At 42.6% G+C, this 60,948-nt stretch overlaps 2 protein-coding genes across 2 annotated transcripts; one reads left to right on the top strand and one right to left on the bottom strand.

Moving 5' to 3' along the window:
• Positions 1-1,438: 1,438 nt before the first annotated feature.
• On the top strand, positions 1,439-12,781 carry LOC115170807 (rab GTPase-binding effector protein 2). The gene is made up of 12 exons (XM_029727110.1): positions 1,439-1,640; positions 2,361-2,522; positions 2,821-2,903; positions 2,982-3,356; positions 5,312-5,407; positions 5,531-5,629; positions 5,722-5,841; positions 5,969-6,047; positions 6,189-6,200; positions 11,071-11,225; positions 11,403-11,519; positions 11,743-12,781. The coding sequence occupies exons 1-12, from the start codon at positions 1,604-1,606 to the stop codon at positions 11,845-11,847; spliced, it is 1,440 nt and encodes a 479-aa protein (XP_029582970.1). The 5' UTR covers positions 1,439-1,603; the 3' UTR covers positions 11,848-12,781.
• Positions 12,782-13,488: 707 nt separating this feature from the next.
• Positions 13,489-49,092, bottom strand: LOC115170806 (sarcoplasmic/endoplasmic reticulum calcium ATPase 1). Its single transcript, XM_029727109.1, has 25 exons — positions 49,036-49,092; positions 48,680-48,816; positions 47,320-47,337; positions 44,100-44,182; positions 41,842-41,946; positions 41,204-41,342; positions 38,626-38,706; positions 38,039-38,124; positions 37,608-37,763; positions 36,289-36,430; positions 35,874-36,040; positions 28,096-28,184; positions 27,818-27,920; positions 24,826-24,957; positions 24,561-24,686; positions 24,169-24,387; positions 23,876-23,987; positions 23,447-23,670; positions 23,046-23,266; positions 22,554-22,756; positions 19,338-19,423; positions 18,310-18,443; positions 17,470-17,587; positions 16,730-16,847; positions 13,489-13,841 (listed from the first exon to the last, which is right to left on the bottom strand). Exons 2-25 carry the CDS (start codon positions 48,795-48,797, stop codon positions 13,804-13,806), a joined length of 3,018 nt encoding a protein of 1,005 aa, XP_029582969.1. The 5' UTR covers positions 48,798-48,816; positions 49,036-49,092; the 3' UTR covers positions 13,489-13,803.
• Between the last annotated feature and the right edge of the window lie 11,856 nt (positions 49,093-60,948).

The raw sequence follows: 60,948 nt of genomic DNA, 5'->3' as shown, positions 1-60,948 counted from the left end.
ATTCTCTCAACCAGCTTCCTGAGGTAGTCACCTGGAATGCATTTCAATTAACAGGTGTGCCTTGTTAAAAGTTAATTTGTGGAATTTCTTTCCTTCTTAATGCGTTTGAGCCAATCAGTTGTGTTGTGACAAGGTAGGGGTGGTATACAGAAGACAGCCCTTATGGTAAAAGACCAAGTCCATATTATGGCAAGAACAGCTCAAATAATCAAAGAGAAACGATAGTCCATCATTACTTTAAGACATGAAGGTCAGTCAATATGGAAAATATCAAGAACTTTTAAAGTTTCTTCAAGTGTAGTTGCAAGATCCATCAAGCACTATGATGAAACTGGCTCTCATGAGGACCGCCACATGAAAGGAAGACCCAGAGTTACCTCTGCTGCAGAGGATATGTTTATTACAGTTACCAGCCTCAGAAATTGCAGCCCAAATAAATGCTTCATAGAGTTCAAGTAACAGACACATCTCAATGTCAACTGTTCAGAGGAGACTGCGTGAATCAGGACTTCATGGTCGAATTGCTGCAAAGAAACCACTACTAAAGGACACCAATAATAAGAAGCGACTTGCTTGTGCCAAGAAACATGAGCAATGGACATTAGACCGGTGGAAATCTGTCCTTTGGTCTGATGAGTCCAAATGTGAGATTTTTGGTTCCAACCGTTGTGTCTTTGTGAGATGCAGAGTAGGCAAACGGATGATCTCCGTATGTGTGGTTTCCACCGTGAACTATGGAGGAGGTCATTTATTTAGAATTCAAGGCACACTTAACCAACATGGCTAACACAACATTCTGCAGCGATAGATACGCCATCTCATCTGGTTTGCTCTTAGTGGGACTATAATTTTCTTTTCAACAGGACAATGACCCAACACACCTCCTGGCTGTGTAAGGGCTATTTAACCAAGAAGGAGAGTGATGGAGAGCTGCGTCAGATGAGCTGCATCAGACTCAATTGAGATGGTTTGCGATGAGTTGGACCGCAGAGCGAAGGAAAAGCAACCAACAGGTGCTCAGCATACGTGGGAACTTCTTCAGTACTGTTGGAAAAGCATTCCAGGTTAAGCTGATTGAGAGAATGCCAAGAGGGTGCAAAGCTGTCATCAAGGCAAATGGTGGCTACTTTGAATAATTGTTTTATTTGTAATTTTTTTATTGAACCTTTATTTGTTGACCTTTTTTTTGGTTACTACATGATTCTATATGTGTTCTTTCATAGTGTTGATGTCTTCACTATTATTCAACAATGTAGAAAATAGTAAAAATAAAGAAAACCCCTTGAATGAGTAGGTGTGTCCAAACTTTTGACTTGTGTAGTACTGTATGTCTTTTCACATATTATTCGCTCATCCCATGACAATACGGTAGTTGGAACTGGGAAGAATAAGGGAAAAGTCTATGCAGTCGTCGGCATTAGGAAGGATGTTTACGTAATATCCGTAGGCTTAAACCGGGGAAAGTTATTTCCTGAAGTTGACCAGTGGTGAATAAGTCCTGCCTTGAGCTCTCACACCAACCCAACCACACATACAGTAGATTATTTTCACGACTAAGACATTTGGTGCCATTACAGAACAGATCGGACACAAATGATTGATCATGGAACCGTCGGAGAAATATCAGAATGACGACACTGGTAAGAATGTCACTTAGCTAGCCATCAACAAGTGTTTTAGCTAGGCTAGCTTGATTGCTAGCTAACCAACCCTTCGTGATAAAATCTCACAAATGCGTGTGCATTTCGGAATGTAGCTACAGATCACTGAAAATGTACAAAAGGTTTCTATTCCTAGAGCTGCCACTTGCTAAGTGAACTCGTTTGACCTTTCTGTTACTGCCACAAAGTCAAAATTGGCTGTATCGTAAAAATGAATAAACGAAAATATATTTGTTGGTCTTAATTTAAGGTTAGTTAGGCATAAGTCTAGCAGTGTGGTTAGGTTTAAAATCTGATTTTAAATAGAGAAATTGTAGAAATAGGCGGGGGTTTAACCATAATAATAATGATTTTGTGGAGACGTCAGTCAACCTAATTAGAAGCTATGGCAGGTGTGTGCCGAGGATTGCCGTGTCTCCACTGATACACAGCCAAAACAATGTTATCTTTCACTTAGATTGTCAACAGGTGTTTTATTACATTCATGAATTGCTTTGCGTGTGGTGTTTTGTAATGTTATTGACATCGGAAGGAATAGCCTGTGTAGTAGGACTAAGTGCAATTGCTGCATGATCATGCTTTTATGCAGCTCATAAGATACATTGAAGTCAGTGTTGAACTCTGTTCGCAACCTTGTATTGTCCTATATTCACCATAAACAGATATCTTATGTTATCTCTCAACTTTCCTGCTTGTCAGATCCAATAGAAAGCTTGCAGGCCCAGCTAGCAGGTTGCCGAGCGCAGCTGGAGCACTGGCAGGGCGTGGCGACGATCTGCGAACAGAGCAAACAGGAGGAGCTGGGAGAGCTGCAGAAACAGTGTGACCAGGAGATGCAGTCTCTTCAGGAGGCCCTCAGAGGTCAGAGAGAGAGAGATATACACAGTGTGACCAGGAGATGCAGTCAGAGGTGGAAGACACCTTTTCTACATACCAGTGTTTCCCTACCATTGTATAGATGGGGCGGGCCCCCTCTCTCTTGTGAGAAAGGTCGCTCCATGCCTTCTATTCATCATGCGTTCCCAATGGGGGCTATGGTCAAAAGTATTGCACTAGATGGGGAATAGGGTCTCATTTGGGACGCAGATAATGTGTAGGACCCACCTAGATGGCCTGTTATTGTCTGTCATCATCTCATTTCTCTCTCTTCTATTCTCAGAGACGGCTTCTCAGTATGAGGCTAGAATATCTACTCTGCAGTCTGAGCGTGCCCAGTGGAGGAGAGCCAGTGTGCAGTCTCAGGTGTGTGTGTGTGTTCACCTCAATGTTACTAAACCTATTTCCTTGTCTCTGACCTCTCTCTCTCTTTCTCTCTCTCAGGGCAGTGTAAAGAAGGACAGGTTGGAGGCAGGAGCTAGGCAGTCCGAGAGCCAGTCGACAGACTCTCCCACCAATACCCTCAGAGAACCAGGAACGGACGGATGGGATAGCCAACCAGCGGAGGCTGAGGGGCCGGGGGAGGGACCAGGGGAGGGAGAAGGGGCAGGGCTGGAGGGCTATTTCTCCCAGAACTGTGACTTCGCTTCTTTCTCCTCCTTCTCCTTGGACACGCCCTCACTGCCACGCCGCCCACCCCCCCAGGAAGACACTGCCTCCCTGGTCTCCACGGGAACCCTGGTGCCCGAGGCCATCTACCTGCCCCCGCCCGGCCACCGTCTGGTCACACACACCGAATGGGATTCGCTTAACACACAGGTGAACACACACACTTTGACATCAATTCACTAAGCAAACAAGTGTGCACTAGCCACAGAAACACACTCCAACTACGACTTCTACTGAACAAAAATATAAACGCAACATGTAAAGTGTTGGTCCCATGTTTCATGAGCTGAAATAAAAGATCCCAGAAATGTTCCATACACACAAAAAGCTTATTTCTCTCGAATGTTGTGCACACATTTGTTTACATCCCTGTTAGTGAGCATTTCTCCTTTGCCAAGATAATCCATCCACCTGACAGGTGTGGCATATCAAGAAGATGATTAAACAGCATGATCATTTCACAGGTGCTGGGGACAATAAAAGGCCACTCTAAAATGTGCAGTTTTTTTTTTATTTTATCAGGTAAGTTGACTGAGAACACATTCTCATTTACAGCAACGACCTGGGGAATAGTTTCAGGGGAGAGGAGGGGGATGAATGAGCCAATTGTAAGCGGGGGATGATTAGGTGGCTGTGATGATATGAGGGCCAGATTGGGAATCTAGCCAGGACACCAGGGTTAACACCCCTATGATAAGTGCAATGGGATCTTTAATGACCTCAGAGAGTCAGGACACCTGTTTAACATCCAATCCAAAAGACCGCACCCTACACAGGGCAGTGGGATATTTTCTTTAGACCAGAGGAAAGAGTGCCTCCTACTGGCCGTCCAACACCACTTCCAGCAGCATCTGGTCTCCCATCCAGGGACTGACCAGGACCAACCCTACTTAGCTTCAGAAGCAAGCCAGCAGTGGGATGCAGGGTGGTATGTCACAGATGTCTCAAGTTTTGAGGGAGCGTGCAATTGGCATACTGACTGCAAGAATGTCCACCAGAGCTGTTGCCAGAGAATTTAATGTTCATTTCTCTACCATAAGCCACCTCCAACGTCGTTTTAGAGAATTTGGCAGTATGTCCAACCAGCCCCACAACCGCAGACCACGTGTAACCACACCAGGCCAGGACCTCCACATCCGACTTCACCCGTGGGGTTGTCTGAGACAAGCCACCCAGACAGCTGATGAAACTGTAGGTTTGCACAAACTAAGAATTTCAGCACAAACTGTCTGAAACCGTCTTCGGGAAGCTCATCTGCTTGCTCGTCGTCCTCACCAAGGTCTTTGCCTGAATGCAGTTCGGCACCGTAACCGACTTTAGTGGGCAAATGCTCACCTTCAATGACTACTGGCACGCTGGAGACGTGTGCTTTTCACGGTTGAATCCCGGTTTCAACTGTACCGTGCAGATGGCAGACAGCGTTTATGGCGTTGTGTGGGCAAGCGGTTTGCTGATGTCAACGTTGTGAACGGAGTGCTACGGACAACGAACACATTTGCATTTTATCGATGGTCATTTGAATGCACAGAGATACCGTGACGAGATCCCGAGGGCCGTTGTCGTGCCATTCATCCGCCAACATATATACGACAGAGTGTTCCAGTTCCCGCCAATATCCAGCAACTTTGCACAGCCATTGAAGAGTGGGACAACATTCCACAGGCTACAATCAACAGGCTGATAAACTCTACGAAGGAGATGTGTCGCGCTGCATGAGGCAAATGGTGGTCACACCAGATAGTGACTGGTTTTCAGAAGAAAAAAAATTCATACTTTTTTTTTTAGGTTATCTCTGACCGACAGATGCACATCTGTACTCCCAGTCGTGTAAAATCCATAGGTTAGGGCCTAATGCATTTATTTAAATTGATTGATTTTGTTATGAGTTATTTTGCTATAACTCAGTAAAATGTTTGAAACAGTCAAACACCAACGTTTCTATCAAACAGGTGAGCCAAACTCTACAGGTTTGGAGTGGACTCATGACGTCTGATGTGGTGTGGACTCATTATCTCTGATGTGGACTCATGACGTCTGATGTGGTGTGGACTCATTATCTCTGATGTGGACTCATGGCGTCTGATGTGGTGTGGTCTGATGTGCAGGTTGAGGAGCTGAAGGGAGAGCTGAGTCGACTGAGGGACGAGAGGACAGAGCTGGAGAGCGAGCTGGACACACAGACTACTGAGACACACAAACACGTACTCCCACCTTTACACACATGGCATATATTGTATATTGAGAAGCGTCAGTTATCCACGGAATTGAATGTGAATGTTACTGTGTGTCTCGTGTGTGTGTGTGTGTGTGTGTGTGTGTGTTAGGTCTCAGTTCTCCAGTCTCAGGTTCAGACCTCAGAGGCCCTCCTACAGGAGCTGCAGAAATCTTTCAACCAATCACAGAATGCCGTCCATAGCAGGCTGGTGAGTGACAGGCACCTGGTCCAACCAGGGAGGAGGGGGATGAGGTCCATGTAGTGTGTGTTTGAGGTGTTTTGTGTGTGTTGTGTTCCCAGGCGGAGCTGTCTCTCTCTCAGAGGAGGGTGTGTAGCGAGCTGTCCAGGCTAAAAGGGGAGGAGATCGAGGAGACTGATGGGGCAGGGGACGCCAACACACCCCTTGGTCCTACACTACAAGTACGGTTTGTGTGTCTGTATATGCGTGCACGTTTGTGTGTGTGTGTGTATTCATACAGTCAAGAATCATTTAAAATACATAGAAAACATACTATTACTGTATGCACTACTGTACTCCCACCTGTAGGGGGCACACAGTGAAGAGAGGCTGCTTATTGAGATCGTCAACCTAAAGGAACAACTGGAGACCCGCGTGGAGGAGAGCGGTCTGTTCGTCTGCCTTTCCTTCGCTCTTTCTTTGTGTCTTTGTTTCTTTCTTTGTGTTGATAAGTGTAATAGAAACTGCCAGCTGTATGTTGGTTTTTAACCATTCTCTCTTTCTCTCTTCCCTGGTACTGCCTCAACAGAAGTTTTACAAGGTGAGTGGACATTGGTGTGTGTGTGTGCGCGAGAGCGAGCGAGAGAATTAGAAAATTGTGTGGTATAGAAGGCCATAGAAATGAATCCGTAATTCATTACACACAGGCAGTTGATAACAGGCGTTGACAGTAGTAAACTCATAGGGTGTGTTCGAGTAGTTAGGCTAATGAAGCCAACTTTAGACGAAGGTCGACGAATGAAGTCGGGGGAGGTCCATCTGCCACAGCCGAGTCGGACACTGTAGTGGTTTTCCAACCGCAAAGCTCAGATCAACATAGCTGCAAATGTTTATGAAAGGTCTAAATAAACTTTTCTTTACCCCTAATATCACACACTCACAAACTGAAAACGTAACGTACTTTCTTTCTGAAGTGCCTTCAGAAAGTATTCACACCCCTTTACTTTTTCCACATATTGTTGTGTTACAGCCTAAATTTAAAATGTACACAATTTAGAATTATTTTCACTGGCCTTTGCACAATACCCTGTAATGTTAAAGTGGAATTAGGTATTTTGAAATTTGTACAAATGAATACAAAATGTAAAGCTTAAATGTACCACCTGGATTCGGTCCTATGTAGCAACATTTACATTTTTTAAACATTTTTTTTTACGTTGGATAAAAGTAGAGACTACATCATACACTGCAGTTCAGGAACAATGGAAAAGTAACCCCACGTTTGAGAAAATGGCACGTGAATGTTTTAGTACACCTGGAGAGCTCTTCTTTGTCTACACCCATTCAGCATCGTTCACACCCGCTTAAGCCTTAGCCCCACCCATCTCTTTAAGGATTCACATGTGAGGCCATGTGCTAAAGCGAGTGAATATGGTAGTGTAGTAAACAACCCAAGATTTCTAGATTAAAAGGGGTGAAAGTAGTAGCAAAAAGTAGTAGTAAAAATACACTATCTAGTCTTTGGTCTATATCCTTATCTGACTTTGGTGCAGGTCATGTTGTTCTTCACATTACCGTCTCTGGAAAACACACACTATATCAAATAAAATCTGTTTATTTGTCACATGCACAGGATACAGAAGTTGTGAACGGTACAGTGAAATGGTTACTTGTATAGGAGAGTCTTTTGTTTAGACATGTAGCTAGCTAGGTAAACAATAAACGATGATCCCAACTCATACTACCATGCATGATTCTGCAAGTAGCTAAAGATAACCAACTCGGTTAAATGACATTGGGCTATAACTAACAATGCAAATGGCTTTCTGAGATACAAATATTATTACTACACAGATCATACATGTAACATTAGCTAGCCAGCCAGCCATCTATCTAGCTAACAGTACACTTTAACTTGCAATGAAACAACTTTCTGACAAAATTAGAGACTTATAATATCTGAACATGTAGCTAGACTCTTACCCATATACATGGATGAACGCTTCTCCCTCTGTCATGAATGCCATGGTTGCCCTTAGTTTGAAGATGTAATCCGGAGACAGGTGTTTTATACAATAGCCTTTTCGACTCTCCGCATTTGGCAATCATCTCTCTGCTTCAACCCGGGAATTCCACTGATTTCAAAGCTCGGTCAACGTGAGAACAACACCGTTGATCGCCGTTTCTTCCCCCATCATGGTCATCAGAAGACCACAATGTCTGGTTCAATGAAAAATGTTTTTACCTAAATCAGGGATTTTCTCAACCTCGGATCATTTTCAGCGTCAGAGAGAGTCAGCATGGCACGATCGTCCTCCAGAAAGTTAGTCCATCACAACTTTTTCCCACTGATCTTAGTCGGTAGCGCTATTAACTTCAGGGAAGCAATGGAACACTTTTTCAGTTCTTTCTGATATCTTAAAAAAAAAAGCTGCTGTAGAAAGGATTATCCACACATTACTGAGCAGCTTATGTTATAGACAGAAGCACGCTACATGGCAGACCAATCTGAACTCATCTCTTGGCATGTCCAGCCCATCTATCTCAGCAAATCATGGCTAGCGGGAAGGTTCCTGTATTTTTCTGTGGCTAAACCAACTAAGCTCGTAATTGAACAATTGTATTCTTATTTACAGATGGCATGCACGTTTGTATTAAGGCACATGAAAGTTCACATGTTCCAGAAGGTATTTCTGCCCCAAAATGCATTTTGATAAAAAAAAAAAAAAAAAAAAATTTAATGCCTCTAACGTGAAGTAGTGACGTGCGACATGTGCCTAGCTTCTTGAAACAGGTCACAAAAGTCAATAAGTATTCAACCCCTTTGTTATGGCAAGCCTAAATAGTTCAGGAGTAAGAATTTGCTTAACAATAATAAGTTGCATGGACTCACTCTGTGCAATAATAGTGTTCAATAACCCCCTAGAGTCTATCTGCACCTCTGCGGAAAACTAGTTAGCATAAAAAACACCCCCAGCAAAATTCATCTGTTTAAGTTGGAGAGATGTTTTTTTTTGCATGGGCTGCATCTCAGTCCATCGCATCTGCCAATGGCGGCCTTCCGCATCTGGGGTGGAAGGTGGCCGAGCTACAGCGGTGTTTGTCAGACCATGAGACATCCCGAAAATGTGTATTCTCACAAAAACATTTGTAGCGTCCGAACGGTTTGGCCTACATGAGACTTATGAACATGGTGTTCTCCGTTTTAGCTCTACTACCCCCCACAAGCGCCACAGGACACATATGAAGTCGATACCGCCGATCTGCCAACTTCTGACTGTAGTGTCCTATCAGTTTGGTAGACACAGTAATATGACCCCTCCATGCAAAGGTGAGACACTCGAACACGTACAGTGCATTCAAAAAGTATTCAGACCCCTTGACTTTTTCCACGTTTTGTTACATTACAGCCTTATTCTAACATGGATGAATATAAGTATTCAAACCCTTTACTCAGTACTTTGTTGAAGCACCTTTGGCAGCGATTACAACCTCAAGTCTTCTTGGGTATGATGCTACAAGCTTGGCGCACCTGTATTTGGGGAGTTTATCCCATTCTTCTCTGCAGATCCTCTCAAGTTCTGTCAGGTTGGATGGGGAGCGTTGCTGCACAGCTATTTTCAGGTCTCTCCAGTTATGTTAGATCGGGTTCAAGTCCGGGCTCTGGCTGGGCTACTCAAGGACATTTGTCAAGGACTTTGTCATTGTTTTATAGATTTATTATGAGGGGAAAAAACATTTTTTTTTAATCCATTTTAGAATAAGGCTGTAACGTAACAATGTGGAAAAAGTTAAGGGGTCTGAATACTTTCCGAATGCACCGTAGATGTCGGTTGTTTTGACGCCCACAAGACTCGTCTGAAGCCTGGTACCAGTTAAAAATATTAATGGAAGTATATATGGAAGTAGTGAAGTGCCAAGTCTTTTGTTAAATATGGGTCCCAATTTTTTTTCTAAATTTCCTGATCTTTCATATCTTTCTCAGATATTGGACAGACACTTTAAAACAAACTTCCTTTTTCCCCCCCATGTATCAATATGTTATTCAATGTGTTTATATGGGCTAATAGCAGTAAGGCCATTAGCCCATTATTTTATCAAATAATATATATTCTTTATATCTAAAATTCTAAATCAAATAGCTAAATGGTCCTTGGTATGACCATCTTAAAACAATTCCACATGCTACCTATTTGACAGAGTTAAAAGAAGGAAGTGTACAGAATAAAACAAATTAAAAACATGCATCCTGTTTGCATCAAGGCACGAAAGTAATACTGAAAAAAATGTGGAAAAGCAGTTCACTTTTTGGCCTGAATACAAGGTCTTATGTTTGGGGCAAATCCAATAGAACACATTACTGAGTACCACTCTCCGTATTTTCAAGCATAGTGGTTGCTACATCATGTTATGTGTAGGCTTGTAATTGTTAGACTGGGACATTTAATAATGTTCCTGAATGGCTGAGTTACAGTTATGACGTAAATCTACTTGAAAATCTATGGCAAGACTTGAAAATGATTGCCTAACAATGATCAACAATCAATTTGACGTAATGGGCAAATATTGTACAATCCAGCTGGCAAAGCGCTTAGAGCAGTGGTGTCAAAACTCATTCCATGGAGGGCGTAGTGTATGCTGGTTTGTTTTATCCTTTCAATTAAGACCTAGACAACCAGATGAGGGGAGTTCCTTACTAATTAGTGACCTTAATTCGTCAATCAAGTACAAGGGAGGAGCGAAAACACTAGGCCCCCCCGCGGAATGAGTTAGACACGTGGCTTAGAGACTTACCCAGAGAGACTCACTGCTGTTATCGCTGCCAACATTGATTCAAACATGTATTGACTCGGGTGTGAATGCTTATGTAAATTAGATATTTCTGTATTTAGTTTTCTATACATTTCCGAAATAAAATAAAAAAAGTTAACTTTTTCATTATGGGGTATTGTATGTAAATGGTTGAGAAAATGAATTTTGATTTCAGGCTGTGACAACAAGATGTGGAATAAATCAAGGGATATGAATACTTTCTGAAGCTATTGTATAAAGCATTTGTTAGAGGTCTCATATCTCTCTCATTTGTATCCCCTGTAGCTTCAGGGTGGAGCAAAGCTGGTTCCTGTTTCAGTCACGTCTTTGGTCTTGTCCTCGTGGGTCAAACAAAAACACTGATTGGTTGACAAGTAGTGCCTACCAGTAGCCAGGCAATGGCTGTATGGTGCCATCGGTGAAAAGCAACTGCAGAAATTGAAAGAGACTATATCAAAAGCCGCATGACCTTAGATCACATGGTTTTTCATGCAGTTATCCACATCATGCATATTGAAAGGCGGTGACTTGACAAAACGTATCCGCTCCAACAAGCCCATTGTCTTTCCCTTGTGAAATAGGTCGTCTGACCTCAATGGGACTTCCTTGATAAATAAACGTTCAGTAAAAATAGTCCTGTTGACCTTTGCCCTCTGCAGTGCAGCTGTCCAGTCTGAAGACCGAGATGGAGCGGGTCCAGTGTCAGAAAGAGAAGCTGCAGTTGGAGCTACAGACCTGTCGCACCGAGCTACAAGGCCTCAGGGTGGCGCTCTCACACCTACAGGGAGACAGCAAGACTCTCACCCATGACAAGGTACTGTACAGGGAGACCAGGGATAGAGGTGTGTGTGCGTCCGTCTGTCCGTGTTATACCTTTTGTGAACTTATCTTTCCTACTTTGGGAACACTGACATGTTACTATAGCTCTCTCTCTTTTACCTCTCTCTTACCCTCACCATTCTCACTCCCTTTCGATCTATCTCCCTCCCAGGCGTCCCTTCAGCAACAGTGTTTGGAGCTGCGCAGCCAGATCATCAGTATGCGTTCTCAGGTGGACACCAGCCAAACGGTGCAGAGGGACTTTGTCCAGCTTTCACAGTCACTGCAGGTACAGTACACTGATTCAGGACCAGCCCACTCAGGGTGTATTCACATTGAGTTGGTTTATGTTCGTTTACAGCACTGATCTAGGACCAGTCCAGCTGGATTCCATTTTCATTTTTGGTTCATAGTCAAATGGTCTCTCTCTCTCGCTTTCTCTTCTCTTACTCCACTTCTACCCCCTCCCTCTCTCTACCCCCCCCTTCTCTCCCTCCATCCCTTTCTTCTAGGTGAAGCTGGAGTTGATCCGTCAGGCTGAAACTCTGGACCAGGTCAGGGACATCTTGGAGGAGGGGCTTCCTGAAGAGGGTGCCCCACCCGCTGGTGCCACGTGAGTCTATCAGAGCAGCACAACAGAGCCAAAGCGACGGGAGAAACAAGAAATATTCCAAGGGTGACCAATAAGAACGAGGCTGGACATGAAGTGCAACAGTAATCACTGAGAATGACTTGACCACTATCATGACTATCCCTGTGTTGAAGAGGAGTGGGCTGAGCAAGGAGCTGTGCATAATCACTGATATACAAATCAGCTTTCATTCCAGGCAACTCCTAATGAGAACCAGATCTGTGCTGGCCTTGCTCAGGCCAGTCCTCTCCAACATTGGGAATCACCACCTCTGCTTGTAATGTGACTTGGAATATTTGTACTTTGGAGCTGTTCAATGATGTTCTGATTTTTTTTGTTGTCGGTTGCACCTCGACTCATGTTGCTTGAGCACCCTCCATCTTTCCATATTTAGGATTTTTTTTAAATGTATTTTCTCGTGTTCAATGACCAAACACTCATTCTATGACCAAACTTAACCCCCTTTTTTAAACTGGACTCATTGAGATAACTTGAATGTTTGTATTGGGGTTTCTGACTCGACATTCCCGCAGGTCAGATGTGATGAGAAACATTCCATTACTGCTTTAGTGGAAGTCACTAAAAGGCAATATGTTGAGAAAAAAAAGGCCAGTATCTACTGGAAGTTCCACCGTATTATGATACTTCTGACGCATGTAAATACACGTAAGCACACACCTCTCAGGACGAATGACCATTGATCTAATAACACTGCCCTTGTTGATACCAGCGAGTAACACTAACAACCCTGTTCTAAACCACTCCAGTGACACGATTACGATCTTTACCTTTTTTAGACTTCACAATGTTTTTAAATGAAGAGTAAGAGATGAGAAACCTGTAAAATAATGTGAATGATTTTGGCATTCTCTCTTGTTGATACTAATTGCCGTAATATATAAATATACATTGAAAGACTACTCATTGCAGGATCATGTTCTTCTTGTGTAATTGTTTGCGGAGAGAGCAGTGTCTGTGTGTCCACCCTGTTAAACAGCTGTGAAGCATGGATCCCTTAGCACATGAAAACCCAGGAGGCCTTCCACATAAAGTGCCTCCAGAAGATTCTCTTTGTTACCTGGCAGGACAGAATACCCCACACCGAGGTACTGAAACGGGCTGGCAGTGGTAGCATGCAGTCCACCTTAAACACCAACTAAGATGGCTTGGTCATGTCATCCGCATGCCAGAGGGCCGACTGCCGCAGAAAGTGCTCAACGGTCACATGAAGGCCAACGCTCTGCTGTTGGCCAGAAGAAGCGGATGCAGGACCGAATTAAAACCACTCTGAAGAGGTGCAAGATCAATCCATCCAGTATAGAGGACCTAGCCACCTGCCGAACGTTCTGGCGCTCTCATTGCGCAATGGGCATCAGGAGTATGGAGGACGAATGCACACGACATCTGGAGGCAAAGCGTGCAGAGGCATGCTAACAGGGCTATTCCTGCCCCCTCCAACCAAGCCTTCGCATGCCCAGTCTGCAGCCACAGCTGTAAAACCATGATTGATCTCCACAGCCACCAAAGGACTCCGAAGTAAAGGAGAAGATGCTCCTCATCAACCGTAAGTATGTGAGATACTGGGAATCAAACCAAAACCAATAACAATTAACCAGCCACTCTCACATTCTCTTTTAATACAGTTTTATTTTTTAAGAATAGTCAGAATAATTTGAATATATTGTTCATGTTCATAACGCTTACCTATATATTAACTTTATTTCAATACATACACAGAAAGGGGAAAAAAAGTGTTTATTTGCAAGTTTTTGTTTTTGTTTATTTTTATAATTTTTTTTCAGGTGGCTTTTATGTTTCATTCTTTGAGCTTGTCAAAAAAAAAATCTCACTTCTAGTGACGGTCTGCGCTCTCGTTTCTGGGAAGCGCTTCCACCGTTTCTCTTCTCGTTCTTTTCTCTCCTTTTATACTCCTCGTGTTCTTTTAGTCCCACTTCTTGCTTACTAGATTGTCATCAGCAACTGCATGGGAAAGAAAATGGCTGTCATTTTCAGGGTATTGGCAACCGGATGAGGTAGGACTAGACTCAAGTCCCAATTTGAGCACTATACCCCCAGGGATCAATTTGGAGGATAGGTATAAGCAATATGGGGAACATTCCAATCCAGCCAAAAAAATGACCATATTTTTAATACAACCCTTTTAGATCTACATGAAGTACTATTGATTGATGTGGAGTTGGGCATCTATTATTATTGCATCTATTATTCTGGCCATTTAGTTATATTTTAGTACTGCTCAATTTACGTTATCCACCTATATACTCAACACCAAATATCGGTGGTTCTGTGTAGCTCAGTTGGTAGAGCATAGCGCTTCCAACGGCAGGATTGTGAATTCCCAGGGGCCACCCACATAAAATGGATGCACGCATGACTAAGTTGTTTTGGATAAAAGTGTCTGCTAAATGATACCAATATTTTTACTATGTTCATTAAAAAAAAATGGACTTTTCCATACAATCATAAGCTACTGTATGTTGACCATAGTTAAATGTTCATGTTGGAAATGTTTTATATTAACAAATTAAAACTGCAATGGCTAACCTTGTCCCCAAGCATGATCTTGCTGGTGGAAGAGTCTACAAAGGCAATTACTACCTAAATGTGACATTATAGCCAGAAAATTAGACAAACTTTAAGAAGTATGGGGATACATAGAAACCTGTAGGAAAACACTCACACAGACTTTACTGAATACATGTAAGAGTGGGTATTGTGTAAATTCAGTGTTGACACCATCTGGACACAAAATACAAAACCATTGATTCATAAACAAAGTGAAAACAGGATGGAAGGGGGGAGTAGCCAAGGCAGTGGCAGGTATAGGTAAAGTGGGGGAGAGGGCGATGAAGAGATATGAAGACACTTGATAGGAAGGTAAATCATATTAATCATTATTATTATGAAAGACTTTGCAATTTAAATAGATTAATATTTAGAATTGAAGCAAGTATGAAAGTCTGGATCAATGTTCACTCTAAGCTGCCACGCACCACCTCCAGGACTGCCGTACAGAAGAAATGCCAGCCCGCACAGAGATGCAAGACGTTGAACTTCACTATCAGCCACTTTCAATGCAACAAACCAAAACAAATCTAAGATTGAGTCTGTGGTTTTGTTGTAGGCAGAGCCACAGCTAGCCTAGGCAGCCGGTAGTGGGCTCTAGATCGTTTCCTCAGCTACAGTACAGTGGTGGAAAAAGTACCCAATTTGTCATACTTGAGTAAAAGTAAAGATGCCTTAATAGAAAATTACTCAAGTAAAAGTCACCCAATAAAATACTACTTGAGTAAAAGTGAAAGTATTTGGTTTTAAATATAAAAGGTAAAAGTATCAAAGGTAAATGTATAAAGTATTTATAATTCCTTAAGCAAACCAGATGGCACTATTTTCTTTTTTTAAATTACGGATAGCCAGGGGCACGCTCCAACCCTCAGACATAATTAACAAACGAAGCCTGTGTTTAGTGAGTCCGCCAGATCAGAGGCAGTAGGGATGACCAGGGATGTTCTCTTGATAAGTCTGAACTAGACCATTTTCCTGTCCTGCTAAGCATTCAAAATTTACTTTTGGGTGTCTGGGAAAATGTATGGAGTAAAAATTTACATTTTCTTTAGGAATGTAGTAAAGTAAAAGTATAAAGTTGTCAAAAATATAAATAGTAAAGTACAGATACCAAAAAAAACGACTTAAGTAGTACTTTAATGTATCTTTACATCACTGCTACAGTACACATTTCTCCAGGTTTTTTCGGACGGCCCGCCATCAAAGCTAGTTAAGGAAAAGTATGCCTTTGCAGCATGAATGGAGGATGCTTTATGTACGAGCCGGCCCACAGGGGACACAAATGTATTACTGACTGGGCACATCAAATCCTAAAAAATAGTACAGATCAAGCGGCCGCTATCGGCTGCCGAGGCTAAGCCAAAGCGCATCGGAGAATAATTCTATTGACGGGTAGCGCACGTGTGGTGTGCGCATTTGATATTCTTTGCTAGTTAGCGAGTTATTAGCCCAGTTTTAGGTAAGTATTGGTGTTACAAAGCCTCATGGCAGCAACCAGGTTTTCCCTCTACTCTGGCCATGCTCCTGTCTAATTACCACACCTGTTCCCACTGAACTAATTGACATTCCTGCACTAAGCTGCAATTTTCCCCCTAGCTTTCAGTTGTGCTGGTGATTTAAATCGGGTGGCCATCTTGATTTTGCTCTTTCTTTGTTGTGCGTGACTGACCAAAAACCACAACAATTCCAAAACCTCCAAACAACCCAGTGTGCTTTGTGTGTGCAATAAACTCAAGTATTGGATTCCTGCCCCATCTCCTCATTCCTCTAACATCCTGACCAATGTACAATAGCGGTAGCAACCGTCTTAAACCTAATTTACAGTCCACCCTAGCGCCTTTTCTTCAATTGGTCAGCAATGCGGTGTTACTGCTTCCTACAAGAGCATCATGTAAAAACGTTTTTTTTTAAAGACTGCATTGAACACCCCATATAGGCTACTGTAGGCTATATCATAGAAATCAAAATTGTGAAAATGTTATGGGATTTCCGTAATTGGTTTTGTTGGTAGGCCACTCTGATAGGCATACATTATGCTCAAATAGCCACGATATCCTATTGGCTGGTGTCTAAAATTGTAATGGCACAGCCTCAGTGTTCACTGTAAATGCACGCCGGAAGTTGCACAGAATTCTCACAACATTCAAGTTTCCACTCGCAAGACCTGAAATTTGCCCAGTGCCCAAAATAGAGGGAACATTTCTGTGGATATTACAGGATATTATTACAAGGAATATTATAGATTTAATCCATAACAGAGGTGTGTGTGTGTGTGTCCTTACCCTCCAGGTAATTGCGGGCCACAAACTTGAGGACCTCGTCAATGAGGATGACAGGGAAGGAGAGCTTGAGCACCACCATCCATTTCTCCACGTTCAAGTGGGTCAACTTAAAGATCATCTGCAGCGGAGAGGGCAGGCACATTTCAGACACGTATCACATACTACTACTTAGTTATCACATACTATTTAGTTATCACATACTCTTGGCTAGATTCAATCCGATCGGCCCTTTTCGGCTATGCACCTTTTTTAAAAGCAATGTTTCCACAGACCACTCACTGTAAATGCTGCACATGTCGGATCAATCGGGGAATTACCTTTAAATGTCAATCGCACTATAACGGCCCAGATTGAATCTAGGCCTTACTCAGTTCTCAAATACTCTTACTCAGTTATCACTCTTAGGGCTCTATTCAATCTGTATCGCTGATTCATTACAGATTATGTGATAGAAATGTTCAGGTAATTTACGATTGAGCCGACATATGTAGCGTTTACCGTGAATCCGCCGCTAACGCGGGGACATTGCCTTTAAATTTCACTCACGCTCTAACGCTGAATATCACAGTAAAGGGGAGGGTATAACAATAATGTCTGTATAACAATGTTTGACTGGGAGAGAGAGCGAGAAGCAGACAGAAGGCGAGATCGAGAGAGTAAGACAAAGAAAGGTGGATGTAGGATCAAAACTAGTGGTCCTTGGAGCCGGAGGGTTGTGGTGCGAGGTAAGGCAGACTTACGGGCATGGGGTCGACGTAAATGATCACGAAGTGGAGTGACATGGAGAGGGACATGGCTCCAACCAGCCACAGGTTGCTCCAGGGAGGCATGCGCAGCAGGGACTGGTTCTCAGACAAGCTGGGGGGGGGCGGAGGGGTTACGTAATCCACGCTGGCTAAACACTGTGTGCGCGCTGAGATGTTTGGATCCTTCTTGAAATGTACATTTGATTTGTGGATCCAAATAAAGTATTTAAAATGTGTGTGTTTATACACTGTTATCCACAGAGGTGTGTGCCAAGAGGTGTGCAGAAGCATGTGGGGATCTGAGATTACATGGTGAGGGATGGAGGATAATGTTTGTTCTGCATGTTTAATCTAAAGTTACTCTTCCAATTTCTTTGGGGTTACACTACACTTTCAATGTAATAGCTACTTCTGAGATTAGGCTTTCATATCATACTCTTGATACTCTGTGTTTTAGAAACACACTGTTATAGAAGTGCTATAATTTATAAACATAAACAAGTGTTTTATATAATTTTACTGTTCATGTTCTACCTCTAAGTTGATATACTGTGTGTGTATCAAGAATTACAGTGCTAACAAACTACCAACGTTGCAAGTTTTGAGGAACCAGATTAAACCTACTCCTGTCCTGCACTACAAAGCATGTCAAATGGATAATCTCCATTGAAAGTGCTTTTTTAGTCAAGGGGTAGGCTTAATCTGGGACTGGGAAACAGGCCCTTCATGTTATGCCTAATTGAATCTTGCATTTCTACCATGAATCTTCAAACATTGCTTTATATTGAACCAGGCAGGAACCAAAGTTGCTTCTAGATCTAGTTGCAGTCTGACCTGTTGAGGGCATTGCACATCTCGATGGTGACCAACACAGACAGGGCCATGGTCATGGGCGGAGCGGCCTCAAACACCTCACAGTGGACGTCGACAAAGTCCTCGTTTTCCTCGTGGCACTGCATGAAGTGGGACTGAGGAGAAAAATCTGAAATTAGGATAGAACCATTTCCTGGATTATCACAATCATTTACTGTACATTTTTGCTAAGTAAGAAGTTTAAATGTAGATCCTAGGTAGACCCTACACCTAAGATGCAATATCTCCAAGATTGATGATGATCATGATGAAGGTCTTTGACCATTAATGTATTTTAAATGAGGATCTCTTGATGATAATTATGGTTTTAGACCAATGACGCAACATATATGAATTTGGAACTGCAGTGGCACTTTTGGACTTTGTATGGTTTCTTTAATTATTTGGTGAAGCCAAAGACAAATCTCTACATTGTGTTGAGTTTTTCGAATTCTAAAAAACAATAGTTGATTAGTATCTGATACAGGTGTGTTGGTGCTGGGCTGGGACAAAAGCCTGCACACCCAGTAAAGGTGGAGACCACTCCTTGTTCTACAGAGTCTTGTACATCCCAAACGGCACTCTATTTCCTACAGTGCACTACTTTTAACCAGAGCCTATGGGCCCTATATAGGGAATAGGGTGCCTTTTGGGAGGCAACCTCTACTCTACTCACCAGACTACGTTTTTGCTCAATAACTCATTTAAATGTAAGTCCTAGGTAGACCGTACTCCCAGGATTGTATAGGATTTTTTTTTTAAAGAAAGATATATATATATTCAGATCTACATGGAGAGCAATGAGCTATGCCTCGGGTTCCGATTGGTGATGCTACCAAAGATGTTGGATTTTAAGATGAAATGCTCAAGCCGTTTACCATTGTCTGCTTAAGGGGGTACCTCTCCCATAGACACCAATGAGATAGCAGTCTGCTTAGTTCATTGACATCCATTGAAAGAAAAATGTGGGAGGTCGTGCTTCCTCTTCCGTATCTGATGCTGCTACTCACCAGCTGATAGAAAGACACACCAGGGCCGTCCTCACTGTAGAGGAACCACCAGGCGGCAGCAGCAACGGTGGCAGCACCAACGTAGCCTGGAACACACACCACAGGAAGTCAGGTAACATTGATCTCAATTATAATTGGTCCTATTTGATTTCCTTTTTCTGTTGGAAGTATCGAGATGAGATGATGACATACTTTGTTGTTTACTTGTGTGAAAATTTGTTTTGCATCACTTTTAATTTGATTTTTTAAAATCTACTGTGTTCCTTTATCACGAGGATGTACAGAAACAGTATAACATTAATTTGATTATTGCTTTGGCTTCAGTTTGTGTCCCACCACCATGCCAATAAAGCACTGCTCAATTTGAATGTGGTGTTGTAGAGAGGGGGGGGGGGTGTCTACGCTGTACGCCAGTGGAGGCTCCTCAGAGGAGGAAGGGGTGTTTTTTGTTGTTGTTGTGAAACAATTATGATTTTTAGATAAAACTATACTAAATCTACACGACACCAAATAATGGATTAAAGGTCTACAGTAGCCCAACGGTACTCTGTAGAGTAGCACCATGGTGTAGCTGGAGGACAGCTAGTTTCCGCCATCCTCTGGCATGTTTTCCACCCAATCAAAGGATCAGAGAATGACTCTAGTACTGAAAGCATAAGCTACAGCTAGCTAGCACTGCAGTGCATAAAATGTGGCGAGTAGTTAACTCAGAGAGAGAACAACAATAGTTGAACATTTTTGAGCTAGCTATATTTCATTAGATTTTTTTCCCACTTACTTAGCTAGTGAATGCAGCTAGCTAGTTTAGCCTACTCAAACACCCGGCTCAAACAGAAAGGAATGCTATGTTGAATTTCATAAAAATTAAAAATTGTGAAATGTAAAAAAACAAGTTATCCTCTTTAGATAAAAACTACTAAATATATTCACGTCACCAAATAATTGATTAAAATACACTGTTTTCAATGAAGGTCTACAATAGACTCAACAGTACTCTGTAGGGTAGCACCATGGTGTAGTTGGAGGACAGCTAGTTTCCGTCCTCTGGTTACATTGACTTCAATACAAAACCTAGGAGGCTCATGTTTCTCACCCCTTTCCATAGAATTACTTACACAGTAATTATGACAACTTCTGGAGAACGTCCTCCAACCTATCAGAGCTCCTGCAGCATGAACTGACATGTTGTCCACCCAATCAAAGCATCAGAGAATTAATCTAGTACTGAACGCATAAGCTACAGCTAACCAGCACTGCAGTGCATAAAGTGTGGTGAGTAGCTGACTCAAAGAGAAAGAATGACAATAGTTGAACAGTTTTTAACAAATTAATTTCTTCAAAAATGAAGGCGAAGCGAGAGAGAGAAAGCTAGCTATATTTCGTTGCATATTTTTTTTCACTTCCACTTACATCGCTAGTGAATGCAGCTAATTACTTTAGCCTACTCAAAAACTCGGCTCAAACAGAGATGGATGCTATGTTAGCTAGCCAGCTTTGGGTATCCAACACTGGAACTCTTCTAAGTCAAGGTAAGCTTTTGGTTTTATAAATGTATTGCCACTGGAGCCCCCACCAGTGTAACTGCTAAACTACTTGCTGACTGTACTGTGTGATAGTAGCGGGTTTACTAATGCGTTAGTTCTAGTAGCTATGTTGACTATGACATTAGATAATATGATGACAACGATGTAGGCTGTGTGTAGCGGTTATGATATGAAGATTTGGCTTGGAAAGTATTTTTTCGCCTGGTCACAGACAGCTGATGTGTTGTGCACTGAAGTCCACAAGCGAAGGGAACTGTGAAAGGAGGTTGATAACGTAGATGCGAGAAGGATATATACTACAAGAAAAGTAATCATGCTGTTTCTATGTGGCTGCTATGAAAGTGAACTGAGTTTGTGTGTTATCAGGGGTATATTCATTCCGCCGATTCTGTTAAAACGTTTCTTAAACAGAAGCAAACGGAAACAAAATGGGGACAAACGTACCTGAATTTGTCCAATAGAAACTCTTATTTGTAACTGTTGGATTAATGATTACACCGTAGATCAGCTAGATGTAGGCAAGAGTGTGCAAGGCGGTATTGATTGTGTCACTGTCACCTTGATTACTCAAATTTCTCTCGACCTCTGCACCTACATTGTAAACTTTCATTCATAGGCTAGGTTGTAGAAATCGAATGATGCGTATAGGGAAAATGTGAGTATCATGTAGTAGCCTAAACCTATCGATGTTACATTGAGCTGAGGGAATGGAATATAAATGAAAGTTATCCAATATGTTGTAATAAAAATAAAGCCATGCTCATAAAAAAAAAATATCGTCCTCCCTCATCTTAATTAACTGGCACCGACCACAACTGCTGTACGTACGCCCATTGTTGGGCAAAGCAGCAGTCGGTGAGGGTTCAAAGCTCTAAGCGTTTGACGTTGGGTCAGGGTTGTATTTAGATTTACGACTGAGCCAGGGATAGTTCAGGGTTGGAGAGTCAGACATAGCTTCATGAGATAGAATTAGGTCAGAGATGGATAGTGAGCATAGCATCTATGTTGAACCTGGAACATGACTCTGTTCCAATATCCACGCTAGCGTACTACATAAGCCCCATTTATAACTACTGCTAACAGCTCCCATGTGGCTCAGTTGGCAGAGCATGGCGCCTTGCAACGCCAAGGTTGTGGGTTTGATTCCCACGGGGGACAGGTATGAAAAATAAGTTTCTCTGGTTAAGAGCATATGTTAAATTACTCAATTTTGTTCATGTAAAATATGTGTTATTTGACCTGATCTTGTTTGTTTACACTTGGAAGATCTGATTACAATCAGATCACAAGGAGTCTTTTAGTCGTCTACACCTGTCTAAAAATGTGGGTACAATTAGAATGTGGACAAAGGATGCATGTTAGCACCAGGTATAGACGGGGCTTTAGACACAATATCCACCATAGCATACTATTTAGAAACAACATCCACACTAGCAAACTACTTAGAATGAGGCAATGTATTGGTCATGCATTCACAATGGTATACTAGTGACCCCAACGGTTGTTGAAGGAAAATGAGAGGAGGAAAGCATAATGGCCAGTGCATTTGTAATTGTTTTGTTATCTATTTAGTGTTTTTGATGTGTTCCTGACTTCCCAGAATACATTTCCATGCAAATGGAAAATAAAAGTGTTGTCACATTATATGATATGGTATCTTATCCTATCGTACCTCCGATGGCGAGGTATCTGAAGAACAGCCATCCAGAGATGAGGGGCTCCTTGGGGGAGCGGGGCAGCTTGCCCATGATGTCCAGGTCAGGGGGGTTGAAGCCCAGGGCAGTGGCAGGGAGACCATCAGTCACCAGGTTGACCCACAGCAGCTGGACAGGGATCAGAGCCTCGGGCAGACCCAGGGCAGCGGTCAGGAAGATACTGAGAGAGATGGAGGGATGAATGAGGAGAGCGAGAGAAAGAAAGAGAAAACAAAGAAAGGAGAAGAGTAAGTTTTGACTAGAACTGTGTGTGGCAGTCATATTGATGTTCTTGCTCGCGGTGGTGTCTTGACAGCCAATACAGGAGCGTGACCAAGTTGTTATGCTGCAACTACAGTGAATCTCTTGTCTTCCCTCTGGATTGGCATTCAACCACGGTTATGTCTGTCGCGATGTGGTCACGATGTGGTCACTTCAACCCCCCCCCCCCCCCCCCCCCGAACACTCACCAGACGACCTCACCAACGTTGGAGGAGATTAGGTAACGGATGAACTGCTTCATGTTGTTGTAAATGGCTCTCCCCTCCTCGACAGCTGCCACGATGGAAGAGAAGTTGTCATCAGCCAGGACCATCTCAGAGGCAGACTTGGCAACGGCAGTGCCAGAGCCCATGGCGATGCCGATCTCGGCCTTCTTCAGGGCGGGGGCATCGTTCACTCCATCTCCGGTCTGGTGGAGGAAGGAAGAAAAGAAAAGGTAGAGAAGGAGGATGACTGTTAGTGATTTGTTCTGTATGATATGAATCGTATTTCTGCAAATATTCCGTTTTTTTGTCAATTGGATGGTTGTACAGTAAGCTTTTGAGTTTTGAATAGGAGTGTCTCCTCTGTTCCTGTTCCCTCCCCTCACCATGGCGGTGATCTCGTCGAAGCCTTGCAGGAACTCGACGATCTTGGACTTGTGAGAGGGCTCAACGCGGGCATAGCAGCAGGCCTTGCGGACTGCTTTTTTTTGCTCGTGGAGGGGCAGATCGTCAAACTCGCGGCCAGTGAAGGCTCGGCCAGTAGTGTCCTCATCCTCGGTGAAGATGCCAATACGACGGCAGATAGCCACGGCTGTTCCCTTGTTGTCACCTGGGAGGGAGGGAGAGTGAAGTATTGTTTTTTTTTCTCAATTTATTTCAGTCCTCTCTGAGACCACCAGAGTGAAATATAATGGAGGAAAGACAACCAACGGAGAAGAGGTAGATGGATGGAAACAGTGGGAGTGATAAAGGTTTTCCAGAAATCCTGGTTGGAGGATTCTTGGAAAAGCACCAGATTTTTGAAGCATACTGACCAGTAATCATGATGACGCGGATGCCAGCAGCCCTGCACAGCTCGATAGCTCCAATGACCTCCTTACGAGGGGGGTCTAGCATGCCCACGCAGCCCACGAAGGTAAGGTCAGTCTGAGGACCACAGACAGAGAGAGAGAGAGAGCGGAGACGTAGGGTAAGTGCTTCAGATGAATTTAGAAATTCCAGTAGTACTGTTTGTATTTACCTAGTAATTCAGGAACCCCTTTATTTACCTGGAAATGAATACAATAGGTACTTAAATCCCCCTCCCCCCCATTCTCTCCTTTCTCACCTCGTAGTCGCCGAACTTGGTGGCGTCTTCGAGGTTCATCTCTTCCATGCGGAGGGGTGTGTCGCGGGTGGCCAGTGCCAGGCAACGCAGAGTGTCACGGCCGGTTCCCCACTCCTTGATCACAGCCATGATCTTGTTCTTGACAGGCTCCGACAGGGGCACACGGGTAGTGCCAACACGCACATATGCACACCTCTCAATAACACCCTCGGGAGCGCCCTAGGGAGAGGGTGACGGAGGGAGGGCGAGAGAGAACGGTCAGGACTCAAGGAGCATTTTGAAACTTTAGAAACAATCACTGCAAGATTGCTATAGAGATTATCGATATGACAACGTCACTGGGACCTTTACTCTGAGCATTTCCATAGAAACTGTTGCCTGTGTTTTCTCACCTTGACGAACATCTTGTTGCCGACAGCGGCCTTAGAGGACTTGGCTGGGGAGCAGAACACTGACATGGACTTCCTGTCTCTGGAGAACTCCAGGGTGAACTCCTTCTTCATCAGCTGCTTGATCACCTGGGAGAGAGACGGAGATGACATGGGTTAGAGAGGGAGGGAAGAGAGGGTTTAGAAAAGGAGGCAGGCGTTAGAGAGGGAGAAATGGGAGGTAGGCTGGAGGAAAGGTGGAGGGAGGGAGGGAGGAAGGAAGACTTACAGAGCAACAGGCGTTGGCTCTGTCGGGCTTGGACAGGCCGCGCACTTCAGTGTTGAACACGTTCATCTTCTCAACCAGGCAGCACAGAGCGGTCTCAGTGGCCTCGCCCACCTTCTCATAGATGCCCTTAGACTGCAGGAGAGAGGGAGAGGAGAAAGACACTATCAGATCTGGGCTAGACTAATACACATATCAGATCTGGGCTAGACTAATAAACGTATTAGATCTGGGCTAGACTAATATACGTATCAGATCTGGGCTAGACTAATACACGTATCAGATCTGGGCTAGACTAATATACGTATCAGATCTGGGCTAGACAAATATACGTATCAGATCTAGGCTAGACTAATACACATATCAGATCTGGGCTAGACTAATATACGTATCAGATCTGGGCTAGACAAATATACGTATCAGATCTAGGCTAGACTAATACACATATCAGATCTGGGCTAGACTAATACACGTATCAGATCTGGGCTAGACTAATACCCGTATCAGATCTGGGCTAGACTAATACACATATCAGATCTGGGCTAGACTAATATACGTATCAGATCTGGGCTAGACTAATCCACGTATCAGATCTGGGCTAGACTAATACACATATCAGATATGGGCTAGACTAATACACATATCAGATCTGGGCTAGACTAATACCCATATCAGATCTGGGCTAGACTAATACACATATCAGATCTGGGCTAGACTAATACACATATCAGATCTGGGCTAGACTAATACACATATCAGATCTGGGCTAGACTAATATACATATCAGATCTGGGCTAGACTAATACACATATCAGATCTGGGCTAGACTAATGCACATATCAGATCTGGGCTAGACTAATATACATATCAGATCTGGGCTAGACTAATGCACATATCAGATCTGGGCTAGACTAATGCACATATCAGATCTGGGCTAAACTAATACCCGTATCAGATCTGGGCTAGACTAATACACATATCAGATCTGGGATAGACTAATGCACGTATCAGATCTGGGCTAGACTAATAAACGTATTAGATCTGGGCTAGACTAATATACGTATCAGATCTGGGCTAGACTAATACACGTATCAGATCTGGGCTAGACTAATATACGTATCAGATCTGGGCTAGACTAATATACGTATCAGATCTGGGCTAGACTAATACACATATCAGATCTGGGCTAGACTAATACCCATATCAGATCTGGGCTAGACTAATACACATATCAGATCTGGGCTAGACTAATAAACATATCAGATCTGGGCTAGACTAATATACGTATCAGATCTGGGCTAGACTAATATACGTATCAGATCTGGGCTAGACTAATACCCATATCGGATCTGGGCTAAACTAATACACATATCAGATCTGGGCTAGACTAATACCCATATCAGATCTGGGCTAGACTAATACCCATATCAGATCTGGGCTAGACTAATACCCATATCAGATATGGGCTAGACTAATATACGTATCAGATCTGGGCTAGACTAATACACGTATCAGATCTGGGCTAGACTAATACACGTATCAGATCTGGGCTAGACTAATACACGTATCAGTTCTGGGCTAGACTAATATACATATCAGATCTGGGCTAGACTAATATATGTATCAGATCTGGGCTAGACTAATACACGTATCAGATCTGGGCTAGACTAATACACGTATCAGATCTGGGCTAGACTAATATACATATCAGATCTGGGCTAGACTAATATACGTATCAGATCTGGGCTAGACTAATACACGTATCAGATCTGGGCTAGACTAATACACGTATCAGATCTGGGCTAGACTAATACACATATCAGATCTGGGCTAGACTAATACACATATCAGATCTGGGCTAGACTAATATACATATCAGATCTGGGCTAGACTAATACACATATCAGATCTGGGCTAGACTAATGCACATATCAGATCTGGGCTAGACTAATATACATATCAGATCTGGGCTAGACTAATACACATATCAGATCTGGGCTAGACTAATGCACATATCAGATCTGGGCTAAACTAATACCCGTATCAGATCTGGGCTAGACTAATACACATATCAGATCTGGGATAGACTAATGCACATATCAGATCTGGGCTAGACTAATAAACGTATTAGATCTGGGCTAGACTAATAAACGTATTAGATCTGGGCTAGACTAATACACGTATCAGATCTGGGCTAGACTAATACACGTATCAGATCTGGGCTAGACTAATATACGTATCAGATCTGGGCTAGACTAATATACGTATCAGATCTGGGCTAGACTAATACACATATCAGATCTGGGCTAGACTAATACACGTATCAGATCTGGGCTAGACTAATACCCGTATCAGATCTGGGCTAGACTAATACACATATCAGATCTGGGCTAGACTAATACACATATCAGATCTGGGCTAGACTAATACACATATCAGATCTGGGCTAGACTAATACCCATATCAGATCTGGGCTAGACTAATACCCATATCAGATCTGGGCTAAACTAATACCCATATCAGATCTGGGCTAGACTAATACACATATCAGATCTGGGCTAGACTAATACACATATCAGATCTGGGCTAGACTAATATACGTATCAGATCTGGGCTAGACTAATACACGTATCAGATCTGGGCTAGACTAATACACGTATCAGATCTGGGCTAGACTAACACACATATCAGATCTGGGCTAGACTAATACACATATCAGATCTGGGATAGACTAATACACATATCAGATCTGGGCTAGACTAATACACATATCAGATCTGGGCTAGACTAATACACATATCAGATCTGGGCTAAACTAATACCCGTATCAGATCTGGGCTAGACTAATACACATATCAGATCTGGGATAGACTAAAACACGTATCAGATCCATAAAATAACAGCTACACATATACAGATACTGAGTGCTGACACAGTACCATGCACACACATGCACGCACCCAAACTCACAAACACATAGAAAGCTTCTCCTTACATCGTTGTAGTCCAGAGAGGAGTCATTGCACAGAGCACAGATGGTGGACAGCTCCACCAAGCCATCATACTGGCCACACTTCACTAACGCACCGTTCTTAGTACTGAGAGAGAGATGGAGAAGACAGTAAGCAGGTGTGTGTGTGTGTGTGTGTGTGTGTGTGTGTGTGTGTGTGTGTGTGTGTGTGTGTGTGTGTGTGTGTGTGTGTGTGTGTGTGTGTGTGTGTGTGTGTGTGTGTGTGTGTGTGTGTGTGTGTGTCCGTGTGCAGCTATACTCACACTTCTCCCTCGGGGGTGTACTTGGAACCGGAGATGTCGAAAGAACCCAGAGAAACGCTGTCTCCCTCCACTTTGTCAATAATGAACATCTGGAACCACATCACAGACACAACACACACCACTTAACTATGCACTTTAAAAAAGCCAACTGAACCAATTTCTTAATCAGCGTTATTTTGTGAGTTGGGTGGACTTTAGAAGGACAATAAATTGATCTAATGTGTGTGTGTGAGTCATTTTTGGAGTAAAATGACAAATGAATGTTTGCCTTTGGAAGGCAGCAATGTATGTTGGGTCTGCTGCAGTATGTGCCAAATGTTGAGCATACTCACAATCCTATTGCAGTTGGCTGCCTTACAATTGTAAGTTGAATCAACAGACTATGCTTGAGGTGGGCTGAATTTAAACAAGCTTGATGAGTAAAATTACAAAATGTATGTTTGCTCAAAACCACTGAAAACGAGAGCCATCATTATCCTATTTTCCAGCATGCTTTATTGCAGTTTGAATTTTTCAATACCTGTGTTTTTGCTTTTATCAAGTATTCATACCCCTTGATTTATTCCACCTTTTCTTGTTATAGCCTGAATTCAAAATGGATTAAATTGATTTATTTTCTACACAGAATACCCCATAATGACAAAGTGAAAACATGTTTTTAGATATTTTTGTTTTCGTCAATTTCGCACTAGCATTTTCCAGCCCTAACGCCATGTTCTAACATCAGCTCACTGGCGTTGTAGGGGAGGGGTGGCCATATTTGAGGTGTGTCTTTAAAAACACAGGTTTTCGCAGTAATGCAGTTGATAATTGCATGGATTTTGAGAGCAGAAGTGCAGCCTATCCAGCCATGATGCACAGTGAGTGCCCATGGAAGATGTGATTTTATGCTGCTGAATCTAGTATTTAGAAACATAAACTATTGGTTTCTCTCCATTTCGTTTAATTAAGAACCAAGCATAGCCTACCCTTCCCTTAATCAAGGCTGGTTAAGCACCATCACATAGGTGCATCTTTTTATCCTGGCCATTAGCCAACTAGCCTATGAATAACATTTACATTTTTTACATTTTATTCATTTAGCAGGCGCTCTTATCCAGAGCGACTTACAGTAGTGGATGCATACATTTCATTTCATGCCTTTTTTTTTGTTGAACTGGCCCCCGTGGGAATCGAACCCACAACCCTGGCGTTGCACACACCCAAAGAGCGCTCATCACCCAAATAACGTTACCAAAGACACCCGCGCTCCTTCAAACTATTCAACCCTCCTATAATGCCATATCAATGCTGTATTTTTTTCAGAATCTCCCTGGGACGTAGGCAACGATACAATTGACAGGAGTCTAGTTTGTATATAGACGTGCGAATGTTACGCGTAAAGTCATTTAGGCGTACCTGTGCATACATGCCAAGGAATGAGATACGCGATTTATGATATCAAGCTTCTGACCCAATCCTTTTTAGAAATATTGTTGTTGGTTTAAAAAGCAGGTTGATTGTTTTTCGTTTAATTTGATTGAAAAACAAACTTATTAGAAATATTCACATCTGTGGGCTTATGGTGATGAAGTAAGCTGCTACATGGCTCAAATGCAATGCAAATTTCATCTGCCATTTCCGGAGTGCAAATATGATCTGTAAGATGGTTCCAGAATGTTTATAAACATTACATTTGCCAGTAGTATAATGGTGTGGACATTTCCCCTTTCTCTTTATATTTGATATTTATCCAGCACCTGTGAAAAGTTTGGATGTGCATAAAACCCTCCATAGTCTAAGATGTATGTATTATGCCCACAGGGAGCAATTATGGTTCCTGTAACTGTATTTAGACATAGCTTATTTAAAAGAAGTCGTCGTTTCGTTTTTATTAGAATTTGATTAAAATTATACACTGTATTTTTAGGCCTTATCAATAGCCTAGTGAATTTAACCTATTTAATCCCACCAGTCACAATAGTGACCGTAAAAAAACGTTTTCAGTTATAAGGCTCTAAAAATGTTTCTGAATGATGTATCAATGCATTTCCAGCAAATATTGACATAATAAAGGGTCTCAATGAAATATGTGCAGTGTCACATGTTTAGTGTAAATTGTCACATGACCAGAGCTGTTTACTTCCTGGTTGCGCCATGAGAAGGCGCTGGCTGCATTTAAGCTCCCAAACAAAAGCTTAGTAAAGTACGTTAACATTCAGATAGGACAAAGATTTTTGGTACACGTCATCTTGAAGGTGTCTAGTATTGATATATGCATGTGCAATTACTCAATTACTACTTTGTTCAGTGTGGTCATAGAACGAGTAAACATGTTGACGGCAACAATAGTGACCGGCGGGATAACACAGTGCGTCTAGCTATACACATACATAGTTCTTGTTCTACCTAACCTTCTACTCTGTTCTTTCTTTTAGTTTCACTTTGAGTGAAGTTCTGGATATGTTGGATCTAGGTGACTGCTCAGACAAGGCGTGCAACGTTGCAGTTATCCCTCAGATTGTGATAGCGATGGGTCAGATATGGACTACGAGGGGGGAGACTGGCCATTTGCCAGCCAGGCTGTTGAATGTATATGCTGAACCTATGCAAACAGATCATGACAGGAACAACGTTATCAGTGATGATGACCTACCCCTCACCACCCCACACTCTCCTCCCTGAGACTGGGTTGGGTCATGGACCCGGTGTCGTTCTTGGTGTTGCAGAGCAATCCCGGGCGCCTCAAGGTTGCAAGATCCTTCATGACAACCTCTTCATTTCGCTTGCACTCCTCGATGAAATGACAAAAAGAGGATATGGGCGCTCTGGAACGATGAGGCAAAATCGTCTGTTTGATGTCCCATTCAAGCCACAGAAGGACTTCATGAAGTTACCCCGGGGAAACCTCTGAGGTTCTGACCCAAGGAGACAAGTTACTGGTCCGTTAGAAAGACAATGACATTGTCACAGGGGCAACAAACATGAAGGAGAAATACAGTGAGACCTCTGTCAAGAGATGGAACAAGGAGCGACGTGCCTTTTGACAAAGTCCCACAACCAAAATGCATCAACCGATACAATGAGCACATGGGTGGTGTTGAACTTCACAACCTACTGGTTTCAAGATACCATATCTCCACCAGGTCTAAGAAGTGGTGGTGGCCCATCTTTGCATGGTCTCTCAACAGTGTACTCGTAAACAGCCATTTATTTTACAGAGATGTCATGGGAGGGACCATCAACCTGCTCACCTTCTCATGGATAGTGGCACAGTCTCTTATGCAAAAGTTTGGCACGAAACCACTGAGCCACGGAAGGAGATCTCTACTGGCTGCAACTGTTGAAGATCGGGCAAGATATGACAAAGCTTCTCACTGGCCAATCAACACGATGCGCCGGTTCCAGAGATGTCGTCATTGTGACAAACGCACTACCTACGCATGTGAGAAATGCAAAGCGCCACTGCACATTGAGGGCTTCAAGATATACCATGGACAGTAGAAAAGGAGATAAGAGCGAATGAAAAAGGGCTGAAAAAGCCATTGAAAGAAAAATAAATAGGAAAGTCAATAAAGGGTGAGGAGAAGCAGTACAACGGACTCTAGGAAGAAAAGAAAAGTCGACGAAAAACGGAAAAAGAATCAAAATGACTGAAATGTTTTTGGAAAAGAGGATCAATTGATTCAAGACATACGGTATGACAGCATCTGACTGATCGTAGTTCAAAATAGTGATGCACAAACTAATCGTGCACTTGGTTCTGAAGCCTACCTCTTATTTATTTATTTATTTATACACTGCTCAAAAAAATAAAGGGAACACTTAAACAACACATCCTAGATCTGAATGAAAGAAATAATCTTATTAAATACTGTTTTCTTTACATAGTTGAATGTGCTGACAACAAAATCACACAAAAATAATCGATGGAAATTCAATTTATCAACCCATGGAGGTCTGGATTTGGAGTCACACTCAAAATTAAAGTGGAAAACCACACTACAGGCTGATCCAACTTTGATGTAATGTCCTTAAAACAAGTCAAAATGAGGCTCAGTAGTGTTTGTGGCCTCCACGTGCCTGTATGACCTCCCTACAACGCCTGGGCATGCTCCTGATGAGGTGGCGGATGGTCTCCTGAGGGATCTCCTCCCAGACCTGGACTAAAGCATCCGCCAACTCCTGGACAGTCTGTGGTGCAACGTGCCGTTGGTGGATGGACCGAGACATGATGTCCCAGATGTGCTCAATTGGATTCAGGTCTGGGGAACGGGCGGGCCAGTCCATAGCATCAATGCCTTCCTCTTGCAGGAACTGCTGACACACTCCAGCCACATGAGGTCTAGCATTGTCTTGCGTTAGGAGGAACCCAGGGCCAACCGCACCAGCATATGGTCTCACAAGGGGTCTGAGGATCTCATCTCGGTACCTAATGGCAGTCAGGCTACCTCTGGCGAGCACATGGAGGGCTGTGCGGCCCCCCAAAGAAATGCCACCCCACACCATGACTGACCCACCGCCAAACCGGTCATGCTGGAGGATGTTGCAGGCAGCAGAACGTTCTCCACGGCGTCTCCAGACTCTGTCACGTCTGTCAGATGTGCTCAGTGTGAACCTGCTTTCATCTGTGAAGACCACAGGGCGCCAGTGCTCCTCCTTGCACAAAGGCGGAGGTAGCGGTCCTGCTGCTGGGTTGTTGGCCTCCTCCACGTCTCCTGATGTACTGGCCTGTCTCCTGGTAGCGCCTCCATGCTCTGGACACTACGCTGACAGACACAGCAAACCTTCTTGCCACAGCTCGCATTGATGTGCCATCCTGGATGAGCTGCACTACCTGAGCCACTTGTGTGGGTTGTAGACTCCGTCTCATGCTACCCCTAAAGTGAAAGCACCCCCAGCATTCAAAAGTGACCAAAACATCAGCCAGGAAGCATAGGAACTGAGAAGTGGTCTGTGGTCTCCACCTGCAGAACCACTCCTTTATTGGGGGTGTCTTGCTTATTGCCTATAATTTCCACCTGTTGTCTATTCCATTTGCACAACAGCATGTGAAATTTATTGTCAATCAGTGTTGCTTCCTAAGTGGACAGTTTGATTTCACAGAAGTGTGATTGACTTGGAGTTACATTGTGTTGTTTAATTGTTCCCTTTATTTTTTTGAGCAGTATATATATATGTGTGTGTGTGTGTGTGTGTGTGTGTATAATATATATACATTTTTTATTTTGTTCAGTGTAGGCCTCTACTTGAATGCATGTTCTACAGGCTACCTCTATCCTAAATGCTACCTTTATGTTCAATGTGAATGAATGACACGACTGCTATACAGTTGTTAGCGAATGTTGCACTAAAATGTCACAATGACAATGTTACAATGAATATTGCACTAAAGTACAAGTTAAAATGTTACAATATTAATGTTTCAATACATGTTGCACTAAAGTAACAATGTTGAAATACGTTGATGGTTGTTGATTTGTGTTTTTGCTCTCAGTATTCATATCGGTGTTGTATAAAGGGTTTTTGATATGTAAAATAGTCCCACTAGAATGTGATGGGGCATTCTAGTAGCAATGCTGGGGACTTCCAGTGACAGAGTTTTAAATGTGTTCATAACTGCGCTGGGATATATAAGAATTTTCATGACTGCATAGGAGAAATATGTTGATTCAGTATACATAACATTATCCCACCAGTCACAATTGTGACCGACCATAAAACACACCTTTTTTTTTTACCTACTTTTCCATGTAAACTTCAAAAAAGATGATTGATTATTTCAAAGGCTTACTAATGACACAAGGTTTGGATATTTTCATGTCTGGGAAAAATTTGAAATTAAATCTTGCTTATGACTTCGTTTGGCATGTCCAGACAGCAATTTATAGTAGGCCTAGAGCCCCTATATCAGTGCAAATGCTATAGCCTATTTAACAATGTATTTCCATACTAATGCAATGCTTATATAAACAGTTCGACTGCAAACATGTTGAACATATGTTGCAAATATGGGGCAGGCTACTTAACAAAATAGGTGATAACAGAGTAACATTTGAATTGGAGTTGATAACAACGCACTACACAAAAGACACAACTTGAAGCGACCACATATTTAGCCATGGATCACGTTCTGATTGGCCAGCACGCCTCGACACACCCACAACTGGTTTATTTATCAAAACCCAGCCCTTTTGCGCCACCTCCAGCAACTGTGCCTATAATTATGGGGGTGAAAATAGCAGAAATATTTCTGACACACCCCTGAAGCTATAGTGCTACTGTCAGTGCTTAGATTTACCACTGCGTTTAGATTTGTTGAAATAGAGCCCATCAACTCAATTTAATGTCTTTTTAAATTCAGGCTGTAACACAACAAAAAATGTGGAAACAATCAAGGGGTATGAATACTTTCTTAAGGCACTTATTGGTTGATTACATTGGTTGATTGGCTGATTACACAAATAACGTACACTGAGTTTACAAAACATGAGAAACACCTTCCTAATATTGAGTTGCACCCCCTTTTGCCCTCAGAACAGCCTCAATTTATTGGGGTATGGACTCTACAAGGCGTCGAAAGCATTCAACAGGGATGCTGGCCCATGTTGACTCCATTGCTTCCCACAGTTGTGTCAAGTTGGCTGTACAGTATGTGGGTGGTGGATCATGCTTGATACACAGGGAAACTGTTGAGAGTGAAAAAAACAGCAGCGTTGCAGTTCTTGACACACTCAAACCGGTGCGCCTGGCACCTACTACCATACCCCGTTCAAAGGCACTAAAAACTTTAGTCTTGCCCATTCACCCTCTGAATGGCACATATACACAATCCATGTCTCAATTGTCTCGAGGCTTAAAAATCCTTCTTCAACCTGTCTCCTCCCCTTCATCTACACTGATTTGAAGTGGATTTAACAGGTGACATCAATAAGGGATCATAACTTTCATACTGGATTCACCTGGTCAGTGTTCCTAATGTTTTGTACACTCAGAAACGAATCCAATCTGTTAGTAGACGTACGTTTTGCACCCGTTACTGAGATGTCTGTTCCAGTGTATATGATTTAGGTAGTCTCATTCATCAGTCTTCCTACCCCGGTAGTCATTCTCAATGCAGGTTGCAGGTGAATAAAAGTTCCAATTACAGGATATCCTCACTCTGGATTCCAATAGGAATTAAACATCACTTTGCAAGCCAGCATTGAGGTTTGAATCAACGTACGTAAGGCAACCAGCTGCAATAGGATTGTGAGTGTTCTGCAATAGGGTAGTAGTTAAAAAAAGGTTAAATAAATACAAAATAATAACTAAAATAATAATGGCATTGAGGGTGATTCAACGTACAATTATAAGGCAACCAGGTGCAATAGGATTGTGTGTTTCCTCAACATTTGATCAACAAAAATCCAATTTTTTTTTACAGTGTGTTGGATCTCTGATGTGTGTGTGTGTGTTTGAACGCACATGTGCATTTGTTTGTGTTTGTACGACGTGTGTGTGTTTGTACGACATGTTTGTGTGTGTGTGTGTGTTCGTGTGGCGTGTTTGTGTGTTTGTTTCCACGACGTGTGTGTGTGTTTGTACGGTGTTTGTGTGTTTGTGTTTCGACGACGTGTGTGTTTGTGTGTGTGTGTGTTTGTACGGTGTTTGTGTGTTTGTATGACGTGTGTGTGTGTGTGTTTGTACGGCGTGTGTGTGTGTGTGTGTGTGTGTGTGTGTGTGTGTGTGTGTGTGTGTGTGTGTGTGTGTGTGTGTGTGTGTGTGTGTGTGTTTGTACGGCGTGTTTGTGTACCCACCTTGGTGACACACATCTGGTTAGTGGTGAGGGTGCCAGTCTTGTCGGAGCAGATGACGGAGGTGCAGCCCAGGGTCTCCACAGAGGGCAGGGAGCGGACGATGGCGTTCTTCTTGGCCATACGGCGGGTACCAAGAGCCAGGCAGGTGGTGATCACAGCGGGCAGACCTGGGAGGGACAGAGAGGGGGGAGAAGGGGGACAGATGGTAGAGAGAGAGGGGAAAAGAGTGCTATTAGTTATACAGTAAACCCTGTTCGTGTTCTTGTGAATTGAAACCTCTCTTGAGACCTGAAGACTTGCAGACCAGGTTAACACAGTCTTGAGGGTGATTGGTTGATTGACTTTTGTCCACTTTACTTAGACCCATCTAGACTTTTTAGATTAGATTAGTGCTAGTCCAGTATCAGTTGCTCACCCTCAGGAATGGCAGCCACAGCCAGGGCCACAGCGATCTTGAAGTAGTAGACGGCCCCGCGGATCCAGGAGCCTCCATGGACAGGGTCGTTGAAGTGGCCAATGTTGATCATCCACACGGCAACACAGATCAGGGAGATGACCTGTTATGGAATAGACAACCACAGGTTGTCAGATAAAGCCTGGTTTAAAATATATATATATAATACAATTGTCATCATTACACTATTGGTTTCCTTACATTCTAAGTCTATGGACTTAAAACCAAGGTATGACTTGGTTTTATTTCCCTGTCACTGTTTCCAAATGCTTACGTTTTACCGTTTGTGGCACAAATCCCACTGTCATTTTGTAATTTGGGTGAAATATCCCTTTAAGATGTATCAAATTAAAACTGGCAAAAATTGGCTACTTGACCATTTTAAGGGCGTGGGGAAACTCATCTTGTCAAGTTGCAACAACTAAAATAGTGTAGTGTAGTAGAATTGTAGTAGTAGTAGTGTAGCAGCAGTAGTAGTGTATTAATAGTAGTGGAGTAGTAGTAGTAGTAGTGTAGCAGCTGTAGTAGTAGTAGTAGTGGTGGTAGTAGTGTAGTAGTAGTAGTAGAGTATTAATAGTAGTGGAGTAGTAGTAGTAGTGTAGTAGTAGTGTAGCAGCTGTAGTAGTGTAGTAGTAATGTAGCAGCAGTAGTAATAGTGTAGTAGTAGCAGTGTAGTAGTAGTAGTGTAGCAGCAGTAGTAGCAGGGTAGTAGTAATGTAGCAGCAGTAGTAGTAGTAGTAGTGGTGGTAGTAGTGTAGTAGTAGTAGTAGTAGAGTATTAATAGTAGTGGAGTAGTAGTAGTAGTGTAGTAGTAGTGTAGCAGCTGTAGTAGTGTAGTAGTAATGTAGCAGCAGTAGTAGTAGTGTAGTAGTAATAGTGTAGTAGTAGTAGTAGTAGTAGTGTAGCAGCAGTAGTAGCAGGGTAGTAGTAATGTAGCAGCAGTAGTAGTAGTGTAGTAGTAATAGTGTAGCAGCAGTAGTAGAAGTGTAGCAGCAGTAGTAGTAGTATAGTAGTAGTAGTAGTAGTGTAGCAGCTGTAGTAGCAGTGTAGTAGTAGTAGTAGTAGTAGTAGTATAGTAGTAGTGTAGCAGCAGTAGTAGCAGTGTTGTTGTAGTAGTAGTAGTAGTAGTAGTAGTAGTGTAGCGGCAGTAGTAGTAGTGTAGCAGCAGCAGTAGTAGTAGTAGTGTAGTAGTAGTAGTAGTATAGTAGTAGTGTAGCTGCAGTAGTAGTATAGTAGCAGTGTAGTAGTAGTAGTAGTATAGTAGTAGCTGTCTGTCTCACCTTGGAGAGCTGCTCTCCGAACTCGTCCAGTTTGGCCTGCAGGGGGGTCTTCTCCTGCTCTGTCGCAGCCATCTGGTCGCGGATCTTCCCAATCTCTGTAGAGACACCAGTTGCCACGGCTACGCCGATAGCCTTGCCTGAAGCGATGTTGGTGCCCTTGAGGGAGAGAGAGGGGGAGAGGGAGCGAGGTAAAGGGAGGGAGAGAGGGGGAGAAGGAGAGACAGAAAGAGAGAGGGGAGAAGGAGATAGTGGAAAGAGTGAGAGCGAGAGGGGAAAAGAGGGAGCGGTCAATGAATGGCTGTAAGGGTGGAGGAGATGGAGAGTAGAAGAGGGCAGGAGTGTGGAAAATGACAGTTAGATTGATGGAAAGATTCCGAGGTGGAGGAATAGAAAGATAGATAGATGGAAAATTATATAGGAGAGTCCCTCACAGAGAAAAGCATGTTCTTCTTGTCCTGATTGACAGCTCTCATGTCTGGGACGGCATCGGTGTGCTTGATCACACTGACAGACTCACCTGAGTGAGGTGGGAGACAGAGAGGCAGATAGAGAGAGAGTTTTACAACAAAAACGTTTTACATGTATTTATAATAGGGCTGTCAAAAGATGGAAAAACATTTAATCAAGTTAACTCTCAGGATTTTATTGCAAATTCCAAATGTAATTTAACATTTTTCATACAAAAAACATTTCAAGAATATTGACGTCGTGATTTTGTCTAAAATAATTGTTAGCCAAATAGATGTATTTTATTTTGGCCAAATTGAGAAAGCGCACTTTACTGAACCTCAATGTCAACTTGTTTATACATGACATTGTAGATTTTTAGCTGTATATATTATGTATTTTGGATGTTTTCAGTGTATTTTCAGACAATGCGGGAAAAAAGAGTGCACAAAAAAATGACAAAAAGTCAACTCGAGTTAACTGATTAACTCTTGTCAGCCCTCATTTCTATCCATTGTGGTCTTGTAAAGAGGGTTAAGACTGACAGACAGGTGTTGATCATATCACTCACCGGTGAGGATGGACTGGTCAACCCGCAGAGTAGTAGAGTTTATTTTGACGAGTCTGATGTCAGCGGGGACTTTGTCACCAACTGGAAAAGAAAGAACAAAAATACACAATGTTAGCTCAAAGTAGCTGCCTCAACTTCATGCATATACACACAAACTCCACTCCACTTCAGAGTTCATTTCACGTATGTTCAAACATAATTTCTACATTGGAATTCACAGTCTTTATCACAATCAAGGTTTTCCCTGGTTAACGTTGTGCTTTAGTCTGACTTTTTACAGTGTATTCTGTCCAACACACAGCTTTTTAGCACTGTCGAAATATCCCCATTTGACATCTTGACTCTTCAGTATTGCAAAATAGAGAGAGAGAGAGGGTGTGAAAGAGAGAAGGAGAGAGAGAGAATTGATCATGGAGAAAAGTCCCCTCATGCGACTAGTCTTGACTCTCGAGGCTAAGTTTATTAACCACTGCCGACCCAACAAAGCCTCAGGACAGCACTCAGACAGTCTGGTCCAACCACATCATAACCAAACAAAAATACAATGATATTACCTATTTGGAAAAGATTTGTACTATTTACTCATTGTAACAACACTGTACATAGTTAATAATATAACACTGAAACTTTTGTGTGTTTCATTTGAACTGTTTATTTGTGATTGCCAAAGCAAGTGACATAAACAATGTAAAACATTGCTTCCCATGCCAATAAAGCCCCAAATGAATTGAAAGTACATGCCAATAAAGAGAGCGAGAGAGAGAGCCAATAATGAGAGCGAGAAGGAGCGAGCGAGCCTGACGTGGCTGGCTAGTTTTAGAACTGTGGATGAATAGCAACACTGAAAGCTGACCCCACAGACAGACAGAACGAGAGGGAGAGAAAGACAGAGGGCGAGACACCGTGATATGGAGAGAACAGGGGTATGGGAGAGGGAGAGAGAGAGAGGGTGTAAGAGAGTGAGATAGATAGACAGGTGTGAGTAATAAGCACACACGTTATCGCTCTCTCAAAATCAAATTCAGATTGCTTTATTGGCATGAAATACAATTTGTAGGTATTGCCAAAGCAGTATAGTGGTACAGCATTTCAGTACAATGAAATGAGGATAATGAAATACAGTTCATTTCAGTAGTAATAATAACAGTACGTCTAATCATGTATACAGGTACAACACTACTGCTGTCGTATTGTGGAATTTTCGGTCAATTTTTTTTAAATTAAATAAAAATAGGATTATAAAAATAAAATATACAAATGGCTAATAAATAAAGAACAAAATGTATGGATGATGGTTACACTGTTCTACTCTCAATTACAGTACATACAATGTATATAACTTCCTCTCTCTTGTTCTCTCTCTCATTCTCTCTATACCTCCCTCTCTCTCTTACCCTCTGATTGCCTTAAAAGGACCCACTGTCTCAAGGACACGAGGACAGCCACCCTCCCTCCCTTCTTCACACAATGACACTTAGTCATTGTCATACACTCTCTATCCCTCTCTCTCTTTCTTACCCTCTCAAATACACACGGACACACACACACACATGTCCAAGCCACACATCTAGTACATTGGTGCAGGTCCCGTGTGGCTCAGTTGGTAGAGCATGGCACTTGCAACACCAGGGTTGTGGGTTCGAAAAAAAAAATGTATGCACTCACTACTGTAAGACTCTTTGGATAAGAGCATCTGTAAAATGACTCAAATGTCAAATATAAATGTAATGCATTAATTATAGTGATTGTTCTTAGATCACCTGCTAAGTTTGGAAATTGTGCCTGCAAATGAATAACACGCATTAAACATTAAAATGCGCCCTTATTAGTAAAATCTGTCCCTTTATCTATACTTGGATCAGATTAGCCAACCCTAAACCTAACCTTAACCATTAGAGGGATAAACCAATCTGACCCAGGACCAGCCGCTGGTATACATCCCATCCTGCATCAGTGACCTTTTTCAGTTATTGTACCACCAACTGAATTTTGCTCTGCCCTGAGTACCCCTGAAGTACGCCCTCATGTGCATTTTACCAGTAGCCCTATGGTGTCGTGAGTCTTCTCAAGTACACTCTGTGGATAAGCCAAGTACCCTCAGGGGTCCTGGGGCCTACAGTACATAGTGCACTACTTTTGACCAGAGCTCAATGGCTATAAAGTGAATAGAGTGCCCTTTGTGATGTGTCTGTCAACCAGTAGACTGATAATATTCACTATGGGTATTAGGCCTTGTTTGTTTGTTTATTTATTTTTTGTTGGGGGGGGGGGGGGATAATAGCAAACCCTAAAGACGTGATGTCCATCTGAGAGGATTTGACAGATTCAAGCACTTTGACATATTTGGTGAGAAATTGTACACTTTGTGATTAAAGTTGTTGTAAAAAGGGCTATATGCTTTAATCTCCATACCTTCATCTCCGATAGGCAAGGTAGATTTTCTCTCGATTACATCAGATCTACGTTTATTTTTAGTGGCTTGTGGGTATTGGGGCTAAAGGGTCGACTTGGACCTGGGCCTACAACTCTTGGTCCGGTTGGGGTAGAAGTTGCCCTTGGGCACAGATCTGAATCTTACCGGACACCTCCACCACATCTCCAGGGACGATCTCCCTGGCCTTGATCATCTGGACGTTCTTCCTGTCTGACCGGTAAACCTTCCCCATCTCAGGTTCATACTCCTTCAGAGCCTCGATGGCGCTCTCTGCATTGCGCTCCTACAGGGCAACAATAACCCCACAGAAGATCAGTTCCTCCTATTCCTCTTGACCTCCCTCCCAGAAGTGTAAAGCCTGACTTATGCCAATATGCCCACCCCCTACGCCCGTCACATCCACCCCCTCCCTGCTCCCTCGTCCCATAACCCCCTATGTGTGAATCCTTGTACATAGTTTCCAAATGACCACCACAAGGCCAATATGGACCCGCTGCTTGTGGCTTGCGGTAACCCGATCGTCCCTCTGTATTTTTGCTGTGGGTTTGGGGGCTGCTGCATTTCCCCTTATAACACCCCTCCCCCCAGCCCGCGGTTAACACATTCTGACCCTGAGCGGGTAAACTAATGCATGTGATGTATTATGTGTGTGTGTGTGTGTGTGTGTGGTGTTTGTGTGCGCGTGTGTGTGTGTGTGTGTGTGTGTGTGTGTGTGTGTGTGTGTGTGTGTGTGTGTGTGTGTGTGTGTGTGTGTGTGTGTGTGTGTGTTTCCACTAACTGACCTGCCAGACTCCAACGATGGCATTGGCGATGAGAATGAGGAGGATGACTAAGGGTTCCACGAAGGCTGTGACTGTTTCCTCACCTTCCTCAAACAAGGCCAGCACCTGTAAACGAGAGATAGGGAGAGAGGGAGAGGGAGAGAAGAGAGGGAGAGAGAGAATTTACGTTTATTGATAATGGAATGGAATGCATTTTTATGACACTTGGCTGTATGCACCTATATCAAAACACTTTTTTCCACTCTATGCCAGATTTTTTGGGTCTCGTGTCCGTGCACATGTGCATGTGTGATAGAGGGAGTTTTTTTGTGTGTGTTTCTACACGTGTGTGTGTATGCGCTTGCGTGTATGTGAGTGTAACGAGTTGTTGTCACTGGTCTGTTTAGGAAAGGGGCTGTGTTGACATGGACACAGATCAGTTCTGATCCACTGAAGCAGAGTGAGAAGCAATCTAACCCACAATCCCTCCATCCCTCCATTATTGTATACATCCATCCATTATCCGTGATTCCCTATTCCTTTGTCCGAACCATCCTCTTTTACCTTCTTCCATCGCCTCTCCCTTCTCTACTCTGTTGTTCCTTAGTGCAGATTTCATTCTTCCATCCTCTTTCCATCTTTCTTACTTTCTTTCCATCTTTCTCTTTCTTTCTTTCTTTCTTTCTCTCTTTCTTTCTTTCTTTCTTTCTTTCTTTCTTTCTTTCTTTCTTTCTTTCTTTCTTTCTTTCTTTCTTTCTTTCTTTCTTTCTTTGGCTTGTTTCTTTCTTTCTTTTCATGTTTCTATCCATTTATTCTCTTATTCCCTCTCTTTTAAGATTTCTACATCGTTCATCCTCTCTGTCTCTCTATTGTAAAAGATACCGCATTGAAATCCATTGTAGCCTCCTCACACGTACCATACTATCGTAGAACCCTTCCATTCCAAACAAAACTTCATTTGAAAGTACATGAAAAACATTACAACAATATTGCCAATGCATTTATATATTTACACAGTATATTAACTTTATATTATGCGTTTATGAATGACATTTTATTATCATTACAGTGTCTTCCTCAACCATATACTGTATGTACCTATCACCTATCGGTTTGTTTGTCTTTGCAACAATCAATGCCATTGTGCAATCCTATCTCGCTCTCGCCGGCAATCCTTCGTTCCTTTCATCCCTGACCTTTGTGGAAGGATACAGTTTCTCGGCCTGGCTTGAGACTTTCTTAAAATAACGCGGCCTCTCTCCCCTCGCGCCCTCTTGTCACACACATACACGAGCGCACGTACGCACACACACACCATGCACCCACACACACACCATATCGCACACACACACCATTCTTTCTAAGGCCATAATGACAGCTGGTCAGGGACAGAGTGTTAAGGGTTGGGGGGGGGGGTTAAAACATCGTCGCCCCCCTACCCCAAAACAGATTTGAAAAGAGAGAGCGAGACAGGAGGGTGGAGGGGAGACAACAGTGAAATGAAATAGTGAGAGAGAGGGACGGGGGAGGGATTCCTAGAGTGAGTGAGCAAGTGTGTGCGTGAGTGAGTGAGTAAGCGAGGGAGGGAGGACATCAATCCATATGAAATATAACCTGACGGGTCACAGCATGTGTTCTGGGTGTGTGTACGCAAAGCATAATTGACCTGTGTGTGTACAGTATGTGTCTTTCATTGTGCAGGTATGTAACCTTGTGTGTGTGTGTGTGTGTGTGTGTGTGTGTGTGTGTGTGTGTGTGTGTGTGTGTGTGTGTGTGTTAGCTGTCAGTGTCCTCTCAGGGCCTCTGCCACCATGCACAGCTGCTACGCTGAAACATTTACCCACCCTGCGCTGGGGTAAGGAGAGGACGTGGAAGGAGGAAATTGACAGGAAGTGACTTCACAGTGACCTTACAGGTGCTAACACCAACAAACACATACATACACCCAAACCTATCAACCTGTATAGACCCTACCCCACTTGTGGAGATCTGAGAAGACTCAATAGGTATTATCAATACATGAACATCTTCCCCTTACTCTAATTACGCCAATCATTGAGGAGCAGACCAGATAACCTCACTTTGTCTTATACCGATGAAGCTAGGAACAGAACATCTAAAGACATTCACCATTCTAACGCAGCAAGGAATCTAGCGACTAGGAGGTCATGTCTTTACCTTGTCTTGTGTCATTACTCTGCAATCTTTCCCCTGTAACCCATAGCATTGTCTATACGCCAAAGTCGGTCAAAATCAGTGACAACATTTTGTCTACTTACAAAAGAGATGCAGGCAGCCAGCAGCAGGATTCTGACCAACAGATCCTCAAACTGCTCTACGACCAACTCCCAGATGGTCTTACCTGAGAGAGAGAGAGAGAGAGAGAGAGGAGAGAGAGAGAGAGAGGAGAGAGAGAGAGAGAGAGAGAGAGAGAAGGAGAGAGAGGAGAGAGAGAGAGGAGAGAGAGAGAGAGAGAGAGGAGGAGAGAGAGGAGAGAGAGAGAGAGAGAGAGAGAGAGAGAGAGAGAGAGAGAGAAGAGAGAGAGAGAGAGAGAGAGAGAGAATAATGTCAGTGTGTGTGCGTTGGCAGGAGTGTATTAGCACTAAACTGCCAAATGAAATCGCAATACTATTATCTCATGATTGTTTTGTGTGGTTACACATGCAGACACATCTTCAAGACACTTGTCAACATCATGCAATGTGGAAACCAACAGAAATGTTCCCTAGCAACGTGCATGCCCTACCGACCACCTGAGGATCTGTCTTTTTCAGAACCTTGTCACTTAAATCTCACTCGATTGATTGTTTTCATTTTACTCCTGCGACTCTTTCATACTCTTGCTTGTGCCTGTCGTTTTCCCCCCCCGTTATGACCGCAGATACATTGGCTTTCCGTTGAATCTATAAGAACGCTAAAGCTTCATCTCGACACTTACAGTACCAGTCAAAGGTTTGGACACACCTACTCATTCCAGGGTTTTTCTTTATTTTTACTATTTTCTGCATTGTAGAATAATAGTGAAGACATCCAAACTATGAAATAACACATATGGAATCATGTAGTAAGCAAAAAAGTGTTAAACAAATCTAAATATATTTTATATTTGAGATTCTTCAAAGTAGCCACCCTTTGCCTTGATGACAGCTTTGCACACTCTTGGCAAAGCTGCCATCAAGCCTAAGATCACCATGCCAATGCCAAGTGTCGACTGGAGTGGTGTAAAGCTCGCCGCCATTGGACTCTAGAGCCATGGAAACTCATTCTCTGGAGTGATGAATCACGCTTCACCATCTGGCAGTCCAACTGATGAATCTGGCTTTGGCGGATACCAGGAGAATGCTACTTACCCAAATGCATAGTGCCAACTATAAAGTTTGGTGGAGGAAGAATAATAGTCTGGGGCTGTTTTTCATGGTTTAGGCTAGGCCCCTTAGTTCCAGTGAAGGGAATTCTTAACGCTACAGCATACAATGACATTTTAGACAATTCTGTGCTTCCAACTTTGTGGCAACAGTTTGGGGAAGGCCTTTTCCTGTTTCAGCATGATAATGCCCCTTTGCACAAAGTGAGGTCCATACAGAAATGGTTTGTTGAGATCGGTGTGGAAGAACTTGACTGGCCTGCATAGAGCCCTGACCTCAACTCCATCGAACACTTTTGGGATGAATTGGAACACCCACTGCGAGCCAGGCCTAATCGCCCAACATCAGTGCCCAACCTCACTAACGCTCTTGTGGCTGAATGGAAGCAAGTCCCCGCAGCAACGTTCCAACATCTAGTGGAAAGTCTTCCCAGAAGAGTGAAGGCTGTTAAAGCAGCAAATAGGGGACCAACTCCATATTAATGCCCATGATTTTGGCATGAGATGTTCAACGAGTGTCCACATACTTTTGATCATGTAGTGTATGTCTGGTCTCGCAAACAACGTAAAGCAGGTGTAATCTAGAGCCAAGCATGTTGATTTATAATCCAAGGGTGTCCTGCTATTGATACACTTGTTGATTTATGCAAAATAAAGTGACAACAACAGTAATTAATGAAGCAGTTAATGTTAATGTGTAATATATGCAAATGCCCCCATTGTATTTATGCAATTTAGGTACATATACATTCCCTTATTTTAACACACAAAAAAATTGCTGATATAATAAGAAAATGTATATATGAGTGCATCCCCCCGCCCCCCAAAAATTGGGACATTCTACAATAAATTGAACACCTAAATCCCCACCTAAATCCCTGGACTGCATTCATTATTTGTCCGTGCCAGAAAAATGTTTTATGAGCTATAATTCAGTCAATATCCGATGGACTATAAAAATTCTAAAAGTTTGCAGTGTCTTCATCCATTGTCCAACTGTTGCATTTATTAGAATTGTTTTTAAAACTTTTGAACAATTTCGATGAGCGTTGCTAATGTCTCTATTGCATCATGATGATATAGTACTGTCAGACGTGAGAGTCATAACCGTTACAGGGAGGAATAGTCAGTGTGATAATAAACTCTCATGGGTAGACACACAACACAACTAGAAGGTTCCCACTAGATAACACAGCCACAAAGTCAAAATTGGCTATTTCATAAAAATGTATCAAATCAAAAACGACCTTTTTGGTCTTAATTTAAGGTTAGGATTAGGCATAAAGTTAGAAGTGTGGTTAAGATTAATGTTAAGTTTAGGGTTAGATTTAAAACACAGGAGGCCGCTGAGGGGAGGAAGGCTCATAATAATGTCTGGAATGGAGTGAATGAAATGGTATCAAAAACATGGAAACTGTTTGCTTGATGTGTTCAATACCATTCCATTTATTCTGTTCCAGCCATCACTCTGAGGCGGTTTTTCCCAACTGAGGTGCTACTGGCCGCCTCGGGTTTAAAATCAGATTTTTTGAAAAGAAATTGTAGAAATAGGTGGGGTTTATGACTTTGTGACTGTGTTAACTAGTGATAACCCAACTTAAGTTTTTACTTCTGGGTTTTTGAGGTTTTGTGTGACAGATGTGATGGGTAAGTGAGGACACAGATCTGTGCATAGGAAGATCCTCTTCTTTCAGGGTTATGACAAGTTTGACAAGAAGAGCAATCCCGTTCACATCCTCCCCTTCCTTCTCTCTGAAGTGTGTAGCCACTCCCTGTCAAGCATCGGATTGGATAAGAAATATGGCTACTCTACGCCAACCAATCCAATGATTTTAAACCCTAGAGGGGGCGTATACAGAGATAAATGGGCGGATCGGAATGTCTGGAGGGTTTGTGATGACCGATGTCACGATAGCACGACTGACAGGAAGTCCACCATCCCAGGCAGGAAGCGGAACAACAGGTGTGTACGTGGGAGTGCATATGTGCGTGTGTGACATGGTGGCAAGAAATAAAGAGGTAGTGTGACTGATGGGATGTGTAACCTCCCGGACACTGGGACGGAAATAGGAGTGTGTGTGCAGACCGACCGCAGACAGGTGTGTGAGGGGCAAAGATAAACGTTGGGAACTCACCAATCTCAGCTGGCAGCTCTGTAAAAGGGGAAAGCAAGAGACGGGAGATTATTACCATAGCATTGCTGTTTGCTACTAACATCGCCAATTGAGATCAGCATTAGGCCTACTACCTCTAACTTTGATAGCAGAAATGCTAATTTATACACTGATTAAACGTAAAGGACCAGATTTACTAAGCCTTTGTTTCCACCTGTTTAAAATGGTCAGATCAGGTCATTGAAAATACAGGTGCAAACCTTTGCACTTGATACAAATTCCTATAGTTAATTACCTAAAAACCTTTGCTTAGCTCATGTCATCCACCTTTTGATTGATAACTTACGTCAGGACTGAAATCTCTCTGAACTAATTTCAAATCTTCAAATTATGCAAAAACTAAAACGTGAACAAACCAAAGAACTGGTATTGCACAACTGTGTTTCTACTTTATTTCTAAAGGATCAAACTAAGTGGTTTTCTTTAGCAAACGTTTGCAAACAAGTGTTAGGGCCTTGGTTTGTCCCGGTTCGGCCCTACTGTAGCCATAGCAAACCTCTGTCCTTCTCACTGACCTCTGATTGGTTAGCCAATCAGAGCCTTGAGTCTGTCATTGCTTTTCATTGCCTGGATGAGACAACGACTATACCAATGCTTCATATTATGATTTAAGCATGGATGACCAAGAAGAAACATTTTTGTAAAAAATATTATCATAAACCTCATAACTTTACTTTTGCCTCTGTATATCAAGTATGATGCTTAGCCACTCAATGTTATTATCAAGTGTGCTAACTGCAAATACACTAAAATAAAAGGACTGATACAACAGTTATTCAAGTTGAAGTGGTCATGAACTTCTGGAATCCAACCAACCACAATAGAGAGCCTGTATTTGACTGATCACAAACTACACTACCCAAGCATCCCTTGGTGCAGCTGACCTTCAAATGGCATCTGCCGCACCATCACAAGGTCACGTGAACCATGTTGGTTGCCGTGCGCCAATGTGTCAGTCAGCCAGCCAACGGCCAATCACAAAGAGTCAACATCCGACCTTCCCCTCTTCATAGCCAAAACAAAGACTAACTATTGTCCAAGCCAGTGGAACACCTGTTGCTGTCTGTCTGTATGTATGTCTGTCTGTCCCTCCATCGCATTCATCCCTTCCACAACATTTAGCACCAATGAACCCCATTTTGGGTCTGAACCTCTACACCCAACCAGGTCCTCCTCCCTTTTTCTCCTCCTCTTCCTCCTCGCCATCATCTTTCCAACAAGCCCTATCGCTCCTCTTATCTACCTCCATGTCCCTCTGTCCATCCCTTGTTTTCTCTATCCTTTTCCATCCATCCATCCATTCTCAGTCTCTCTTTCTCACCGTTGTGACCATATCTGGCCAGGTTCTTCTTGAACTGTTCTGGTGTGAGGCCGGTGGTCTGGTCGACACCAAAGTATGACACGACCTCTTCCGGCTCTTTTGCGTGTGCATTCTCCATCCTCACCAAACAGGAGACGCTTCAGAAGAAGAGAACAAAACAAAGACACGTTTAGGACACATCTATCCGGTAATTCGTGGCTTGGTGCAGTAGGTAGGTAGTTCTCCAGTTATGAGGTTTTACAACCAGAGAAATTATTTGTTACCCATCACTTTATAAAAGTGTGGGATTGGGATAAAAACTGTCAACCCCCTTCGTTCTCTCTCTCCCCCCTCTCTCTCTCTCACAACTCTCTCACCTCTCCGGCAAACTGGAGCCCTGGACTGACAGAAAGTGCAACCTGGCACAGGCTCCTGAAAAGTTTTATACAGACACAAAAGTGGGGCGATTGGTGCTCTCTCACTATGCGCCTGCACCTCATTGGCTGAGGGGAGCAAAGGTGGGTGGGCCGGGAGGGTCCTATGGGGGGGAGGGGGAGGGGGGTCACGCGTGGAAGAATTGGGCACCAACTGCAGAGGGGGTCCGCTGTCTGCCGTCAAACTGAAAATAAAATATGTTTTTGGATGGAGCATGGACAGTAGAACAGGGAGGGGTAGATGAGGGCAGGGGTGCTTTGAATGAGAGGTAGGGGGCATTGAATGATGGGTCCAGTGTGGCAGATAGGACAGGGGGGGGGGTACAGAGAGAGGTAGATAGAGAGGGGGGGACAGAGAGAGGCAGATAGAGATAAAGAGAGCGAGAGGGGGGACAAAGAGAGAGGCATATAGAGAGAGAGGGGACAGAGTGTGAGGCACATAGAGATGAAGAGAGAGGAGACAGAGAGAGAGGCAGATAAAAATAAAGAGAGAGAGAGGTAAAGAGAGAGAGAGGGGGACAGAGAGAGAGGCAGATAGAGAGTACAGTGACAGAGACATAAAGAGTTCTTAACTTCCTTAATAAGCACAATGTCTTGAGTAAAAAACTAATTGGATTTATACCCCCCAAAAAAATATTTTTCCACCCTAGACATCCTGATAGAATAACATGTCCACCACAATAAGACCAAACTGTATGCTCGCTTTATTGACTTCCAAAAAGTATTTAATTCTATTTGGCATACAGGACTGTTCTACAAAGTTATTGAAAGAGGTGCAGGTGCAAAACGTATGACATAATTAAATCAAATGGCATAATAATATGACAATTTAGGGGGGAAACAGGTGCAGCATCAAAATTGTCAAGAGTAGAACATAATTATTTAACCAAGGGCAGGGCCTTTGCAAGGGTTGCAATCTCAGCCCCACGCTCTTCAATATTTACATCAATGAATTGGACACTATTCTAGAAAAATCCTCAGTCCTTGGTGTTAGTCTCCACAATTAAGAGGTTAAATGCCTGCTCTTCGCAGATGACTTGTGCTTGCTGTCACCCACAGCACATGGCCTCTAGCAGAACCTGGACCTGCTAGAGCAGTACTGCTAGACCTGGGCCCTGGCAGTAAATCCCCAAAAGACAAAAATAATGATTTTCCAGAGAATATCCAGATCTCAGGGAATTAGACCAAAGTTTATAGAGTATTGCACAGACTACAATTACTCAGGCTTAAAAATAGGCTCAATTGGACACCCAAATGAGGCAGAGAATGAACTGAGTGAGAGAAAGCACGCAGGGCATTCTACACCATACACCACAAAACTAATTCAAATTGAAATATCTATACAAATTTGGCTAAAACTAATTGAATGTGGTATTGAAACAATTTTTTTGAATTATAGTGGTCTGGAAATATTCCAAGATCATGTTGTGGGTTGTCTATAATCATTCATAATTCCCTTAATGTTTTTAAAATATCTGGTGAGAAAAATCCCAGAATGCATTAAATCAAACCACAGTATGGAAGGGAACATCTTGTGATAAAGAATAATACTGTTTGACGTCTTTAAATTATAATCAAAGTTCAAATTAATATAAGAAATCTGTATTTTTTGCATTAATAGGTGGCATATCCTTTTGATAAAATATTTGTCAAATGAATGATACTTTCATGTTTCATGTCTCAGTTGAATTGGTTTGAATTAAATCCTTCTTCCTTCAATTCAAATTTAATTCAAATTCTGCTTCGGTGTAGGTGTGATCAATTTAAATTGAGTTCAAATTCATTGTTTGAATTTAATAAAATTCTGAATTGGCCCCAACCCTGCTGTTTACACAGCAGGAATATGGTGCGTTTCAGACAAAAGTTGGATTCAGACGTTTATTTGATAGCGAGGGACACATTTCACTTTACGTCTGGTAAGTATAGTTCCTAGAGGTTATACATATGCCTTTGATGATGGGGAAACATGATTTTTTTGGTGAAGCCGGCTATATCGGGATAAGTTTATTTTAATTTGTTAATTTGTTAATTCCATTAACAAAATATTCATCAAACACCTATTTTTCAGGGGCAGTTGACGAGACTATAACTGACTAAATAGACCCAGAAAAAAACTAAAACTAAACAAAAACATTTTTTTTCATTTCAGTTCACTAAAACGAGATGAGCGAATGTACTGTATCTCCGTGACTAAAATCGGACTACTAGGTGGACTGGACAAGAGTTTCCAAAGAGATTGAGAGCTTTTTAGTGAAAAGCACAATTAATATTTGCAGCACAGATGTGCAGTGCAGTTCTGTTCAGCAGTGGGAAGGACCCGGCACACACAGCCTACATCAGCTGGTGAGCTGCGAAGGAGCAAGCAATGAGTGTGACAGGCAGACAGGCTCCGCCTCTGATTATACACATTCTGCAGGTGACTCTCTTGCTTCCCCGGAGCTAACCAGTCACCACCAGCCTTCTAGTTAGCTGCCCTTTGCCTGGTTAAGAAGCACAAGCTGCTTTACGAAATCAAAAACAATAGCAGCATTGAGTTTAATAGTAAAACAACAGTCTACCTATGTTTTTCTCTCACTACACAACACTAAACAATACATTAATTGCGCTATAACGGTGACAAACGGTGCCCACAAACTTTTAGGTCCTACATAAAGCTGTCCCAACAGCAGTCCCAACACCTTACCACTGCTACACCTGGCTATCAGCAGAGCCTTGTCTGGCAGCGAAACAGTTCATTCAGCCTCATTTACTGCCTTTAAAAAAACATAGCTGATATGGCTGACTTGTTTAAACAAATGTGGTTTCTACTGACAATTGAGATGTACAAACAATAGCATAAGGGGGATGACGAGCGGATAAGAGGCCATCTGTAATTTTGATTAAGACATTAATGAGCGAGCTAGGATGGACGTAGTCAATATAACTATTTGTTCAGCACTTTTGAAATGTACAGCGACAGAATTCAGAACGTGGGCCGTTCTTACGGTGTTCTCCCTGTACACCAAGTCAAAATTGTAGGATAAATAAAGGGGGCATATAAGCAGACAATGAATGCTCTTACAATATTCAATGATTACATTTCTCAAAAACAGGCTATAGGCTACATGTGCACACCAAGTTAGAACAGTAGATGAAATTAAGAGGTGAAAATAGACCAAATTATTAGGGTGAGTCACATGGGCTACTAACAGCTTACTACACAACATACACTTAGTATTACTTCCTTAGCTACAGTATACCTCCCTGGCTTATTACATAATTTATGCAGCAGCATACAATACATTTTTGGACTCACCTTGTTTTGTCATCAAACTTCGTCATCAAAGTCTGGCATTCTCTGGATGTATGGTGCTTTCAAGACAACTGGGAACTCCAAAAAAAAAGGTTGAATCATGATGACGTCAGTGATCTTCAGGTCGTAGCTCTAGAAAGAGGCCTGAGTTCCCGATTTACAATTCCGAGTTGGATGAAAGTTCAAAACGTATTTTCCCAGTCATAGCTCGTTTTTCCCGAGTTCCCAGTTGTCTTGAACTCACAGTTAGCCACTGATTTCCAACTTGTTGTGTAATGTTTATGTCCAATGGCCGATGAGCACCGATTCGTTTTATCTATAATTTCTCTTCATTATTTCACTTCATATGACAAGGATTAAAAAGGATTTCCCAGTAGATTGTCAACTTGATTCATGATGATGACTGCTAGCTAAGATTTTGAATGTATGATGTTGACATGATCAGTCCAATCAAAGCTACTTTAGATATAACGTGATTTGAAGTCATCTGTGGCCAATGACCTTGAGCCTTCTTGGATGGGCACTTCTAATGCAACTCTATGCAACACCCAAGGGGCTAGAATTTTCGAGCTCTACCCGTAGACTTGGCGGTGACGTAGTGTCACCATGAGTGACAGAACACTGAGCCAATCACGGCGCAACGCTCCATATTTTCTGCTGGCTTGCCCCACCACCACAGAAAGCACTGAGCTAGGCTGAAACACCTGCATTTTGGAGGTGCCTTACTCAAGAAAACAGACCATGTTTGTATGCGGCTTTATTAACTCAATGATATATTTTTTTTTTTACATTGTTTGCCAACTGATATGTGACAAACTGATAAATAATTTTTTGCTAAAAATGTGGGGTTCAAAACAGGTGGGGCTCAATAACATTGACTCTATTCATGGAATTTCTATCTGCAACATTCCAGAACCTTTTGCAACTGAACTTGGCCCTGGTAACATTTCCAGTAGCCTATATGCAAACATTTGGTGGCACAGAAAGAAAGGAAAAAGGATAGCAAACAATTTATAGACTAAATTCCTCTTCCCACCAAACTATATCTGACTGGTAAATAACTTTATTTTGAGTTAATGTGGAGCCAGGACTTGGACCAGGACTCAAGCACTTGACTCGACCATTAGGGACTTGGACTCAAACTCGAGCACAGGGGACTTGGGACTCGATTCGGACTCAAGGTTTAGTGACTCGACTACATCATTGGGAGAAACAGTCATTAGCTCCCTTCAAAGTCATTAGCACCCGTTCTTCTTTTGGACATCAATGTGGCTGCGGTGTCTGTGAAACATTGATAACAATGGCAATGACATGACCGAATGACGGAGGTGAAATCCATATTACTTTGCCAATTCTTTGTGGCACCATCTGGTGATTGTGCTATTATAATTTGTTTTTCTCTCTCTACATCTCTCTCTCTCTCTACATCTCTCTCTCTCTACATCTCTCTCTACATCTACATCTCTCTCTCTCATCTCTCCATCTCTCTCCATCTCTCTCTCTACATCTACATCTCTCTCTACATCTACATCTCTCTACATCTCTCTCTCTCCATCTCTCTCTCTCCATCTCTCTCTCTCTCTATACATCTCTCTCTCTACATCTCTCTCTCTACATCTACATCTCTCTCTCTCATCTCTCTCTCTCTCATCTCTCTCTCTCCATCTCTCTCTCTACATCTCTCTCTCTCTATCTCTCTCTACATCTGTCTCTACATCTGTCTCTCTCTCTACATCTATATCACTCTCTACATCTCTCTCGCTCGCTCTACACCTCTCTCTCTACATCTCTCTGTCTCTACATCACTCTCTCTCTACATCACTCTCTCTCTCTCCATCTCTCTCTCTCCATCTCTCTCTCTACATCTCTCTCTCTACATCTCTCTCTCTACATCTACATCTCTCTCTCATCTCTCTCTCTCATCTCTCTCTCTCATCTCTCTCTCTCCATCTCTCTCTCTACATCTCTCTCTCTCTATCTCTCTCTACATCTGTCTCTACATCTCTCTCTCTCTACATCTATATCACTCTCTACATCTCTCTCTCTCGCTCTACACCTCTCTCTCTACATCTCTCTGTCTCTACATCACTCTCTCTCTACATCGCTCTCTCTACATCTCTCTCTCTCACTCTACATCTCTCTCTCTACATTTCTCTGTCTCTACATCTCTCTCTTTCTACATCTACATCTCTCTCTATCTCTCTCTACATCTACATCTCTCTCTCTACATCTACATCTCTCTCTCTCTCTCTCTCTCTCTCTCTCTCTCTCAATGTAGGCTAAATAAGGAATTAGGCTGAATTACATGGCCAGGTAATTCTTATACTGTAGGTTAATGAGGCAATACAAACATGATGTGATTAAAATGTGACTAAAATGAAAGGGCATTTAGTTGACTAAAATTGTCAACCGTTTTCATCATTTTGACAATAACTAGACCGAATCATTATTCAAATGACAGAAATACAACTTAACGATATTTTGTCAAAATTACCGACTGAACGAAATCCAAATAAGAGTGCCAAAATTATCACTGCTTGACAGTAAAACACAACAACAAAATATTAGAAAATAAAATACATTAAAAACAAGAATTGAAATAAGAGATAGAAATAAATAATGACAAGGAATATGATGAGCAGATATTAGCAATGAATAAATGAATGTGGCTATTCACTTCAGATCTCCTTATTGTTTGGATGCTCCGTCGATTTGGACTTGAATGTCTGCTGAATCAATCTCTAGTTCGTAGTTATTGTAATGTAGTGGTTCTCAGACCGAATTAAAAAGAAAGCCACACACTATTTGACCAATGTTTCAGCTAAAGAGCATTCATCTTCATTGTGAATCACTTCATCAGTGGTTCTCAGAACCATATATCTACTGAGCAGCTGTGACACGCTAGAGGGCTATGGCTATGGGAACTGATGAAATGTGCAGGATGTGGAGGCAGTACTTTGAGGAATGACTATGAGCGAGGCTAATAGTAGTGATAGAAGAAGTACCACTTGTGTTGCAGACCTGGGTTCAAATACCATTTGAAATCAATTCACATACTTTAGCTGGGCTTGATTGAGCTTGCCTGACCCAATGCAATGAAATCAATAGAACAGGGTTCCCCAACTGGTGGTCCGCAGGCCAAATTTGGCCAGCAGGTGGTTTTATTTGCCCACCCCCAAGTTTTCTGAGCAATTTTTAATAGACACGTGATTGTATACAAATTTAAGCAACATTTGAAATTATGTTTTAGTCAAATATTATATCTGTTTGGGCTTCTTGCGCAAACCTCGACCATCCGCTTAAGAAATAATTGTCCCGGGGCTGAATCTAGTTGATGATCCCTGCAATAGAAAGTCGCAAAACTGCAAACCCCGCCCATCTGGCACTCCAGGCAGGCTAAAGCAAATGCTTCAAGTATTTGAAAACATTCAAATAGTGGGCTGTATTATTAGGAGAGTGCAACGTTTGAGGTAACCGTAGCTACAGTAGCAGTTGTGCTGCCTCAGTATAAATAACCCTTCGTGATGCAGTCAGACAGCGGTACGGCGCGATTCACACATTTCTGTGTTATTTCAGTGTGGTGGGGGGAATGTGTTAACCCCGTTAACGCAACATGTGTAGGGGTTGAGCGTTGAAGGTTAGGTTAAGGTTGTTCTTGTTTGTAGTTGTGGTGGGAGGAAGGGGTAGAGTGAAGTGAACAGGCAGTTCCTTTAAGCAGGCTGACCTGACATCTTGTCATTTTGACAGACTTTCATGCTACATGCTTATATGCCCTGTGGCTCACACTATTCTAATGTATATCCTCCTCTCTTAGCCGACCTCATTCCCAACCTCCTCTCATTGTGTTATCACGTTTGTTACAGTTTTATCCAGCCAGGGTCGTAGGGGTTGGAACTCCGCTTAAAACGGACTACAATGGAATTGTCACATAATCTTCTGTCCCGCGTTAAGGTTGTGGGACTCGCCCTACAAGTCGTTCTATGTCATTTCAGCAAGCCATGACACCTACCATCTCAGATTGTTCTGAAATAGTTCATGTAGTTAGAAACAGGTAGAAACACCCCAACAACCAGTATACAGTATCAGTTCTCTATGTTTGACAGGTATTATGAAGCTTCATACTATGTCATGTATTCCATGTGAATCTGCTGATGGTCCCCGTCTCTTGTTCAGAGACATTTGTCATTTAATAAGCCTCTTGCATTATTTACCATAAAGTTGTGTGAAAGTACCATGTTTTGACCACTAGATGCCACTGTTCCTGCTATACTGCCACACTCTTTAATCAGTTTTGTTGGTCTCGAGTTTATTAAATAGCTCACAACATTTTCTTTGCAACTTTGGGTAGAAAATAAATAAATTTGTCTCATGATGAAAATGAATCATCCACAATTCAAGTGGCCCCTTTGGTTTATTCCCTTCAAAACTGGTCTGGATTAGTTACTGTTAGATCATTCCTGGTGAACAAGCAAATCATTAGGCTACAGCAGTTTTAATGGTTTCAATGTTATTGTCTCTGATAGTATTCAATGGTAAAAGTCCCAAAAACACACTGTATAGCGTTTCGCAATTGTAATGTTATTGGGTTGTGTTGGGTTTAATGGTACATGTCACTAATCACAATACATATAGACCCGTTTCCTGATCATTCTATTGAAAAACATGACTGCCACGCAAATCATTATTGTATTAGGGCTGTCAAATTTTTTTAGTCCCAAGCCCATTTCTCCATCAAAGTTTTGGGCTTGTAGGAAAAGTCTTCATATTAGAATTTCATAGGGATATCCCTCTCAGAGAGCAGCCACTTGTTGGTCTATTCAAGCAGAGTTGGGTTGAAGCATTAGGTTGCTATTAGGGAAAACTGAATTGCTTTCCTGGAGGACTAGCTTGAATTATGAGGATGACCACACAATTTATTTTCATAATGAGACAAATCTATCTACTTTCACACAACTTTATGGTAAATAATGCAAGCAATTTAAATGACAAAACTTTCTGAACCGGAGAACAAAAAAACATCACCAGATTCACATGACATAGTATGGAGAAGCAATATTCCAAGCCACAGCTTCATACTTATTGTCAAAAATAGAGATCTGATACTGTATACTGGTCATTGGGGTGGGATTGGCATGGGGTGTGGGGAGTCCATGTGTGGCTTTTGAAAAAAAAAGTATTCCTCATGTCTTACTCATTGGTAGGAAAAAGTTTGGTTCAAATCGGATGTCAGGTACTATATTTATGGAATATTATCTGAATCCTATAAATTAAAATGTCCAATTTGGGTGAAATCAATTAGCTTAATTCCTCAGAGATCAAATTATATTTCAACAAAATAATGTTTCAGGAATGCTAATTGTATCTGTTAGTAACTATAGAAACAATTTCAGAACAATTTGAGATGGTGGGTGTCAATCCTCTTTCGACCCCCTACTCAACCCCGGCTCATCCCCGCCTGCATCCACCACCCTCCTCAGGACCCCCTGCATTCAGGACCCCCTGCATTCAGGACCCCCTGCATTCAGGACCCCCTTGTCATTCCTCTTCATTTTACCAGCAATGACTTTTGACTCTTGACCTGGTACTCTATAACCACCTCAGTCCTCGACACCCTTAACACTCTCATCTTCACCTCAGTCTAAAGTCTACATCCAAAGTGCACCTCCAAGAGACTGTAAACAAGCGATCACTCACTTATAAACAGCCATTAAGTCTATGTCTAAAATGTATATAGGCTCTATTGACAGCTCTACATGTCACATTAGCTTGTACATAACCAGTAATCTAAATGACAACCAAATGTAATTCAAAAGATATTTAGCTAGTAATGATCCATGCTAACTGGCTTTGCATTAGCAAAATGTTATGCTAACTGGCTAGCTCTTAGACCAAGGTTACAGTAACATGCTATATTATGTCATGCTAACTAACTAGACCTAACATGCTATGCTAACTAGCTAGACCTGTCATGATATACTATGCAAACTAACTAAACCTAGCATGCTACCATAAATAGCTAGACTTCACATGCTATGCTATGCTAACTAGCTAGACCTAACATGCTATGCTAACTATCTGGTACTAACACTGAATGCTGTAGCAGGAAGAAGGGTTTCTCCGCAGGTGACAGCTAGCATGGGGTGCCACTCACTGTTGACCCAGGGTGCATCTCTCATTGACAGGTTAGCGCTGAAAGATTTAAGAAAATGACATTCGTGCCTTTTAACCCCCTGTCTCTCTCTCCGACTGCCTCTGCCATATAAGGCTGGTGCAAGCTGGGTCGCCACACCATGTTGATGACAGAATGACACATGAATGAAAAAAGAGATGGAAGGAGTGGGACACCAATACGGGGGGGGGGGTTACATTTAGAGAGGAGGGAGACAATTGGAGAGGAGGGAGACACACAAGACAATTGCAGATATGAAGACAGTGATACTCTCACTGAGACATGGGATGCAGAGATATGGCAACACATGAACAGACCTACACACAAGTAGAGAACAACATGGAAACAATAGAAACATTGGCCTGTGTGTGAAAAGGGAGAGAACACATATATGATGGCCTTGCAGACATAAGTATCAACATTTTGGGCTATTCCGGGGTAAGTTAAAATGTCTCTGTGGGTACAGTATGTGCTAGTTAGGTGTGTGTGCGACAGGTGTTGGGGTGGAATGGTGCTAAGCCTCAAACGCTGTTCCTATCCTTATTCCTGGGGCTTTGAGCTGGTGGTCCCACACCTCAGACATCTGATCTACTCTTAAAGAGCCAAGATACACTCTGTGCCTTACACACACACTGCTTCACTGCACACACCCACACACTGCATCCATACACACACCACATGTCAGAATACCCCCCTTGACACAAATTCACACCCACCCTGTATTAACACAAGCACAGATCATTTTACCCCCTGCACACGCTGCACACGCGTGTGATCACACACCTAACTCTTTGCACACACCGACGTACAATCACAATCTCTCTCTCACACACACACACACACCCACATACACCCCTTTTAAACCAAAGCGGTGGTATTAGTGCGTGTGGAGTGATACTACAGGCTGTGCGTATGCAGATGAGTAATGAAATGGTGTTGTCGTAGGAGGCGATGGAGAGGAGAGGACTGCCTTATCGTGCCCCCAGGCCTATAAATCACCTTTAGCTCTGTGGCTAAAGCCAAAATAAGCAGCCACTGAAACAGGACACCAGTGAATGATGACATACCGTGCGTTCAGAAAGTATACATACCCCTTGACCTAGTCCACATTTTGTTGTGTTACAGCCTGCATTTTCCCACCCGTCTTCACACAATACCCCATAATGACAAAGTGAAAACATGTTTTTAGATATGTTTGCAAATGTATTGAAAATGAAATACAGGAACGTCTCATTTACATGAGTATTCACACCCCTGAGTCAATACATGTTAGAATCACCTTTGGCAGAGATTATAGCTGTGAGTCTTTGTCTCTTTAAAATAATTGTTTATGTCTTTTAAAAACAAGTTGGTTGTTGATCATTGCTAGACAGCCATTTTCAAGTATTGCCATAGATTCAAGCCGATTTAAGTCAAAACTGTAACTAGGCCACTCATGAACATTCAATGCCATATTGGTAAGCAGCTCCAGTGTAGATTTGGCCTTGTGTTTTAGGTTGTTGTCCTGCTGAAAGGTGAATTTGTCTCCCAGTGTCTGGTGGAAAGCAGACTAAAGCAGGTTTTACTCTAGGATTTTGCCTGTGCTTAGCTCTATTCCGTTTCTTTTTACCCTAAAAAACGTCCTAGTCCTTGCAGACAGTGAGCTATCTGATTGGCCAGCGGTAAGCCTGTAGGTGCACTTGATTTGCTCTCTAGGCCTGCCGGGTAGGCAGAGTTCTACCTTCAGACACATGAAATGGTTCGAAATGGGAACACTTTGCCTTCCCTGTGCTAGGGCTGCTGAATCAATTGCACCTACTGCCAACAGTGCCTTTGTGCCAACAGTGCCGTTGTGGCCGTCTGCAAACTTAATGATGGTGTTGGAGTTGTGCACGGCCACACAGTTGTGGGTGAACAGGGAGGACAGGAAGGGACTAAGCATGCATCCCTGAGGGGCCCCCGTGTTGAGGTTCAGCATAGCCAATGTGTTGTTGCCTACCCTCACCACCTGGGGGCGGCCCGTCAGAATGTCCAAGATCCAGTTGCAGAGGAAGGAGTTCAGTCCCAGGGTCTTTCGTTTAGTAAAGAGCTTTCTCACATAGGTGTTCATTTTGTCCAGGTGGGAAAGGGTAATGTGGAGTGCAATAGAGATTACGTCGTCTGTGGATCTGTTGGAGCGGTTTGCGAATTGGAGTGGGTCCAGGGTGTCTGGGATGATGGTGTTGATGTGAGAAATGACCAGCCTTTCAAAGCATTTCATGGCTACGGGGAGAAAATGTAGGTTTGCTTGAAACATGTAGGTATTACAGACTAGGCCATGGTCCTGGTAATCAGTCTGGTCCCACGGCTTTGTGAATGTTAACCTGTTTAAAGGTCTTACTCACATCGGCTACGGAAAACGTGATCACACAGTCGT

The sequence above is a fragment of the Salmo trutta genome, chromosome 32, assembly GCF_901001165.1.
Source record: "Salmo trutta chromosome 32, fSalTru1.1, whole genome shotgun sequence".
Taxonomy (NCBI): domain Eukaryota; kingdom Metazoa; phylum Chordata; class Actinopteri; order Salmoniformes; family Salmonidae; genus Salmo; species Salmo trutta.
This window is presented reverse-complemented; position numbering and strand designations above follow the sequence as displayed.

Bases quoted from the DNA above. Each gene is read 5' to 3' on its own strand.
- LOC115170807 (XM_029727110.1), top strand. From the start codon at position 1,604: ATGGAACCGTCGGAGAAATATCAGAATGACGACACTG. The intron at 1,641-2,360 runs GTAAGAATGTCA...CCTGCTTGTCAG, and splicing joins ATATCAGAATGACGACACTG to ATCCAATAGAAAGCTTGCAG. The intron at 11,520-11,742 runs GTACAGTACACT...CCTTTCTTCTAG, and splicing joins AGCTTTCACAGTCACTGCAG to GTGAAGCTGGAGTTGATCCG.
- LOC115170806 (XM_029727109.1), bottom strand. From the start codon at position 48,797: ATGGAGAATGCACACGCAAAAGAGCCGGAAGAGGTCGTGTCATACTTT. The intron at 24,388-24,560 runs GTGAGAAAACAC...CCCTCTCCCTAG, and splicing joins GCAACAAGATGTTCGTCAAG to GGCGCTCCCGAGGGTGTTAT. The intron at 16,848-17,469 runs GTAAGTCTGCCT...TCTCCGCTGCAG, and splicing joins TTTACGTCGACCCCATGCCC to ATGATCTTTAAGTTGACCCA.